Source organism: Bidens hawaiensis, unplaced genomic scaffold (genome assembly GCF_021521415.1).
Source record: "Bidens hawaiensis isolate Kalapana, Puna unplaced genomic scaffold, B.hawaiensis_p1.1 tig00024837_1, whole genome shotgun sequence".
Classification (NCBI taxonomy): domain Eukaryota; kingdom Viridiplantae; phylum Streptophyta; class Magnoliopsida; order Asterales; family Asteraceae; genus Bidens; species Bidens hawaiensis.
Window position 1 is genome coordinate 7,174 of NW_027493939.1, and position 72,089 is coordinate 79,262.

The 72,089-nt window shown below is 35.5% G+C and overlaps 2 protein-coding genes and 1 pseudogene across 3 annotated transcripts; all 3 read left to right on the plus strand.

Annotated features, from left to right (window-relative positions):
* The first annotated feature begins 3,871 nt into the window (after nt 1-3,871).
* On the plus strand, nt 3,872-5,714 carry LOC143570152 (protein FAR-RED ELONGATED HYPOCOTYL 3-like). The gene is made up of 5 exons (XM_077055885.1): nt 3,872-3,890; nt 4,350-4,770; nt 4,934-5,128; nt 5,207-5,465; nt 5,646-5,714. The coding sequence occupies exons 1-5, from the start codon at nt 3,872-3,874 to the stop codon at nt 5,712-5,714; spliced, it is 963 nt and encodes a 320-aa protein (XP_076912000.1).
* A 13,401-nt stretch (nt 5,715-19,115) lies between these two features.
* On the plus strand, nt 19,116-27,065 carry LOC143570153 (disease resistance protein RUN1-like; annotated as a pseudogene). The gene is made up of 5 exons (XR_013141877.1): nt 19,116-19,754; nt 20,441-22,152; nt 25,259-25,847; nt 25,984-26,583; nt 26,673-27,065. The product of XR_013141877.1 is annotated as a disease resistance protein RUN1-like (transcript).
* Nucleotides 27,066-33,604: 6,539 nt separating this feature from the next.
* On the plus strand, nt 33,605-36,527 carry LOC143570150 (uncharacterized). Its single transcript, XM_077055883.1, has 3 exons — nt 33,605-34,030; nt 36,026-36,155; nt 36,290-36,527. Exons 1-2 carry the CDS (start codon nt 33,736-33,738, stop codon nt 36,121-36,123), a joined length of 393 nt encoding a protein of 130 aa, XP_076911998.1. The 5' UTR covers nt 33,605-33,735; the 3' UTR covers nt 36,124-36,155; nt 36,290-36,527.
* Nucleotides 36,528-72,089: the final 35,562 nt, after the last annotated feature.

Consider the following 72,089-nt stretch of genomic DNA (forward strand, 5'->3'; position numbering starts at 1 on the left):
GCTCGTTTAAGGAACGGATTGCCCAACTTGAGTATGAGGCGGCGCAGAGAGATGAAGTGGTGAACAAGCTAACGGCTCTACTTGAATCCATGATGCTATGCTAGCAAGCCGTGATAAGGACCGATTAGCATTTGAAGCTAGGTTTAGACATCTCGAAGGAATGTTGTCGGCAAGTCAAGTAAGTGACGTATGTTACATATAAACATATTAATTAATGCATTCAACATACATAATTGGCACTATTTGTTGTCACAATTCGTAGGTAAATCTTGTTCCCATTCCGGTTGGTTCTAACCAAAGTATTAGTGTTGTGGGGCAAAATAAAATGCCAGCGCAAGTAAGTATTTGACAGTTTTTCTTTGTTTATTACAACTTTCCATGTGATTATTCATTTTTCATAACCTAATAAATTGATTTGCAGACCAGTTTTGTGGGAAACATTCTTACCTCAGGTGAGGTTGTGCAACAAGAATCCGCTCCTCAGGTAAGCATTTGACAGTTTGATTCATTTTTTTAATAATTAACTTTCCATGTGAGTGTGCTGATTTTACGTAATTTAACTGTAGGCTAAGTCTGTGGATAAAATAGTTGTCCAAATGGTAGTCACTCCCCAGAGCGTGACATCAGTAAGTATTTGACATTTCGGTACTTTTTATAATTCGTTTCCAATGTGAGTGTGCACATTTTCTATTACCGAATTGCAGGCCAAGTCCATGGACAAATATCTTAACCAAACGGTAGTCGATCCCTAGATCGCGACATCAGTAAGTATTTTGCAATTTAAGTTTTTATATTTTATAACCTAATAAGTCTAACAATTCTAGTTTCTTTTATATTACCAATGAAGCCTGTAGAGAACAATGTTGACCAAACAGCAACACAACTACACCACACTCCGGATAGTAACGGCTCCAAAAAACCAACAGTACTTGACATATTCAAATTTATTGTTCCAAGTTTTCCATTTAATTGTTGATTGATTTCCATCCATAAGCTGATTTATTGAATGATTTTTAGGTAAAACGAAGAAGCCGTAAAAGAAAAGGTGATGTATCTACGGATGAAGCTTCCCCACCTCCTGAAATAAAGGTATGTACTGCGCGAAACATTGTTAATTTCCCACCATCCATGGGCATGTACTTATATATTGACTTCAACTAAGCCATCTTAATTTCCCATGCTTATTTATAGGTGTATGAGTGTGGGTTGTGTCTGAATGACAAGCGTAACAAGGTGGCCCATGGTAGAATTCATTGGTCACCGGTTCCACAACAGTTGCATGGAAAAGCAATCCCGGAGGGTTGCTATAAAGTTAGTATTGATGAAGCCATAAAGGAACATGCAATTATTTCGTGTGAGTCTGGTGAAATTATGACTGTTGGTGACGCAATTGGTACTTTGTTGCTTGGCCAGAATACCTAATCTCATGTGACCAGGAGGTTTGTTCCCTTTTATTTCTATTCAAGTACAAATATTAGGAGTGTACACGGTTCTGTTTGAAAACGTGAAACCGTTCTAACCGGTCATCGGTTTGGTTTCATGGTTGGTTTTTTCATAACAATCGGTCGGTCGGTTTCAACAGATTCAAACCGTAGCGAACGGTTTACTACAAAAACAACCGTGTATTAATTTATTTATATTTACCCAAACCATGAAACCAAACCGTTACTAACGGTTTGGTTCGGTTCGGTTTAAGATTCATACGGTTCGGTTTTGGTTTACGAAGACAAAAACCGTTACCAACGGTTTGGTTCATGGTTTGACTCAAAAACCGTGAAAACCGAACTGTGAAAACCCCTAACAAATATCACAAGAGAGCATATCTTTTGTGACACGAAGGTTTGTTCCTATTTTGTTCTATTCAATTACAAAATATGACATTAATTATAAATATTTGTTTTTCATATTATGTTGTTCCAGCTACCACCACTCCCATCCTCAAAAAAACTAAACAGAGCTGGCAAGAAGTCAAAGGTAAAGTACACAACGATAGACAGGGTGAACAAACAGAAGACAAGGAGTAGTGCCAAGAAAACCAATGCCTTAGCTAGTATATAGGTAGTCGTTATTTTGTCTATATATAAGTATAGCTTATTTTGCATATATCTTACAAAAAGATATATGAATTTGCTTAAGTGAATATTATTGTTAATATAATTTGTTTCTTATTTTGTTTTGTCATGCTTGTTTACAGCTGTTTTATATTACTGCACAAAAAATAAAAATAATTATATATTGCCTAATTACACAGTATTGGCTACATAGAAACACATTAAATAGTTGTGGCCAAAAGTAAAACAATAGCCACACTTCAAATTACAAAAATTTCGAGCCTATAAATGACCATTAGCCACAACACAACCATTGTTGTGTGACGGAATGATAGCAAAGTTGATGGAGATAAAAAATTATGTGTGGCTAAAAGTGTGACATATCCACACCGGAAACACAAAAATTCGTGTGGCTATAAATAACCATTACCCACACCATGCTTGCTTCGTTTTTTTTTGTGTGTGACGGAATCATATAAAACGTCATTTAAAAAAATCACTAAGCGTGACGAAATGGCATAAAATAACAACAATCTACATATTTTCATATGTTCATCACTAGCCATTGGCCACACTTTCATCACTTGGTTTTTGTTTGTGTGGCGGAACGAGATCAAACGTCATTGTAAAAATCACTATGTGTGACCAAAAGCATGATAATAGCCACACTTTATATTACAAAAGCATTATGTGTGAAAAACGGTAAGACAGTGGCCACACCACAAACTACAAAAGATTGTTTGAGTGGCAAGTTCACATTTTAGCCACATTGACAATAACCTCTGGTGTGTATATGATATGATTAGCCACACAATACATCACTATGTGTGACGAAAAGTTTGACAATAGCCACACTTTAAATTACGAAAATCATTATGAGTGACAAACGGTAAGACAATAGTCACACTATAATCTACAAAGGAGTGTTTGAGTGGCAAGTAAATGTTTTTAGCCGCATTTAATGTAACATCCAGTGTCTATGATATAATTAGCCTCAATATTATTAAATTCAAGTGGTCATTGCTTTGCTATAGCCACACAGTATAGGTCACAATGCTCGCTTACCACAACCCTATTGGCTATATTATTATAAAATTAATGTGGCTGAAACATTAATTCATGTGGCTCTATACGTGCAATGGTCACACCTAGTAAATAGTCATGTAGTCATTTTCTACCGTTTAGCCACACTTGTTGGAGAGGCTTCTTGATGACCAACAACTAATGTTGGTACCCTTTAGCCACACTTATAACCACATAAGGCCACTAAAAACTATGTGTGACCATATGATACCTACGATGTCACGACCTTTGGTCACACATGACCTGAACCAGACGTGTGTGGCTAAAGGCCTACGACCACACTTTTTTCGTGTGACCGAAGGTCATTATTGACTTGTATCAAACTTGTACTTGTATCAAACTTGTGTGAACTCACCAACTATTTAATTAGTTGACTTTATTATATATATATATATATATATATATATATAGAGAGAGAGAGAGAGAGAGAGAAAAGATGGAATACGAAAATCCTTATCGTACAAAACTGTACGCGACAACATCAAGCGTCGATCTACACTTATGATTCAGTTGAAAGCGGTTGAGGAGATCCTGTGTATTTTTAAGCGAGAAGGGTACGATTGTCTTTTTGATTCCTCATTTAAATTTGGTAATTTGCGTATAAACGGTTATGATCCTGATATTTAGCTTAATAAAAATCAATTTCTTATTTTACGAAACAATTTTTGTACCAAAAACTATCAGTTGAGTTCACGAATCAGTTTTTCAAGCTATTTTTATGATTTTAGGGTTTTGAAATGGAAGACGATCGTGAATGTAAGTTTTTGCTGTGTTTGAATTAAGCCACTGTAGATAATTGATTCGTTTAGTTTGATTTTATGATGTTTCATAATATGAACGTATAATGAGCGTGTTACTATAACTGATTATAAGCTGATTATAACGTTTTATAATATGAGCGTCTTATGAGCATGTTACGATTAGGATTATCGTAATAGTAATTCTGTATGTTAGTTCTCATGAGAATCATGTGATAATTGATTAGTCTAGTTTGTGAGCGTGTTACGAGCGTTTTCATATTAGGACTGCCTTTGTTTTTTTGATGTTTCATAATACGAACGTATCATGAGCGTGTTACTATATCTGATTAATGTTTTATAATATGAGTGTCTTATGAGCGTGTTACTATTAGGATTGTTAAATTTGGTTGATTATAATTTTGAGCGTGTGTTGAGCGTCTATGGATTATATTTTTTTTTTTGATGTTTTGTGTAGATGAATCAAATGTTTTGGTTGAAGTTCAAGGGGTTGATATCATTCCTGAAGTTGCTTCTTCATACAGACCTGTTAAAGGAATGATGTTTTCGTCAATTGATCAAGCATTTGATTTTAATTGTGAATATGCTAAAAAAGCTGGATTTAGGGCTCGTAAAGGTGGATCTTACGTGCATGGTGGTGTACTGAAGACCAAGTACTTTACATGTTGTAAAGAAGGTCACAAGCCAGCTAAAATGTATGATTCAAAAGGTGATTGTAATGAATCAAGCAAGCCATATTACAAAAGGAGGAAGAGGCCGACAATTAGATGTGGTTGTAGAGCACATATACAGTTGAAATCTGTTGATGGTGGTTTTTTTGAGGTAGATGATTTTGTTGAAAGCCATAATCATAGAATGGTTGCAGATTCTTATATGCAGTTTGTTCGTTCTGCGAGAGGAAGCTATTTATGAGCTTTCTAATATGAACTTGGGACATGTTAAAGCGTTTAACCTTATGAGAACATAGTATAGTGGGTTTGAAAAGGTAGGTGCAACTAAAGATGATTGTAAAAATTTTAAACAAGGTTTGAATTGTTATAGTGGAAAGTATGATGTTGAGATGATTGTTCAGAGATTGTGTGCGAAGAAAACATTTTCATCCGATTATTCTTTTGAATATGATGTCAATGATGTTCGTGAGTTAATTCGTATGTTTTGGGCTGATGAGACTTCAAAGAGTAATTATCTTGCATTTGGGGATGTTATATTTTTTGATGCTACATTTAAGACTAACAAGTAAGTTTGTGTGTATGTATAGGATTGTGTGTATGTATATGTTTTTGTGTGTATTTTTATATGATTTTCTATGTACAGGTACAAGATGGTTCTTTTCCCGTTCACGGAAATTGATAACCATTGTCATAGTGTTACTGTCTGTGCTGGTTTACTAGCTTCTGAAATAATTGAATCGTACACATGGTTATTGCAAATGTTACTTAAGTCGTTTGGTCATGCATCTAAGGTTGTTGTTACTGATCAAGACCCTGTTATGAAGCAAACTATTGCATCTGTGTTTCCAAATACAAGGCATAGGTTATGTATGTGGCATATCATGAAGAAAGTTGCTGACAAGGTAACTTTCTTAATCGTGTTTTAGGCTGGTTGAATAATGAGCGTTTGATAAGCGTTTAATGGCAATCGTCTTTTTGTTTTTGATATTTTAATATATGAGCGTTTTATGAGCGTGACATGATCACATATTGTATCAACGAGCATCTACACAAACGTTTTAACATGTTTTTTTGTGTATCAGGTGGGGGCTGATTTATGTAACAACGAAGATTTTAAGATAACGCTATGTTACATTGTGTGGACCGATTGAATTAGTCCTTTAGAATTTGAGGAAAAATGGCAGGCTATAATGGTTGAGTTTGAGCTTGACAAGAATAAATGGATTACTGATACGTACGAAATCAGATTTGACTGAATACCTGCTTTTTATAAAGATGAACTTTTGTCTGGATTGATGCGTACAACATCAAGATCAGAGAACGAAAACCATTTTTTTGGAAAAGCTACAAATTCTCAATTAACATTGGTTGAGTTTTTCAACCATTTTGATTGTTGTATGGAGATATAGAGATACAATGGTAGACGGTGTGATCATGATAGTAGGTACACGTATCCGCAGTTAGAAACCAGAAGTTATCTTGAAAGGGAAAGCGGTTAGGATATATACAAGAGCTATATTTAATGATCTTCAAGATGAAATGAATGAAATTGTTGGTGGTGTTTCACAATTCAGTTCATGTGAAGAAGAATGAGGGTTTTTGAGGTGTAAAATAATGGATTTTAATGCGTATGTTCCAGGTTTTTTGGAGGTAATTATGAGCGTTTATTAAGCGTTTAGTTTAAAGTTGTTTAAGCTTAAGTTAAATAACAAGCGTTTAATAAGCGTTTTACTTTTTTAGGTTGTGTTTAAAAATGACGGTGAGTTTGGTGAAGAGTCTATTGCAACATGCTCCTGCAAAAGATTCGAACAATATGGTTTGTTGTGTCGACATATTTTCTATGTCATGAATATGTATCAAGTCAAGAAATTCCCTAAAAGATATATAAATGATCGATGGAGGAAAGAGGCTGCGTGAATATCAGAACAGTTCCAATGTCAGAGTTTGGGAATGATCAGAACATGAAGATAAAAGAAATTTCAAGAGAAATAAAGTATGCCGGTGAATACCTTATCAATAGTTATGTTGCAGATATTGATGAATTAATTAAAGTTAGAGATGAGATGAATTTGATGATTGAAAAGGCACACTTAACTCGGTATGAAAGGGTACGTCCATCTAAAAGGGATAGATTTGTTGTTGTTTTAGGTTTTGAACAGCCATCAGAAGTTACAGTTCGTTTACCTACTGGAATAAGAAACAAGGGTCGTGGCTCGCACAAAAGAATTAAATCAAATAAAGAGATAGCCATTAGTCGCTCTGGGAAGGGTTATAGGGAGTGTCAAATTTGTCACAAACCTGGCCACAACAGCAGAACTTGTAAAGCAATGCGGCAGCAACCACAACAATAAATTCGTAGGAAGTTTTAGTTTTTTTGTGTTTTTAGATTGTGTGTTTTGTAAGTACCTTTTTTTAGACAAGTGTTTCACAAACGTATAACAAGCGTATGCCAAGAGTATGACAAACGTGATTAATTGTTTTAGATAGAAAGAGTTAGTTTTTTTTTGTGTTTTATGATGTGTGTTTCACAAACGTATAACAAGCGTATAACAAGAGTATGACAAACGTATAACAAAAGATAAAAATTTTATTATTTATTTATTTAATACATGGGGTTACACCCCATCAGACCCCATCAACCCAAACCACATCAACCCCCATCGCTCCCTGTTTCTTGATCTTCTCACGCCCATCTTCCTTGAACTCCATGTTGGCTGACAAATTTGAAACCGTGTTAACCAAAGTACAATACACGGAGTTGTAGCATGTAGTCTGTTGCTTGAGGAACTCAGCAGTCTGTGCCTTGAACTCACTGTCTGGTAGCTGCATGAGTTCATTGTATGCATCAAGAGTTTTTGATTTCTCTTGAAGCACGTAGGCCTATGAGTGTTGAAGGGCGTTGAGAAACTTCTCGTCCTTTTGTTTCTCAAGATCAAGTTTTGCATTCACCATGCTTTTCACGGCTTTATCACTTGAAAATATTTTTTGTGTGATATGATTAATAACAATGGATGTGAAATATATAGACATAATTTGGATGTCTATTGAGTGTGGGTAGTTGAGATAGAGTTTATTTTGTTCAATGTCATTTAATTTGATGTAGGCTATGATCATCACAAAAATTGCATTTATTATTTTTAAGCGTGATACAAGCGTATATATATATTTTTTAATCTATGTTTTGGTTGTTGACATAGTGTAATTTTAATTAAAGTGATTTTATGTAGGCTATCATTACAAAAATCTTTTTTTCTTTTAGACATAAATTTTGGCAGATGAGTTTGTAATAAATGTAATTTTAAGTTTTTGACAAAACTTCATGAGAAACTAGTTTCTTTTTAACGAGATTTGATGGTTTAGCGTTTGAAAAGCGTATAATGAGCGTCTCATTACATCGCTCATTACACGTGAGCAAATAGTAATGAACTTACACTGTTCGTATGTTGCGTCCGTAAGCATGCACTTATGAGCGTTTTTCAAGCATTTTGTCTTTCTATTATTATTTCTTCACTATTTTTGGTCCGTGACCCTGTAGTTGTTTTGTTTTGTCCTTTTTTTGTACTATTTGGTCTGTGATATTTTTCCTATATATATGTTATATTTTGTCACAGTTATATCCACCCATCTCAAAATCAGTTATAATGGATGCCTCATCATCTTCATCATCTTTCAAGGAAGCGTTGAAGATGAAAATTGTTGAGCAGGTAGCCACCGACAAAGTTTTCGTGACAAGCTAACACATGAGTTTGTGATGCTTAATAATAACATGGATTACAGGGATGTTATTACGAACGTTCTTGTCAAAATGCCTGCTAGTGCTATCCGAGATCTTGCGGTTTTGTTTATGGTTGACATAGGGAAGAATGAGTTAGAACAGTTCAAAAATTTATCAAAGGCAATTCTTGAGCTAAACTGTTCAATTAAATTTAAGTTGGATTTTCTCAAGTCACTATTAGAGTAGGGAGGCAACTGGGTGATGATTGAGAGTTTCATGAGCGTTTTGTAATGTTTTTTTTAATCATGTACTCCGTAGTATTTTTGTGTGGTAATAATAAAATTCTAATGTTGTTGTTAGTTGATTGTTTCTAACATAAGGCCATTGACTAAAATAGACAACAAATTCAAATTAGTTGTTGCCTTCTTTTGAGTTCTTCAACCATCTCCTCCGCGGGCATTTCTTTGTCGTTATTTTCCATAAATTCTTGCGCCTTCTCGGTTAGATTATCTCTATTCTTGTTTATATCCGACAGAAGTATTTTGGCCAAATACTTTGTCCTCAACTTTCTTAGCCTATTCACTTGTCTAGGACATTCCTTGTAAAATACGCACGTCCATGGTTTCTTCCCATCATACTTCTCCATGTGTCTCATAGCAAAAACCCCACAATCTACCCCGTTTTCGGTTGTTCTCCATGACATCCTTAATCTTGTGATTGGAGCCTTACTGGTTTGTTCAGCAATGGGGTGATTGATTTTCTTAAGATACATGTAGAAGACGGTTCTCTAAAAATACATAAACAGCAGTTAAGTATTTCACAAATATTATAATAGATTTTTTGTTAAGAGTTTGTTGAGCGTTTACCAGGATTTGGGGATTCTTTTTGTATCTTTCTTCAAAAAGTCTTTTGATTTCTTTTTGTTTGTCTTCTGGCTTTGTAAACTTTTTATTAGCCGGTACTTCTTGATGTCCACTGTTGTCAAGCAACTCTATCACTCTGGTTTGAAGGTTGAAAACAACCACATAGAAGTGATCTCTATCTAGTATTGGCACGAAGAAAATAACAACTTGCTTCATTGTTTTGACATCAGACCTCATCAGCTCTTTCTCAATGTTGTTCATAAACACATCGAGTCTTTGTTCGTTTGTGTGACCAAATGCCTCATTATAATGGTCAGTTGTCTGCATAAGAATTCAAATAAGCGTTTGATAAGCGTAGATACATAATACATGTTAAAGAGTTTAACAAGCGTTTTTATGATAACATGTATAGTTAAAGCGTACTAGCAGTGTGCTTGTACCAAAGAACCTGAATGGTGAATCTGCAGATTTTTTCTTTTCTTCAAAGTTCATGAGTTCGCAGAATGCATCCATTGCGTTTGTTCTTATATATAAATCAGGACAAAAACTCTAAAAAATCACCTTAAATGAATCGGTGTAAGTAGTCTTGAAAACCTCTTCCCATATGTCGTCAAGGCAAAAAAATATACCCCGCAATTGTTTTCTCATCATCTGTGACTGATGTGTTTAGTTCAACCTCTCTTAAAACATATGGTGATCTCAATGCAGGAGGTAACTTTCTCTTTCTTTCTTCTCTCACCAACTCTTTGTCTTTATTTTCTTGTATTAATGATACAGGAGATGTAATTTTGGGTATCATTTTTGAAGTTGATGTCGGTGTTATGAAATTTTCACTTGGTGACATATCAGCGTCAGCTTTTGAAATTTTCACTTGGTTTTTCTCTTCAACTCTAGTAACTAAAAACAACAAGTTAAAGTCACTGAAGCAGATTACTAAATTTTTTTTTATAAAGCAAATGCATTTTTTTTCTGTCTTACCTATGATATCTTCGAGAGTTGCATCAGTGTTTATGGGATCAACACCATCTTTGTTTTCTCCTCCTTGTATCATCTCTGATGCAAGGGCACTAGACTCTTGAGCATTTGTATGAACATGCACCACATGAGCTTCAAGTGAGATAACTGTGAAGCAATAAGTGTGAGCGTGTAGAAAGCGTTTATGTATGAAACTGGTAAAAAAATAGATAAGCGTTTAAGAATTGTTTAATACCTTCAGCTTCTTTTGGAATTTCTGCTTCTTTTGGATGCACCACATGAGCTTCAAGTGAGATAAGTGTTAGCGTGTAAAAGCGTTTAAGAAAAAAATATAGATAAGCGTTTAAGAAGCGTTTAGTGCCTTCAGCTTCTTTTGCAACAGTGTGTTCCATCTTGTCGTCTTTCGAGCCAACTTGTGAATCTTAACAGAGCTTTTAAGAAGCGTTTACTTTAAACATATTAACAGAGCGTTTGACAAGCGTTTAAGTTTATTATTTAAGAATAAAAATACATTTTTTTGCCCATGCAAGTACTGTAGAGACAACTAAATCAAGTTTATTATTCCCTCCTAGCTCTGTTACATTAATTTCTTCATCTTTGTTTAGTTGAGATTCATTACCAATGACAACTGTTATTTAAACTTTTATAAATAATATTTCTTTTAAGTTGTATAAAAGAAGTTTTTAATTTATTACCTTTTTCGGGCTCCTCAACCTCTGTATTTACCACTGCATCACCACCGCCTGCACCACTAACTCCTGCATCATCAACAGTTTCCCCAAATTTTTTCTTTTCTTCTGATAGATTATAAACTTCAGGAATCATACCACTTCCTTCTTCACCAACCACGGTATCTGAACCAACTACTGCATCTGAATGAACTGTCTCAATTGCGGCAGCTGTATAAGAAGTGGGAACTTTCAAAGACATATATATATTTTTTGATAAAGAGTTAGATTGCTTTTCTCACCTAAATTTAGGAGTGTGTTGTTTTTCATGGTTTCACTTTCTTGTGTTTTGTTAACCACATTAGGATTGAATATGTCTTCCCAATCGTACCACCTAGCAAAGATATGTGGATTTGATAGATGTTTTTCCTTCCCTTCACGAACCAATTTATTGATTTCTTTGCAAAGTATTTCAAATTTCTTCATCTTCTTATCCATTTTCTTATTCCAAGACTGTAAAATGAAAATATAGTTTTAAATTAAATTAAGATATTCTGATTTTATGTATGTCTCACCTTTTCTTCCTTTGTTTCTTTTGGTGGTAGGTAAGCAGATATTCCAGACAGCTGAAGTGGGTGATATAAAAGTCGACCAGCTCTTGCGAGTGTGTTCCCAACGGCATTTGCAAACTCAAATGTGAATACGTATCATCATCATCATCAACTTCTCCTTCGACATTGTGATCGGCATTATCTGATTCTGTTTCACTCCCCCCATCTGCCCCTGATATATGTTAATGTATCATTAAAAGAAATACAAATCCCATAAGCGTTTATGTATGAAACTGGTAAAAAAATATAGCTAAGCGTTTAATACCTTCAGCTTCTTTAGGAATTTCAGCTTCTTTTGGATGCACCACGTCCACATGAGCTTCAAGTGAGACAACTGTGAAGCAATAAGTGTGAGAGTGTGGAAAGCGTTTATGTATGAAACTGGTAAAAAAAATATAGCTAAGCGTTTTAAGAAGCGTTTAATACCTTCAGATTCTTTTGCAACTGTTTCTGCATGTTTATCAGCAGAAGGAATATCAATTGTATTATCAGCAGCAGCTTCAGGAATTATCTTGTCACCGGTGGCTGCAATCTTACCAGCAGCTGCAATTTCACCAGCAGCTGCAACATCATCTTTACCAGCATCAGCAGTATCAGTTGCAGTTTCAACATTAGCTTCAACATCATTCTCATATGCAGGAGCGTATTCCTCGTATTCATAAACATCATCTAAAGGAGGTCCATTATTATACAAGTATTTCTCCATCCTTGCAAGAGTTGTTGTTGTTATGTAGTTGACTGCAGGTGTTGTGACCAGAGACCCAAATGGACCATATTTCTTCTGGTACTTATATGTGTAAAGCATCGTAAGGAAGGTGATTGGACCGTTATATTGTGCATTGACATCTTTCCATTCTTTCTTTGTCATAATTAGGTTTACAATTACATAGCTGCACCAGTCCATATCTAGAATATCTGAGATTTTATCGATTGCGGTAATGAATCGTTGGTTGACTGTTGTTGATTTTGTTATAAATCTTATACATGTGTTGAACAACACAAGGAAATTAATTTTAAACATGTCACCAACTCCTTGATCAGCGATCAATTTCTGTCTCACATGCTTTATACTTATTTTTGGAGTCGGGAATTGGTTCTTGAACAGATCTGTAGTTACATCATCCCCCAACCTTGGTCTACTCATGTCTAAAACGGGTATCTTACCAATTGCTATACCCAACACCTCATGGACTTTTGCTGCTGTTACCTTAATAACACCACTGCCGGTGTTCAATTCATTAAACCGGTGATCATAGTTCATCAGCAACCAATGCTCTAAGATTGATGGAGTTTGATTAATTTGCAGGTTGAATATTGAACCAAATCCCATTTATTTCAAACAATCTTTCTTTTTAGAGCTCATTTCAGCCACTGCTTCGACAATGTTAAATGGTGCACATCTGAGTCGCAACTTTCTGTCTATAAATTCAACAAAAGGATTCCTTTGTACCCTCTCAGCTGGCTTCTTTTCTTTAACAACCTTCCTTTTTTTAACAACCTTCTTTTCTTTAACAACTTTATTCGCTGGTTTTTGGAAGTCTGAATCCGCACTACTCTCTTCCACCTCTTTCCTCTTATTTGATAAAAATGTGTTAATTGGAACTTCAAAGTCCGAATCAGAGTTCACTTCAACATGTTTTGTCTTAAGTTTTTTGACTCCGGCATCAACTTGTTTTGTTTCATCCTTTCGCTTAACTGATCACACATAAAACACTCATCAGACGCCTAACACTATATGCAGAACTAGTTATTCAATTATAAAAAGAAGCTTACCAAACGCTCATCAAACGCACAAGGTCAGTTAAAGAACCAGTTATTCAGTTATGACAAACGCTCAACAAACGCCTAACACTATATGCAGAACCAGTTCTTCAGTTATAAAAAAGAAGCTTACCAAACGCTCATCAAACGCACAAGGCAGTTAAGTACATGTTATTCAGTTATCAGAAACGCTCATCAGACGCCTAACACTATATGTAGAACTAGTTCTTCAGTTATAAAAAAGAAGCTGACCAACAGCTCATCAAACGCATAAGGCAGTTAAGTACATGTTATCCAGTTATCACAAACGCTCATGAGACGCCTAACACTATATGCAGAACCAGTTCTTCAGGTATAAAAAAGAAGCTTACCAAACGCTCATCAAACGCACAAGGCTAGTTAAAGAACATGTTATTCAGTTATGACAAACGCTCAACAAACGCCTAACACTATATGCAGAACCAGTTCTTCAGTTATAAAAAAAAGCTTACCAAACGCTCATCAAACGCACAAGGCCAATTATTTAACACTTGGTATACAAATATGGTGAAATAAACCCAAACTCTTTTCATACGCTTTCGAACAGATGTTAATTAACAACGTAATAACCAATAATTAAATACAAATAATACAATTTAACATAAAATTAAATGATTACCTCCATTGATTGTTGTCAAACGCTCATGAAAACAACTCTTAAAATGCTCTCTAAAACCTAAATCGATTACAGAAATAATAAACAAACACCTGATTTATTAATAATCTGAGTTTTATCTTGTTTATGCTTTGATCTTCGTTCTTTCGTTGAAGCAGATGCGTTAGGGTTCTTTGTTTTATCCATCTTCGTTAAGATTGAATGTAGTGTGCTTCACTTGCTTCGTCGCCGGAACAGTTGATAGTTTTAGTTGATTGAATTAGTACGCTTCCGTCGCCGAGATTAATTTATGGTAACCGCTCTCTTAATTGAGAGTGATTTTAGGGATAATAATTGACGATGTTACCCTTTTTGAAGAAAGAGGCGTGTGTTTTAAAAAAATTGATCGGACGCTTGATTGTGTCGTGTACTGTTTGTACGATAAGGGATTAACGTACGTTAACCGCTCTATATATAGGTTTAAGTTCATGAGAGAAGTCATTTTATTGCGAGAAATGCAAGAAATCATTTCATCCAATCACAAAATTTCTTTTCATTTTTTCTTTTAATTAAATGAAATGGCATAATGGTAAAGATTAAATTAGTTTATTTTGGTAAGTATAATTTATTTTGGAAAGTTTCAATTTATTCTATAATAGTGCATTTATTTGTTATTTGATTTAAAAAATATGACAAGACATTAAACAAATTTGCATACAGTAAACTTTATATGATCACTTTTAATTTCTTTTCAAATTGATATGCTTAAATTAAAGTATGTCACAACGATTTTTTCTTTTTTTATGTGATTGATTTTTCCCTATATTAAAAGTATGTTTATGCATTTTACAATTTTACATCTAAAAAATGCAAAATAATAATAATAAATATTTTTTTTATTAACAAAGCAAAAAAAAAAAAACAACAGCAATAACAACAACAACAACAATAATAATAATAATAACATCAGTACATATTTAACTACAAAAGGTCACCACATTAAAATTTTTGAAGCTTCAGTTTTGTTTTTTTTATTAGTTAATTTATGTGCTAATTAAGTTTGTCTAATAACTTACGCAAAGACAGACATATTAACAACCTACATATATATTCATATTAACCTACACAGACTATATTAATAACCTACATTTAAGAAATGCTGTAATAAGCACATATCGTAATACTACCTACACTTAATATAATATATACATATATACTACATAACCGTACCTACACATAACATTATAACATATTAAAAAAATGCATAATTTGCAGATAAGCCCTACACAGCCTACGCATAACATAGCATATACTCAAATTAACATCTAGACCTACACATTGTTAGTTCATTTTATTTTCATCTATACAAAACTCATATACGCCTACACATACTTCATATTCGCATACATAGATTGTCAGTTATTTTACTTTCACCAACACGTAACTAATATTTACCTACACATAATATTGTATTTGTTTTACAATGTGTCGGCTTTTGTGTTAATTGTGTAGGATTATGTTTGTTTTGACATTGGCAGGCTTTGTATTAATTATGTAGGCTTTATATAGTCTTGAGGATGTGTCACATATAAGTATATAGCATACCATAATTAAATCCTATGCTAGATCAATAATGTAGTTATCATCCACAACTTGACATCATAACCTTCACAAAATAATTCACCTACACATCAATGATTGCGTACCACACAATGGTATCAAATATACATATCCTTAAAATGAAATCAAAAACCTCTATTAACACAATAAACATACCGCGTAAACATAAAAACACAAAAAAACCACATAATTTTAGTCTGATTCTTTTTATCTTCATGATAAATACAATTTAGGAAAAACAAATTGACATATGTAACCATGATATCCTTTTACGATGGATGAGATCATAATATTGATAAAAAAAACACAAAGAAAAAGTCAAATTACTTTGCTTATTAAATTGTGGCCGTAACCTTCAAAACCACCTGTTTCTTACCACTATCGTAATTTTGGAAAATTTTATTTTGATAACTAATGGTGGCCACACATCAAAGATTTGATTATCAATCAAAAGTTGCAGATTCTATGTATATAAAGTAAAATACGTGAATACCCTTTGTATTAAAATGCAATAAAACAATGAAGCCAATAATTACAACATTGTCATGTTGGATCTAAGTCATAGATCAAACTAAATCAAGGGTTATAATTAACTTCTCGTAATAAAATCACTTCTATCCTAAACAATCTTCTATATATATATCTATATATATATATGCTACAAGTACCTTTATTATGGTATGAAATGACGAAGATACTAGAAGTTAGGTTATTTAAATAATAAACAAAGAAGATGTTTGTTTTATTTCCTTCCTTTGTATTTTGTATATTTGATCAACTTGTGTACTTGGGATTTGATTGAATTAATGATATTATTGTCGCTTAATAGTGTCCCATGTGTTTTGAACAATATGTCCGTCACACTCAGGCGTATTCCGCTTTAGCAGGGGTGTTACAAACAGTCCTTGACTGAGTATCATATCCATTATGATATATGTTTTTGAAACTCAACAGATTTCTTGTTGATTTTGGGGAAAATAAAACATTTTCTATTGTGAGCTTTGTACCATTTGGTAATGCTAAATTAGTTTTTCCCACTCTTTCTATCAAGTTTGTAGGACCTGATATTGTATTCATGATTCCTTTTGTTGGTTTCAATTTATAAAAATATTTTCTAGATCTAAATATAGTATGCGTGGCTCCACTATCTGCTATACATATATCTTCTTCATTTGTTTGATCTTTTGCAATTTTTATACTTTTCATCCCATGCAGTACTTTGTAAGTGAATTTGTAAGGAAATTAAGATGTGTATATTTAAAAAGTAAATACTTAAGGTCGGAAAATGTGCATTTTTATAATATGATTGATTGCAACTTGTGGATAGGTCACGTCCATCATTTTTAATGGACATGTCAAATATCATATTTCTTTGGGTTATTGGATTTTAATAATCAATATTGAAATTGGTCGATAATAATTCATATTCATTTATCGCTACTTTGGTCTCAAATTTAAAAAAAAGTTGCCCCCCCATCCGACCACGTTAAAAATGACTTAACGGCGCTATATTTTTTTCTGAATTTCAAACTAATGTTTTTGGGATTTTGATTGGAAGGAAGATAGGAGTCGACTGATGCAAAACTTAGTTCGAAACGATGCTCCTAAACGACAAAACAATGCTTCAATTCTGGTGTTTGAACTTACAATCAACAAGTGGCGATAAAATTAACAAGACATTTTTAATAGGGACCATTGGAGGCCAACTATTTAAAAATTGGGGCCGCCAATGACGATAAAACAAATATGATTATTATCGGTCAATACCATTTAATAAGGATTATTAAAATTCAATAAACCTATTCCTTTTGTGAATAGATCAAGATAATAATTTTAATAAAAGAATAAAAAAATATAAAAAAATACCGTAAAAATATCATGTAATACACGGGTTCTAAAGCTATTTTTGCTATATATAAACGTAATATTGCTTCAAATCTCACATATCAATTAACACCCATAATAATTCAACGTAAATAGATCTATAATCCGTGTTTTATACAAATTCTTCAACTTTCATTACTAGTATTTTGAATGGACATGTTTTTAAAAGTCTAATTTGATTATAGATAAACATGTTTAATGTGCAATTTAATTTCTCTTATGATATATGGATCCAAAAATAAAGTATGTTGTTATGAACAAAAAACATTTGCTATTTATAACTTCTCTAACAAAACAACAATATTTCGTTACAAAGTCGATATCAAAGTAGTTGTTGACACAGTCTTGAGGAAATTCATAAGAAAAATTCTCAAAATGGCTCTTTTTAAAGAGAGAAAGTGTAAAATAGCCATAAATTTTAACATATTTTTAAAAATAGCCCATCAAATTTGGACTGAGGGAACGAGATCTGAAAAAAATCCTTAGGCCAATAAAATTCTGACAAGTGTCAAAATCCGACGGGTTTTTTAAAAATATTGGGAGACCAGTCCATATTTTCCATTAAAAGTTTTTCTAATAATACAGTCTTTTCCGACGATCTTTTAATGTTTCCTAACGGGTCCCCTAAACTTCCAAAAAACATGGGAAATTGTGCATTCAAATTTAGTCTTTCAAGACGCATTTAGGGTGAATTTATACCAAGAAGACGAGTTAGTAGTTTATTTCCTATGTGTTGAAATCTAGTCCACACCTTCAAAATTTATTACTAAGCCGTCTACACTGACAATATATTATGCAATTACGTCTATTCCGACATGATCCAAATAATATACATGAGTTATCTTCATCATCTTCCCTTTCATACAACCCTAAACCATAATAGGATCCAACGAACCCGGGACCCATATCCATAACCTCCACTCGATCACCCCTCTTAAACTTCATGATTTGATTCGAGAGTTAGAGTTTGATGAAAATATGTGAATGAATTATTGAGGATTGAGGAAGATGATAGATATAATGTAAATATGGACGGACGAGTAAGAATATACTACATACTCGTCTCTTTCGTACAAATTTTAAAGATTCGTGTCTTGAAAGACAAATTTGTAATGCACATTTTTCCATAAGTTCAAAATTTGTAGGGTCGAGATAAGAATATTTAATAAACCGTCTGGCAAGACAACTTTTTAATATTAAGATTTCGTAAAGAATATGGACGGGTACCTCAATCTTTTCGAAAATATTGAGATTTATCAAGTAAGTGTCTTGAAAGACAAAATGAAATGGTACATCTATCCATGTCTTTAAAAATTTGTAAGGGTCTGATAAGAAACTTAAATAATCCGCCTGACAAGAAAGCTTTGGAAAATAAATTTTAGTTCAAAAATATGGACGGGTCCCTCAATATTTATAAATCTATGGTCTTCTTGGTACACATTCATCTTAAGTGCGTCTTGAATGACTGAATTTGAATGCACAATTTCCCATGTTTTTTGGAAGTTGAGGGGACTCGTTAGAAAACATGAAAAGACCGTCGGAAAAAAACTGTATTATTAAAAGAACTTTTAGTGGAAAATATGGACTGGTCCCTAATATTTTTAAAAAACCCGTCGGATTTTGACACCTGTCAGAATTTTATTAGCCTAATGATTTTTTCAGATCTCGTCTCCTCGGTTCAAATTTGATGGACTATTTTAGGAATATGTGAAATTTAAGGCTATTTTTCACTTCCACTCTTTTAAAAGGGCTATTTTGAGAATTTTCCAAAATTCATATACGTCCAATATCAGAGGTCCCATATGTCAATTAATTAAGCGACCAATTAGTTAATTACCAGAACCCTATCAAAAGTAGGCGTTGACTTAGAAACCTTATAAACTAGATCAGTTTTCATATCCTCATCTTCTTCATCTCATTCATAGCTTTCATTAATTCAAAATGGTTGTTCTCAATGAACTTTCACCAGGATCTTCATCATCAACTAATTACACATATGACGTGTTTTTAAGTTTTCGAGGCTTTGACACTCGCAATAATTTCACAGATCACCTCTACAACACCCTTGTGGAAGCCGGCATTGTCACGTTTTTGGATGATCAAGAGATTGAAACTAGTGAAGCACTAGAACTCGAAAGCGCGATTAAGTCATCTCGGGCTTCTATTATCGTCTTGTCCGAGAATTATGCTTCTTCCACTTGGTGCCTAGACGAATTAGTATTAATCCTTGATCAAAACACGAACCGTAAACAAATCGTCATCCCCATATTCTACCATGTTGAGCCCACTGATGTTCGGAAGCAGCAAAGCAGCTTCAAGGAAGCAATGACAAAGCATGAACACAGGATGGAGAAAGAAACAAGTACCGAGAAAAAAAAGTCAGTGGGTTCGAAAGATAGAATTATGGAGAAGAGCATTGACAAAAGTTGCTGATTTAAAAGGGAAAGATGCCAAAGACAGGTAAATCTCGCATCATCACAGACATATAATTATAGAAGTAATTAGCTCAAGAGAGTGTTTGGCTAAGCTTATTTAACTCCAAAAATGCTCTTGGCAAAAGTGTATATTTACTTATGCCTTTTTCAAAAGTAGTTTTTAATAAAAGTGTTTTAATTTGTGGTTGGAAAAACGAAAAAGTAGATAAAATGACCAAAAAAGGACATTCTTATATATTTACTAGTTGTATGTTGGGTGTATTCGTAATTTTGGTGTTCCAAAAACAAAACACAAAACAAAAAGTTTGGATTTCTTGCTTCAAGAAACCATCTTTCTAACATACAACAAAAAGCAAAACACAAAAGTGCTTTTATGATAACCAAACATGATTATTTGCTTACTGGCTTTTTTAAAAATCAAATAGCAAAAAGACAAATTTGAAAAGCTTAGCCAAGCACACCCTAATCAACCATATTCAGTAGAGATCCTATCCATAGTAGTGCTATAATTAGAATGGTCTCGAGAGGGTGAGATATATGCAGATAATACCTTTATTCTAGAGGATAGAGAGTTTGCTTCAACGCTCTAACTTCAAATCATATGAAAATGATTATATATATATATATAATATGATATAACTGGTTTAGAACTTCGAATTTCCATATCTATATAGACCAGATTCCAGATTTCTAACTACAATTAATTTCTAGGAAAGAGACGGATTTCATTAAAGAAGTCGTTACCGACATCCAACGCAGATTAGGTGTACCCTTAAGCAGTACCTTGCCACTTATGATCGGGAGGAGCTCTAACATTGCAGTCATTAATTCATGGTTGACAGATAGATCTTGTCTTACGTCCGACATTCTAACAATTGTAGGCATGGGTGGGATTGGGAAGACGTCTTTAGCAAGACATGTTTTCCGGTTACACTCTAGTAAATTCCCCAAAAGCAGCTTTATCGAAGGTATCAATACAAGATGTAACGAACACTCTAATGGGTTGCTTGATTTACAAAAGCAGCTTCACTGAGGCATTTCAAAAAAAATTGACTTACAAGTTAATGATGTCATTGAGTATACATCCAAGATTGAGAATATGCTAGCCCTTAAAAAGGTGTTTATAGTGCTTGATGATATTGGTAGTCTTGACCAGCTGGATGCTTTACTTGGTAACAAAGGTTTCTATAAAGGAAGCAAAATCATAATTACAACCAAGGACGCATCGTTAATAGAAAAGTGTGCATTATTCAACCAACAAGTTCAACCCAAGCATAAAAAGGTCTCACTCAGTGGCTTATCAAGGACTGTCTCACTAGAGCTTTTATGCATTCATGCATTCTCGAGCCGAAATCCCAAGGAAGGTTATACAGAGGTTTCAGAAAAGCTTGTGAAGTATTGTGAAGGACATCCGTTGGCTCTTAAAGTTTTAGGCAGGTCTTTGATAAAACAAGATGTAGCACACTGGGAAGAGTGTATAAAAGGGCTAAAGAAGAACCTGATTCATGCGTAAAAGCGGTACTGAAGATGAGCATAGACTCTTTGCCATCTGATGATAATAAGGATTTGTTTAAGCATATTGCTTGTTTTTTTGTGGGCAAAGATAGAGATGTGACTTCAACAATATTGAATGCGTGCAATATAAACACAAAATTGGGGATCACGAATCTCATCGACAGGCGCCTTCTTAGTGTTAGATTGGATAACGTGTTGATGATGCATCAACTGGTTCAAGAGACGGGCAGAGATTTAGTACGTCAAGAATCACCTTACAAGCCATGGCAGCGTACTCGTTTATGGTGTCACGAGGAGTCGCTGGAAGTATTGAAACGAAAAAAAGTAAGAAGCCATGTACACTTTTATGTAGTTTTGGATGAATTAAGTTTTTTTTTTTTGTCTAATTCTTTTTCTTCACAGGGTACAGATAATGTTCTCGGCCTTGCCCTTGACGTGAGAATGCTTGACACAAAGAAGTTGCGTGGATCATTTGAGTTGGACACAAAGTCATTAAGTAAAATGGATAGTCTAATGCTGCTACAACTCAACTATGTGCACTTTAATGGGTGTTTTGATAAATTTCCAGAAGATTTGAGATGGTTGTGTATGCATGGATTTCCCTTAAAATCTATGCCTTTAGATTTACCAATGGAGAAATTGGCTGCTCTTGACATGTCCTATAGCAATATTGAATCTTTTGACATGTCAAGAGACGAACAGTTGCTTGAATCATTAAAGATTCTTGATTTGAGCTTTTGTGAACGGCTTCTTAGTCTTGGTGGATTCATTGAACTCCCATCACTTGAAAGGTTAATAGTTAGAAACTGCATCAATTTGTTAGAGGTTTGTGAATCAATTCAACAATGTGTTGAACTTGCCCACATTGATCTAAGTTACTGCTGCAAGCTTAAAAGACTTCCCATTGTTAGGATTAAACGCACACACGAAACTGAACACACACACGAAAGCAGTAAACGAACACGAGGATTTAATGTGGTTCGGTCTAAACTGACCTACGTCCACGGGTGGCAACTAGGTATATCTTTATTGAGTGACCAAATATTACAAGTACATAATGTTGTTTATATAGAGACTGAACTAGGGTTAGTAAATTATTATGCAAGAAATCTAAACCGGGCCGGGCTTGGGCCCGACCGCCCACACCCGTCTCCTCTTTTGACTTCATATAATAAACCGGGCCAACAAGGCCTACGAACCCAACAATCTCCCACTCGGAGGCCTTGAGTACTCTCGTCTGCACTCATGGTTGTACTTCTGTAATCTGAACATTAAACTTCTTCTAGTTGCCACCGCCTTCTCATCAATTAACCTGAAGGCCCGTTGAAGCTCCCCGGAGCTCCAACACGTCAGTTATGGCTGAAACTGCCCCTGACCCGTTCTCTGTCCCTACCGGCTCCCACTGTAACGAACTATCGGATCCTGAGATAACCTGAGAACAAACACTCTCCATATTCAGCAAGTAATTCATTGGAGAGACTTTTACAGCTGGAATACTGGTTTTCTTAATCCACTGTCGACCTGGAACTGTAACTGAAACACGACCTGTGCTCCCACTGTCACGATGTCCCCCAACTGATTTAACCTTCCTAGCTCGTTCATCCTGAATCTTCACTTTGGCTCTGGGTTTGTTACTTGCAAAACGAACCTTCTTCTGCCCACGAGATTCTGTGAACCGGACTTTGTCTTTCACCAAAACTGGATCCACTCCTTTCGGTGACATATCGACCATATACAACGAACCCATTTTCTTGCCATGAGCAACCATAAGATTCCCTTTGACTACTTTCCATTGCCCATTCCCGAACTTAACATCGTGCCCTTGGTCATCCAACTGCCCAACTGAAATCAAACGTTTCTTCAAACTTGGAATAACCCTCACGTCTTTCAAAGTCCAAGAAGTACCAGCTGAAGTTATCAAATCAACGTCTCCCATACCCGTAACCTCTAAAATATCATCATTCGCTAGTCGAACCTTTCCAAAATCCCCAAATTTAAGATTCTTCATCGTTTCACTACAGTGAGTGGCATGAAACGATGCACCAGAATCCATCACCCAAGCATCAACGCTACTCTCAACACTACAAACCAAAGCCTCATCACTACTGACCCCGTCATCTGTGTCGTCTTCTGTAACGTTCACCTCTTTCTTACCATTCGGACAATGATTCCTGAAGTGTCCTTTCTCTTTACAACCCCAACATTCAATATCCTTACGAGTCTTAGACTGACTCCTCTTCCTGCTCCCACTGCCTCGCTGTTTTCCCCTACCTCTACCTTCTGTGACTAGCATATTGCCTGATGATTCACCTGAACTTCTGCGTCTTGAATCTTCTCCCAGAATCAGATCTCGAATCCCATCGAAAGTAATATTTGTAGACGAACTACAAACTGCAGTCACTGTTTGCGACCAACTGTCGGGCAAAGAGGATAATAACAAGAGGCCTTGAACTTCATCATCAAACTTAATGTCAACTGACACTAAGCGGGACAAGATCGAATTAAGATTATTGATATGAGTTGTAACTGACCCACCCTCTTTCATTCTTGTTGTCACTAGCTCTCGGATAAGATAGACTTTATTCACTGTCGAAGGCTTCTCATACATGTTGGATAGCGCCTCCATCATACCACGTGCTGTGGTTTCTTTCATGATGTTAAACGCCACATCTTCCGACAACGACAAAGTAATACAAGCCCTAGCTTTCTTGTCTAACTTCTTCCAATCTGCTTCTGACAGCTTTTCTGGTTTTTCATCCTCAAGCACTACATCCAAGTCTTTCTGACAAAGTAGTGCCTCAATCTGCATCTTCCACCAACCGAACTTCTGTCCGTCAAACTTCTGTATCGAAAACTTTCCGTCTTCTGCCATAACAATGACTAAAACGAAAAACTGGATAAAAAACAGAGACAGACACAGCAACACGAGCCTGAACTTAACGATTGTTCTACTGAACTCTGTTAAAAAATCAACCTATTTATACGCAACGGAAATACGAACTGTAAATCAGAAACCGAAACTTTAAACTGAAACGATAAACCTGACAAACGCGGTTGGCACTGGTTCTAAGTTTCTTTAAATTTCTTCTGACTTGAAACTGTTCTTCAACGAAAATAGGATCTTGATTCGCTGGTTCTTTGCTTAGTCGGATATTGACCCAACTATTTATTTCTTGATGGTGGCTTGTAGTTGGCTTTCCTTATTTTCTTTCACGTGGGACAACAATAATTTGCAAGCACAAGAAACACAAATCAAATAATAATATTTGTGGTGATTGTTGTGTTCTCACGCCCACACCAAACTAAAGGAAAGTAAAATCTCAAATATTCTGGCTTTAAAAAAAAAACAGATCGGGCTCCTGCCTTGTTTTCACGGCCCAGTGAGTATTCTCAATCCAACAAGCCCTTAATGTCTTTCTTGTTCACGAACACACTGCTCCTGCTCTAAACCTGACCAGACGGTCCTCAGATCTCAGGCGAGCGTAGTGTATGACTGCTTCCAAACAGAACCAACAAAAAACGCAGATCGCACGGGCTGGGTTTAGTAGCGGCGAAACGACGGCGGAAACCCTAACGGCGATCGGAAAACCGTAGGCGGCGGCGGAACCCTAGCGCAGTAGGGTGGCGGCGGCTGGATGGTTTGGCGGCGACTCGGCTGGTTCAACGTGTTCTTCGCGTGATCTGAACCTAAGCTCTAGATACCACTTGTTAGGATTAAACGCACACACGAAACTGAACACACACACGAAAGCAGTAAACGAACACGAGGATTTAACGTGGTTCGTTCTAAACTGACCTACGTCCACGGGTGGCAACTAGGTATATCTTTATTGAGTGACCAAATATTACAAGTTCATAATGTTGTTTATATAGAGACTGAACTAGGGTTAGTAAATTATTATGCAAGAAATCTAAACCGGGCCGGGCTTGGGCCAGACCGCCCACACCCGTCTCCTCTTTTGACTTCATATAATAAACCGCGCCAACAAGGCCTACGAACCCAACACCCATATCCATAGGAAAGTTAAAGAAGGTTAAAACACTATTGTTAGATGGTTGTGCTTCCCGTGAATCTACAATCAATAGATGTGATACGAATTCGTCTGCCATAACGAAGGCTATACCAAGTGATTTGAAGTTCTTTGCAATATCCTTACCAAGCTCATTGACAAAGTTGTCACTTGCAAATAATAATCTATGTAACGAATCCTTTCCCATGAACTTCAGTTCCCTAGCCATGCTAGAGGAATTATGTCTAGATAAGAACCCAATTGTTTCGGTGCCCAATTGTGTGAGAACCCTTCCTAGGCTTAAAGTGCTTCTTATGAATTATTGTAGTAAAGTGATAACATTCGAGAATCCTCCACGTACGCTAATAGAGCTGTCAATGTGTGTAGATCCTGACAAAAGTTTGCTAAGAAAAATTAAACTTGATCCAGAAATGTCATCACTAAGATTTTTTGGATACTGCCGCAACTTTTCGATTACCCCATTAGAAATTGATGGCATGGTGAAAAATCAAGATATGGCGGGGGTTGAGGATAAGGTATTACATAGTTTGGGCTGGATAAATTTAGAGTTTATTAAAGAACGGCGCTTCGAAGTTTATGAGTTTTTTGACCTTTATTTGAATGTCAAACCCAGGTTTCCTTTAATTATTACTCTCTGTTTGTGTGAATATTATATATATGTTTATGTATTTTGGATTTAATGTGATTAGTTAATTTTGTAAATGGCAGTTGTGCTATGAATTTGGAATATTCAGCACTTTTTATCTGTCAGACAAAATGCCTGACTGGATAGAATGCAGAAGCAATGGCCCATCGATATCATTTACCATCCCATCATCGCCTAAGAAGCTACGGGGATTGAATTTTTGTTTCATGGAGATGAGTGCATACTGGGAACATGAACGTACCGAGTTGCCAATGATCAAAGTTAGTAATGTTACAAAGAATTACACCTGGATCTGTAAACATTTTATTCATTATGTCAAGTCAGGTGGAGAGTGTATAACTTTCTTAAGCCATTGGATGTTTGGGCCGGATGAGATGAAAGACGGTGACCACATTACTATTACCGTAGAAAGGTACAACAAAGCTCAACATACAAGGGAGTGTGGTGTGGTCTTGTGTATGGTGAAGATGGAAAGAATGAGGAAGAAAAAGAAGATGTGTTGCGTTATTACAAGTCATGGAATCACATAATTGGTGGTGATCTCTCCCATTTTCAATTAACAACAGGAGAATACATCCTAGATAACAACCAATTTATACGACATTCGGAAAAAACGCTTGGAGACTTTCATCCTTTCATTGATTCCGAAGCCGTATGTAAAGGTGTGTGTCGTTTTTGCTAAGAATATTTGTTCAAGTCATACTTGAATAATAGCTAACTAATGCATAACATTTTTATATACATTTTTCAGAAGAGGAGATGATCTTTAAAGCCTTTTCTCAAAATAAGTCTGAAATAGATCATCGAGTACATTTCAACACCCGAACCCTTCTCTCATCACATGATTAAAAGCCACACAGTTCGTAATATGCGAGTATATATATGCTTGAAATTGCATCGTTACAAGGCTATGGCAGAGACTATAAAGGCTACATGTCATTATTCGTCGATCTTTTAATCAGCAACAAATTTTCAATCACAAGCGGATGCGTCTTGTGCTGACTATGTCAATAATGACATCAAAAGCATCCACTATTTGTATGTGCCCCCCTTCCCTGTTAATAAACATAAGTTCAGTGTGCATTTCTACTAGACATGACAATTTTGACTCATTTACTTAAAAATCAATGAATTTGGGTTGTGGTGTGTCTCAAACAGGTCAAATCATTTATCTACATAAATAGGTTTACTTTAAACCAAAAAAGTTTCATTTCTATAAATACTCTATTTTATTACATAAGTTAGTACATGAATTGTTTCCTAAAAGAAACCATTGGGAATGTGAATATGCTGTAACAAGTCATAAATGTAAGTTGATCGCAGGATATTGAAAGCATCTTGCGGACAACATCACATACATTGGTGGTTTTCAACATGTCTTTTATAATTATAGTACCAATATATCAACTTAATTTCGTGAAAGAAAATGGGCATGATAAATAAGATAATGTCCAGCCCCGTGTACATGATAATATTAGATGTGACAAGATTGGGAGGCCTGAAGACAGAAGGGTAGAGTGATAGTTTATTTTTTAGTATGGGTGAAAAAAAACAAACAAAATAGGTAATTGAAGTGGCTCAAATGTTCCAACCAATAAAATCTACCTGCTGAAATGCAACATGAAAATGCATCAAAGTTAAACATCCCAATCTGAATTGGCGTCCAACATTACCTCTTTGCACACTATTGCTACTACAACTACAACAAAAAAAGGTAAAAAAATAGGTAAAAAAAAAGATACTATTTTGCCCAATGTTTTCAAACCCGGACGCCTTACCGGGTCAAAGGTCAGACCGATCCGGGAGGGTAAATCGGAGTATGACCCGGATGACGTTATATATATATATATGGAAAGGATCAAGAGAGAACTCATCCTTAAAGAGAGAACTAGAGAACTAATAATAAAGTATTTATAATTTAATTAAAAAAAAAATTTTAATTTTTTTTTCTTTCATCCTTCTTATATGTTGTTATTCTTCACCACAAAAAAAAATATATACAAATTATAAAAAAAAACTAGTTGTCATGCATATATGCAATAGGTCGACTTTTTCTTAATGCACATGTGCACTAGTGTGTATTTTTATATGTGCAATAGTGTTGATTAGCATATATGCAATTGTTTGTATTGTATATGTACAATAGTGTTATATTATATACAAAAATAAAAAAAAATCGATATAGTGTATATGTGCATTACTGTTGTATTACATATATGCGATAGTATGTATTGCATACAATTATTAGTGTTGTATTTGCATATATTCAATAGTGTGTATTGTATAATGCAATTGTGTTGTATTATATGCAATAAAACACTATTGTATATATGCAATAGGCATTATATGCACTACAATACTACACCGACAAGTTTTTTTTTAGTATCAATATCATCTTATTAGGAGGAAAGAAAAACAAATCACAAAATATTTTTTTGAAAATAGTTAAATATAATTATTTACTAGTTCTCTAGTTCTCTTTAGATCCCACCGCCACATATATATATATATATATATATATATATATATATATATATATATATATATTAACATTAAGTTCATCATCCTCTTTAACAAACCCTAGATTCAATTCTCCTAATATGTTCCATGTTTGCCCGATTTATGTTAGGGGTTTTGTTAGATGCTTAAAAACAATGAGGATACATATTTTATTTACTTGATTTGGTATCGGAATTAGCGTAAACGGAGTCTGACCGAAATGAAACTTTGATGAACGATTTGATGATATTATAGAGTTTGTTTGTGAAATGCTATGTTTGCAGCAGGTTTAAATGAAGATTAGGGTCATATTATGTGTTCAGTTGAATTGTTTGATGTTTAATACGAGTTATTAGAGTGTTGATTTAAATCTGATCGGTTAAGATTAATTACGGGTTAATGGGGTTGTTAATGACGAAATAACTCACGTAATAATGTTTATAATTAGTGGAGAAGTCTTTTAGGTTAGATTAATGAATCGAAAAGGAAGTTACAACATCGTTTGCGATTCTCTGGCACATAAAGGTAGTTACAACATCGTTTGCAATTCACCGGCGCAGATTTCCGGCTGCCGGAGATCTCGCCGAAAAACCGAAGGGAGAAGGGGAAAGGGGGGCTGGGTTTATTATTTTATTATAATTTAAATTAAAAGTTACAGTTTAAACCCTAGACTATATATATATATATATATATATAAGTTGATTTTAAACTTTATTTACACTTTGAACCTTGAACTTTATAAATATACTTCACTAGATTAAAACTTGTCATATCTAATATCTTTAGATTGTTTACGTTTTATACCTGAATGGCTTGAAACTTGATTATTTTATAAACGTTTAAGGCTCCGAGATTCGTTAATTTAACAATACAATAGAAAATGAACGGATACGAACTTTAAATTATTAAAATTGATACATCTTGATAAATCACAAAAATAAATACATTGAAACAACTAAATGGGTCGGTTTAACGAATACAAATACGAATATGAAAAATTGACAAATGTCAAATTGTTGGAAATTAAAAATATTTGCATATCATAATAAAATATCATATACTGGAAAACCTACCAATGCTCCATTATGGTTTACACTATACACATATCAATGTGCCTCAAGCACATATGCAGTCAAAGAAAACTTTTGTGATCCTGAGATGTTAGATTTATGGCATGGCATATTAGGTCATCCGGGATCTACAATGATGAAAAGAATAACTAAAAACACTCTTGGGCATCCATTGAAATACCAAAAGATTCCACAATCAGATAGAATTCCTTTGAGAACATCTTGTTCTCCTGGAAAATTAATTACGAGGCTTTCGCCTAAAAACGTTGAAAATGAATCACCAATGTTTCTTGAAAGAATTCAAGGAGATATATGTGGACCAATTCATCCAACATGTGGACCATTTAGATACTTCATAGTTTTAATAGACGCATCAAGTATAGGGTCTCATGTCTCTTTGTTATCAACTCGTAATATAGCTTTTGCCAAATTTCTTGCACAAATTATTAAATTACGATCACATTTCCCAGATTACGCTATTAAAATGGGGAGACTTGATAATGTTGGTGAATTCACATCACATGCTTCAAACGATTATTTCATATATGTCGTAATTATTGTTGAACACCCCGTTGCTCATGTTCACACATAAAATGGCTTAGCTGAATCGTTGATTAAACGTCTACAGTTAATAACTACACCATTAATAATGAGAACAAAACTTCATGTGTCTGTTTGGGGTCATGCAATTTTACATGTTGGCTCATAAATTCGTGTGAGACTAGGTACAAAACATAAATACTCTCCCCTACACTTGCCTCTGGCTAACAACCCAATATATCCCACATTCGAATTTTTTGATGTGCAATGTATGTTCCTATTGCAGCACCACAACGCACAAAAATGGGTCCTCAAAGAAGGTTAGGAATATATGTTGGATGCAGATCCGCTTCCATCATAAGATATCTTGAACCTTTAACGGGTGTTGTATTTACAACACGTTTTGTTGATTGTTGCTTTAAAGAGGAATTTTTCCATACATTATGGGGAGAAAAAAAAAGGAAAGAAAATGGCGTCTCATGGTGTGTACCTTCATTGTTGCATCTTGATCCAAGGACTGAACAATGTAAGACAGATGTTCAAAAAGTAATACATCTACAAGAAATTGCAAATCAATTGCCTGACGCATTTACTGATACAAACAGATTTACTAAATCTCACATACTAGCTGCTAATTCCTCAACTCGAACAAGATCCCAAATAATCAAGTAAACAACAGAATGGCTCGTCAATCTCAGAAACCTTTGAAAAGTGGAAGACCAGTCGGTTCAAAGGATAAAAATTATCGAAAAAGAAAAATTCTTGAAAAGGAAGTTAATCATAAAGTGAATGATCTTGATGAGACATTGAATACCAAAGCCTCTCATGAGGATAATGTTGATGATAATAACAAAGAAATTTCAATCAACTATGGTCACACACATATCTTGTGGAATCAAGATGAAATGGAAAATATTGATAAAATATTTTCTTATTTTGTAGTAATTGACATCATGAATGGAGATGATGATCCTAAACCAAAATCTGTTGATGTTTGTCAAAATAGCCATGACTGGATAAATGGAAAGGAGTTTTGCAAGCTAAATTAGATTCATTTAACAAGCGAAATGTTTTTGGACCTATTGTTATTACACCAAAGGTTGTAAAACCTGTAGGGTATAAATCGATTTTGAGTCAATCGTGGTTGCATTAGTTCCAATTATGTAAGTCCTCCAAAGGATCATATGCAACTTGGAAAATTTGAAGGCGAAATGAGAAAGTTTTATCATAAATTGTTTAGTATGAGTTAAATTTCGAGGATGAAACCTCTTTTCTTTTTTGGGGGGGGGGGGGAGGGGTGTAGACTTGTAACAACCGTCTTTTCTTTTCGTTAAATAAATATATAATAAAAAAACTATTATTTATAATATGTTGGAATTAATATTTAGTAATGGATTTAACAATTTAAATTGGGCTCAAGGAAATATGGGCGTCAAGGATCAATAGACCTGCGAATGCGGATAGCCCACTTGGCCTACGAGTGGGAATGGGCTGAGGTGGGCACTTGCATCCGCATTTGGCAGTAAAATCTTGGGCTTGGTCAATTATCCAGTCTGATAGTCATGATAATCTGTTTGGGCTCATGGTTTATCATAGAAGCCCAGGATTTTACGGCAACATATTTGGGCTTGATCCAAGAAGGCCAAGTATAACCATTATACGAGACAAATTGACCCCATTTGTTTTGTTAGTTAACTCGACTAGTTCATGTTAACCCGGTTAGTTAGTTTAGCTAACCTAGTTAAGTTAGTTGGCTTAATAAGGGTCGGTGGACTAGTCTCGTTAGTTACGTTAGGTTTTGTAGATAATTTAGTTAGCAATTAAATGTTATACAATTAGTCGTGCTCTACTGAAGAAAGGGATAGCTATCAACTCAGAACGCAATCGAATCCCAATGAGTTTCTAACCCCTCTCCCTTTTAAGTTTTGAGGCTATGTGCATACTTGTAAGAAAAGAATTAAATATACTTTATTATTATAAGGTATATTGTAAGACATGGTTCATATATTTTTAATTGTGTATTTGCATCTATGATTGATAGAATGATAAGAATATCAAGAATTATAGTGACGGACCCTTATAATATCTATGTGAGAATTGGAACGACCGACTCTAATCATATATATGTGTTAGATTTAGGGTAGCAGACCCTTATAATATTTGTGTGAGAATGGTAGACCCTATAATATATGTGTAACAATTAGAGTGACCAACTCTTATAATATCCGTGTGAGAACTAAGGTAACAGACCCTTATAAAATATGTGTGAAAAATAGAGTGACAAGCCCTTATAATGTCTTTGTAAGAATCGGGGATCAAGCCCTGGAAACACTTTTGAATAATTACAGTGGCAGAACCTTATTAAATCTGTGAAAAATGAGGGTGCAAGCCCTTACAATACTTGTGAAGAATGTCGTATGCAAGAAAGAACGTAAGAACGCAAGTACAAGTTATGTGTAGAATAGTATCTTCATATACGAATGCTTACGTATGTGAATGTGTAGCCCGTGACTTGTTAAACTACAACTTACTAAGCGTAGCTGACTTTTTGTATGCAGGCAAATAAGTTATGCCAACGTGCTTGAAGAGCACACATAATATTGAAGAATTTGGTTGATATCTGAAGAGAAAGAAGAAGAAGAATTATAGTTATGTTTAATTATTAAAGACAGGAATTATGTTATGTTTTGAAATGATTTGACTGGTATATGTTTAATGAATATTTAAATTGCATGTTTCATGAAAGTTTTTGATAACTCTGATATTTAAGCCGTGTTTATGAATAAATCCAATATTACGTAAGGTGCTCAGGTTCAAGACCTTACAAAAGTTGATTTTGGAGGTTGGTCGAAAATCAACAAAGTGGCCACCTCCCTCGTTATGGGTCAGCTCGATCTCAACGAAACGTGTCATGTGCTTCTTGATCCGTAAATAACTACATGCACGTCTCATGTTCAAATTCATATAAGTGTCACAATTTGCATTCTAGTTTTGTGTCCAGACTCCGGATTCATATAACATCTCCAAGTTCGTGCTAGATTCATTCAACCTCTTAACACTTAAACACAACCCGGTTAAATATAATTGAAAATAAAAAACATAATTGTTTATACACGTGTATGTGTGTTTGTATATATATATATATGAGAAAGTTAACGTATTATTCTACTTGTATGTATAACTACTCTACTTGACTTTACCAATTAGCACGATAATTTCATTTGTATTTGGTCCAAACCCATATATATATATATATATATATATATATATATATATATATATATATATATATATATAAAAGTGTTCAAATAAGAATAAGGAGTTTCATAGGAATGGTAAGAACCAACAAAATTTTGACATTTGACATTACAAATGATGGTGAAATAACAATTCTAGGAAACTATGTCGGTTATTGTTAATTTTAAATCTCAATCATTCATTAACATGATCCAATAACTATGATTTATTCATAATCTTCCTAGAAAACTATTTATTTTTATGATAAACCTCAATGTATATATATATAACTCCGTTGTATATATATATATATATAACTCCGTTATCCACACTGTTCTGTTTCACACACGACACGATCTGCAAACCGAAGCTTACCAACCAAACCAAACCAATGGCTCTCGTCTCTTCACACAAACCCAAACCCAAACCCTAATTCGAACAACACCCAAATCATTCAAACAATCCATCATGTATTCAACCCACTCACCAAAATCTCAATCAATCGAACTCGATCTCGAATCCGAAACAGATTTAGGCTTACGAAAGCTGGAAGACGCATTTCATAGTATAATCGTACGCCAATCGACGCCTGATTGGCTGCCGTTTGTTCCGGGTTCCTCTTACTGGGTCCCACCTCTCCACCGCCGGCCTGATTGTCACGGGATTGTTGGGTTGCTTCGGAAGTTTCATAATAATAATAATAATAAGTCGGTGTCGGTTGGTTCGGCGAGTGGGTGGCCGTCGTTTGCTTATTTTATTGGAGGTATTATAGTGATTGTGATTATCATTTACTTGATCTGTGCTGGCATTTTAGTGTAATTGGATTAACAGGTTAACCAATGTAATCGTAATAAACATTAAACAAGTTAGGGATGTGCGGAGTGCACACTTACTTTAGTTTGTTATGATGTTAGGCGAGAAGCCCCTAGCGAAGGGCTGAAAATGAATTCTATAATTATGTCACACATAATTAGTTAGTTTGTATCTTTACACGGTGTTTAGTCCACGAGTTGGAGCTAACTTTTATATTTTTCAAAATCTTTTTCACTCGGATAACATCACCTCTAAATCAATTGGCATTCCGTTCCTAGCTTTCCACAACCACCAACAAGCAGATAAATAACCGCATAAATTAAAATCTCTAGATTTTGTGCATCGTAGAGATCACCTGGTTAAACGAGTTACACTCAGTCGTCTTCTGCCTAGTCCACTCTTGGATGCTTAACCATACTCGTCTCGCCACGATACAATCAAGGAACATGTGACCCAAATCCTAAATTGAACGCCCACATGATTTATCAAAGAGTCGGGCTCCAACATTGATATGATAAAAGTTGCTAACCCAAATTTAACCCTCTTTTCCATTCCCAACTCGGATTGCCTCCTTGATGGAGCAAAATTTACGTCACTCCGAAGCAAACAAAGCCGGGAACAGCCGAACAGGTTTTTAAGACTATTCTTTATACCCCAATGGCCCGATGATCTAGTTGAAAATAGTGTGCATAACCTCTTCCAATATGCGGCAGAAAATAACCCTCAACATCGACCGAAATGACTACAAAATCATCTACCACTTTCAAAATATTTTCCACGGCCCTGGTGTGGCAGCCTTGATTGGAATGGATTTCCACATCCTAACGCCACTGTGGATTGCGAAGACGGCCCAAGCCCACTACCTATCCTGTTTCCGTTTGAAATCGCCACCACCATTTTGATATTGCCCACTCCACAACCCCCCAAATCCTTGGGAGCAAGGACCTTATCCCACGCGACCCAAGCTATCATTGAATTAGCCTGGTTAGCTTTCCATAAAACGGCTGCCTCAACCGTTCTAGTCGATTGAAAGAGCTCTAAATTAGGAGTGGTAGTATATTATTGGGAGGCTCGATAAAACAGCCTTGCACAGTGTCAATCTTCCCCCGAAAGAAAGTGAATCAGCCTTCCAAGAAGACAATCTGGTTATCTTGGTGGAAGATTGGCACTGTGCAAGGCTGTTTTAGGGAGCCTCCCAAGGAGAGGCAGTATCCCCCGGCCCTATTTGGCACCTACGTAATGGTGTTGCTCATGTTAAAAGGTGATGTGGCATGAGTTTGGTGATATGCTAGTTTCTTAATGTATGAAGTATGAAGTCTCCTTGAGGTATTCACCCAGTGGCATTAGTACTAGGAACTTGGCATACGTGGGCACGCATATTATGCAACATTTTAATGCATTGGCTTGGAAAATCTCCAAAAGTCGGTTCATGGGTACACAGAATTATAACTTATGTAAATGTTAAAGATTGCAATAAGCTAAACATAGTCAAGGTTCTTGATACTACTTGGATGTACTCTAAATTTCATTGAATTGCAATTTTTTTTAGATTTTCTAAGTCAGCCTGTATTGCATGAATGAAATAAGAATGTTAAACCAACCGAGTATCTCATTAATCATTATTTTGTCAACCAAAAAAGCAGTTCATTAAAAAGATATAATCATGACCAGTTAACATTTTCGTAGACATTTGAGACTATAATGCGAGGTTCGGTGCATGTTTATGACATAATTTTTGTGGTAGATAAAATGCTAATAAGATATGTGGATGAAGGCATCATATACATATACACATAACAAAGCTACAATAAGCAAGCTGGTTTAGTGGGGCACCTTTGTCCAGTGTAATGTGATATATAAATATATCTATATTGTATGTACCTGATTACTTATAAAGACAATTGTAGTTAGTGAGACTTGCTTACTATATATAACGTACTCTCAGGCACATCCGCTTTGCATCCAGTGCCTATTGAGATGGAAGCAGAGGAGGTTCATAGCAATGAAGAGAATACGCACGATGTCAACAATGAGGAAGGATGAACATTCATGTACAATACATCCTGATCTTTCAAGTAAGTTTAACTCCGGCCGGGTCAACCAGTAACAGTCACAGATATTTTTCAATAATTTGGATGAAATGATAAGTTATCGGTTAGCTGTGTATATTTTGTTAGTTTGGTTGTTGACTTGTTATTCGACACTGCAGGGACGCTTCCTGTTGTAGATGTTATGAAAGGACTAAAAAGCCCTTGTGGATCAAAGAAGGGGGAGCAGAGTTGTTTGTACAGTTGAGCCTTGGGTGGTGGGTATGTTGGTAAATTATTTGTATGCTCTTAAAACATTCTCATAAGCTGCAAGGCTTCTTTAGTTTCTTATGTTGTGACATTTCAAATAGATTTAAGATCATGGTGCTAAACACGCCTTGCAGGATTTGGCTTTTAAATCTACATATATATAATCGCTTGATATGAGATGTTTGGATGGTTGAACCCTTCTATGCATGCGCGATGATATGTAATGTTCTTATGTATCCGAAATCATAGGCATCTCTTGTGTGTTTGAGATGATTTTACATCACTAAATTACTCAAGCATCTGAAAGATTGTATCTAGGGTTGTAAACGAACCGAATGAACACGAACAAGGGTATGTTCGTGTTCGTTCATTCATTTTTTTAAACGAACACTAACACAAAAACTTACACTTAATTTAACAAATATTTGGTGTTCGTGATTGTTTGTTTAGAAAATGATCATATTTGTATTCGTTTATGTAAACAATTCACAAACATAAGTGAACGTAAATTGAACAAAGATAAACAAACATAATTGAAAATTCTTAAATGAACACAAACAAACATAAGCATAAACAAACGTTTACGAACATAAATGAAGGAACGAAACATGTGTTCATGTTCGTTTGTTTAATTAAATGAACACAAACTTCTTGTTCATGTTCATTCGTTTATTAAAATAAACGAACTTTTGGCTGAATGGTTCACCAAGAGTTCACTGAACGTTCGTTTTGTTTACAGACCTAATTGTATCAATGTGTTTATGAACCGAGTAAGTTGGTTGGTTTTTTAGATATATGTGGTTTAGTTATGATTATATCTGATTTGGTCGACAGTTTGAAACTTAGGGTTGATAGCTTGTGACAACTTTTTCCCTCGACAACGTTATCCCAAGCTTGTACATTCGTGTCTCATTTTCGTTTGTTACTTTTTCGGCTTTTAATTAATATTGAAATGCTTGCAATATATCCAAGTCTGCTAGATTACCAATTTTACCAACTCTAAAACGTAATTACTAGTTTTACAATGTTTTACAATTTTTATTATGTTATAAATATATATTATGGTGGTTATCAATACCTAATATAGATTAGGCTTATTGTCCAAGTTATCTTCTCTTATATATACATCTTATTATACCTCATTATAATACACACCTTATTAATAAAATCTCTCCTTTTCTCCCTACATGTATTCTCTTATTCTTTAGCTATTACAACACGTTATCAGCACGAGCCTCTCAAGTCGGAATGCCAATCCCTTACCTCCGTTCTCAACACTCAAGTCATCCTTAATTGGTCCTAATGGGGTAATCTACAAATCAAGTCAGCATATTGAATCCATGATTTTATTACAGACAAGTTTATTGTGTTGGGTTGATTTATGGAACTTTCTTTTAAACGGTGAAACTAAATTTTTAGAAAGATCAATCTTGATTTGAATATTTATGTTGTTAAGCAACCAACTTAGTTTTGAACACTTTCGATTAGCCCATAATTTTGTTTGTTTTCAGTATCATAATTAAGCCAAACATAATTGATTATAATATATTATTCCTTTCGTTCAATGCATGAGAATAATTTCTTTCATTACAAACTAATTACTATGCATTTTATTTCAATATTAAACCTGTTAAATTGAAAGGTTGTTAGGAGCTTTCCGTATGCATTAATTCAGATTTAATATTAAGTTGATATCTGATTTTTTTATGTAAGTTTATAATTATCTAAAAGAGTATATTTGATTGAGTTTGAAGATATAAACATTTGTAACGTGATTTCCGTTATTCCGGTTCCACGTATATGCATGGTGTTAACATAATAATATTAATATTTTATATGATATATGATGATCTATAAAAGGTATTAGTTTATTATACGCATAAATTATTTGAATCCAAAATAAATTGATATCATCCTACATCCAAGATTTATTTATGTCTCGTTATAATTCTGTAATTATTTGGGTAGAAGTTCTGTGTTGATCAAACATATTTGCTTCTTTTGGTTTTCGTCTTATTAATAAGATATTAAATTATTGATAATATATTTTCCACCTATATTGAAGAATAATATTAGAAAATAGTTATTTTACGAGATTTATAACCTTCTTGAAAAAGAAAAAAATATTTTATTTTATATCGATTTATGATTAATAAATGGTTTTACTTATTATTATGATTATTTTGTTTCTAAAATTTGATCATTTATGATTAATATATGAGATCTTATCGTCATACTTATAATTTTTATATTAGACTAAAAATTGGATTGGTTTGTTATATCAGTTAAAACTAGGGATGAACATTTTGTCCCAAATACTCGTACTTGTACCGTATCCGTACACGTACCTGTATTCGTACCGATTTAGCTTATTCGGTACGAGTATTGGTACTCATTTTTGTTGAATTTTGGTACAGGTACAATCGGATATAGGTACGGCTATGGTACGGGTACATTTGGTATTTTGTACCTGTTTGGAGTATATAAAGGTTTAATTGGAATTCTTCATATTTAATATATAAAATAAATTCTTCAACCATGTTATTATTGAACAAATAGCAAACGTTTCTTCAATATTAAATAATTTAACATCCAAGACTCGAACCACCAAACAAATCACTTAATGTCGGTGACCAAATTAGGGTTCTTCAATACCATCTTATCATTAAATCGACGGCCAATTTGGTACGTGTACTAATTTGGTACCCGTCACGTACCTGTGAAAGTACCGATACCCGAATTAATTGGGGTTATTTTTTGCTCGTACCGGTACCGGTTTCAAGATCGTCGAATATTTGGAAATAGAAAACCAAAGTGGTACAAAAACGGGTACCGTACCGATATACCCGTACCAATACCCATACACGTACCCGTACCATACCGAAAACTTTGGTACGAGTATTGGTACGTGTTTTTGTTGATTTTTGGTACGAGTACAATCGGGTATAAGTACGGGTATTGTCCCACGCTCATCCCTAGTTAAAACTTTTATTGATATATTTTTGTATTTAAATGTTTGGTTAGCCAAAAGAAAAAAAAATACCTATGCACGTTTAATATGTTTGATTTACATGGTTAATAATTTAGTATCAAACCAATGAAGTTAGAAAATTATGGCTCCAAATTTTCTATAGATAAGTCTTTTTAATAAATATAATAAAGGCGATACAAGAGTTGGATAGCTAGATTAAATCTTGTAACCTGACATAAATAATATATTGACAATCGTATATGTAAAATTGTTATATTTGTTGCTTTATACGTTTTCTTTTTGTTATACATAATACAATCATGTATTAGAATTTGTAAAATGTTTGATAATTGTCGTGTTCTTCGTTTAATTTATTCAAATAGTTATATGCTCGTCAAAGAGTAATTTAGTGAGTGCAAATTGTAAACTAATTTGTATGCACGTGATATAAGTTGTGCTTTGTATAACATCGTAGTTTTTTTATCATAACTTGTTATACTTTAAATTTGACTCAATTATATAAAAATGTTTTCTACATATTGTAATATTTTTATATAAATGGTATTGAATAGACCAAGTAAACCAAAGTTGCAGTTTATTATCATTATTGTGAAAAGTGTAAATGTGATTAAATATGACACATGAAGTGTGAGTCTTCCCTCATTAATGAAGGTTATAAAATATTAGTATGACAAAACACACATGATTCATTCATGTAATTACTTCTCTGTATATTATGTGAAGGGAAGATTAATTATGAGGAAAAACCGAATAAGACAATTTTATATTTGTCAAACCTCATATATGCTCCTAAAGTGATATATTATTAAAACGAATGAAAGTTTGAAGTGATATTGTATTGTTGTCCGAGAAAATTATGAATAAACCATGAAAATGTTTTGGTTTTATATCATTCCTTGAAGTGATGTGACTATGTATTGATCGTTGTGATCATGGACATAATTGAAAAATGTAACGATGTTTATATTAACAATGAGATCAACCATGGAATTACAATGATGATCATGTTAATGATGAGATCAACCACTACAAGTTGCAAATAGATTGATCATATATGAGAACAAAATACGAACATACAAAAGTGAAATCACATCGCTTGGAATGATAATACAATGTTCTCTCATATTTAACTATTTGCATTAAAGAAACATAATATGATCATAAACATGAAGTTTATGGATCATGATTATCTAGGCATGATTGGTTAGACCACACCGAGTCAATGATGTAAAAGTTATTGAAGAACCAAAAGATTCTTTATAATGATTATACATGTAAATATTGCTCTCAATGGGAATTATTTATTTACCAACCAAAGGAGGGTGTGAATCCCTAAATGTTATGGAATGAGAAAAGGATATACATATCCTAACATGATACCATTTAGTATTTCAAAATCGATGCATCGTCTAAATGATTATCAAATTCACAACTTGAAGTTTGTGAGAAATCTGGCTTAGCTAATAAGATAGCATGCATATTATTTCAACTTGGTATATTTACATTTGGTTATAATAATGAATTTTATTACCAAGTTAATAATGATCATTGGAATAAGTGTTGAACTTTATAACAAATTATGTTCTTACATAAATTGTTTTGTAGACTAATACTCAACGTCTATAATTGGTTGCAAAGGAAATTATCACGAGAGCAAAGGTTCATGTTTATATGTGAGTACATATGATTTTACATGTCTTTAAACTAATTCACATCAAGCCAACAAGTTATGATACTTCCTCCCCATTGCGATTGGTTTTTTGGTCAGTAACCAAATATTTCTCATCTAATATTTCGTATGTGTTATATTGAAATTAATCCACCACAAGACACAAATATGAGACCACAAAGGAAGTTGAGAATTTATGTCAGTATTAAATATGATATAAGATTAAATACTTAGAGCCAATAGTGAGATATTTGTTTCTGGCTCATTGGTCTTCACTTTAGTGAATCGATGTTCCCAACATCAGGGGGAGATATAAGGCAGTTGGAAAATGAATTTAGTTGGAATGAATTATCATTGATCCTCAAACTAAGTTATATAAACTGAAAATTCAAAGGATAATTCATGTATACATCTTAACGAATCAATTACCAGACAATTCACTTACCAAAATAGAGTGTCTATCTAAGATACATATACCAACTGCTAATGCTCCAATTAAAGCTGTCTAAGAAGGACAGACGCATATTGATAATGAGTCTAATACACGCGTGTAACATGGTAGACCAATCGATTCCAAATGTAAAATTTCCTCGAAAAATTGGAGCAATTAATAAAGATGGTCAAGTCGAGGTACAATAAAAAGGTCTCTTGAAAGACATTAGACATGATGGTTCTAGAAGGACCTCAGTTTCCTGAAAATAAAGAGCTCTTAGTATACTACTATTTTGTATCATGTCTAAAAAAATATGGAATCGAAATAAAGGTGACGTCGTTATACTTTTATATATATAATATAGCGCTTGCAAATGATGAGGATCAAGATATAAGATCTGCCTATGAAAAATGATTGGCCAAAGAGGAGAGACACAAATAGGGCAGAGTTGAATTCTCTAAATAACGGAAAGTTTTCGGTATTAAATATTATATAAGATTAAATACTTAGAGCCATTAATGAGATATTTGTTTATGGCTCATTGGTCTTCACTTTAGTGAATCGATGTTCCCAACATCAGGGGGAGATATAAGGCAGTTGGAAAATGAATTTAGTTGGAATGAATTATCATTGATCCTCAAACTAAGTTATATAAAATGAAAATTCAAAGGATAATTCATGTATACATCTTAACGAATCAATTACCAGACAATTCAGTTACCAAAATAGAGTGTCTATCTAAGATACATATACCAACTGCTAATGCTCCAATTAAAGCTGTCTAAGAAGGACAGACGCATATTGATAATGAGTCTAATACACGCGTGTAACATGGTAGACCAATCGATTCCAAAGGTAAAATTTCCTCGAAAAATTGGAGCAAGTAATAAAGATGGTCAAGTCGAGGTACAATAAAAAGGTCTCTTGAAAGACATTAGACATGATGGTTCTCTAAGAACCTCAGTTTCCTGAAAATAAAGAGCTCTTAGTAAACTACTATTTTGTATCATGTCTAAAAAAATATGGAATCGAAATAAAGTCGACGTCGTTATACTTTTATATATATAATATAGCGCTTGAAAATGATGAGGATCAAGATATAAGATCTGCCTATGAAAAATGATTGGCCAAAGAGGAGAGACGCAAATAGGGCAGAGTTGAATTCTCTAAATAACGGAAAGTTTTCGGTATTAAATATTATATAAGATTAAATACTTAGAGCCATTAATGAGATATTTGTTTATGGCTCATTGGTCTTCACTTTAGTGAATCGATGTTCCCAACATCAGGGGGAGATATAAGGGAGTTGGAAAATGAATTTAGTTGGAATGAATTATCATTGATCCTCAAACTAAGTTATATAAAATGAAAATTCAAAGGATAATTCATGTATACATCTTAACGAATCAATTACCAGACAATTCACTTACCAAAATAGAGTGTCTATCTAAGATACATATACCAACTGCTAATGCTCCAATTAAAGCTGTCTAAGAAGGACAGACGCATATTGATAATGAGTCTAATACACGCGTGTAACATGGTAGACCAATCGATTCCAAAGGTAAAATTTCCTCGAAAAATTGGAGAAAGTAATAAAGATGGTCAAGTCGAGGTACAATAAAAAGGTCTCTTGAAAGACATTAGACATGATGGTTCTTTGAAGAACCTCAGTTTCCTGAAAATAAAGAGCTCTTAGTAAACTACTATTTTGTATCATGTCTAAAAAAAATATGGAATCGAAATAAAGTCGACGTCGTTATACTTTTTTATATATATATAATATAGCGCTTGAAAATGATGAGGATCAAGATATAAGATCTGCCTATGAAAAATGATTGGCCAAAGAGGAGAGACGCAAATAGGGTAGAGTTGAATTCTCTAAATAACGGAAAGTTTTCGGTATTAAATATTATATAAGATTAAATACTTAGAGCCACTAATGAGATATTTGTTTATGGCTCATTGGTCTTCACTTTAGTGAATCGATGTTCCCAACATCAGGGGGAGATATAAGGCAGTTGGAAAATGAATTTAGTTGGAATGAATTATCATTGATCCTCAAACTAAGTTATATAAACTGAAAATTCAAAGGATAATTCATGTATACATCTTAACGAATCAATTACCAGACAATTCACTTACCAAAATAGAGTGTCTATCTAAGATACATATACCAACTGCTAATGCTCCAATTAAAGATGTCTAAGAAGGACAGACGCATATTGATAATGAGTCTAATACACGCGTGTAACATGGTAGACCAATCGATTCCAAAGGTAAAATTTCCTCGAAAAATTGGAGCAAGTAATAAAGATGGTCAAGTCGAGGTACAATAAAAAGGTCTCTTGAAAGACATTAGACATGATGGTTCTCTAAGAACCTCAGTTTCCTGAAAATAAAGAGCTCTTAGTAAACTACTATTTTGTATCATGTCTAAAAAAATATGGAATCGAAATAAAGTCGACGTCGTTATACTTTTATATATATAATATAGCGCTTGAAAATGATGAGGATCAAGATATAAGATCTGCCTATGAAAAATGATTGGCTAAAGAGGAGAGACACAAATAAGGCAGAGTTGAATTCTCTAAATAACGGAATGTTTTTTGGGCCAACTGTCCGTATAACTAAAGTTGTAAAATATGTTAGATATAAACGGGTCTTTTATGTGAGTTATGAAAATTCAATAAAGTGATATAAGGCAAAATTGGTAGCACAAGGATTTTGCAAAGACCCATGATTAATTATGAGGAGACGCACTCTCCAATGGTGGAAGCATTGACTTTCCGATATCTAGTCTGGTAATAGAAAGAGAGAATTGATATGCATCTAATAAATATTGTGATTCAGTTGATAATAAAAGTTTACAAGAAAGTATTCGAAGGATTTGAATTAACAAATCATGTAAATTAAATTCTCGAGAACACTATGACTCATGTTGTATACTGATTCATATTTGAATATGTTACGATTATTGAATATGTTGAACATAAATGTAACTCCTAAAGAGTTTCCTAAGGTAGTTGAATACCTGAAATGTTAACTAATACATCTTACTGATGGAATTCTTGTGCATCAATAAGCATACACATAGAAGAGAATCTATATGATGAGTACAATATCTCAATGAACAAAGAAGTGGTACAATATGGATTTTTGATATGTGATACAAAATGAGGTGTTAATGAGCAAGTTTATGCAACAAAAATCCTGGAAAAGTGAATGTGTATACATAATTTGTCAAGTTGAAAAGAAGTCTATGATGGATTGGCAAATGCATGGATTTATGCTTATTACGTATGGACTAAACTATTTGAATTGAGCTTGGCACAAATCAAGAGATATTTTGATAAATAAGGAGATAAGTTAGATATAATTAGCCATACTTTTATCAAAATTTCACTCTTAAAGGGTCATTATAATCACATTTTACAATGATGATGTACATATCACCGAGAGAAACTTATGAGCTTTTAAAGAGAAAATTCTTTTTGAAAGACCTTGACACGGTGTGATTATTGTTCGACTTATAGTTCGCGCGTATGTATAATTATATGTTTATAAATCCATCAAGTTGCATCTAGATAATGTTGAGACATTTTACCATGGACAAATTGAATCCTTTTAGCATGTTAAAGGATGTCTAACAATGACTATATATCATTGTCTATCTAAATATGAATATTATTGGTTTGGAAATACCATAATAAATGCATTTGTGCATTATGTTGTACAGTTAGCTATATATGATTATTATTTTCTTTATTTATATTTATTGGCATGTGTTCTACTAGGAGACATCACAACGGGTTAAAACATATATTTCAGGTATGAAAATATGTGTTTATATTTTACTAACCCATCAAAACAAGTTTGGTTAGTCTTGTTGATGCAGAGAAACACAACAGGGTCATAGTGTTTGCCAGATGAATCAATAGAAGTTTTCACGTGAAGATAATACAACATCATTCAACTAAGGATTCAAATGTTAACGAACGAAGACGCAAATGATTGACTACAAAAGTTTTGTGCAACTTTCATAGAAGATCGATATTTACCATTTTGACGAATATATAAATCAGGGGGAGACAATACGCGCTGCACTCTTTTTCCCTTAGCTGTGGTTTTGTCCCACTGGGTTTTCCTAGCAAGGTTTTTAATGAGGCAGCATCTCCAAGCGTATTAAGTTGATAACCAAGGGGGAGTGTTATAAATATATATTATGGTGGTTATCAATACCTAATATAGATTAGGCTTATTGTCCAAGTTATCTTCTCTTATATATACATCTTATTATACCTCATTGTAATACACACCTTATTAATAAAATCTCTCATTTTCTCCCTACATGTCTTCTCTTATTCTTTAGCTATTGGGCTTGTTTCACAACATATTACTATTTTTGATGATTTTAATTATTTTACTTGAACATATCTTTTGGTCTTCAACTAGGCTTCTTGACTACAATAATAAGCAAACAAAATGTTGACGGTTGTGCCTAAAGAATTGTGTTAAACGCGGGTCCCTTAAAACATATTTCGGATCCCTTAAAACACGGTTGTGTCTGTCTCCAGATACAATAGCCGAAGCAATATGTACTGTTGGAGGCCACGCGCCCGAGACTACACTAGGTATATCGGTGTTCTTGAAAAGGAATAGGAAATAATAAGATGGTGAAGGAATCGAGTAGAGGGTACTTCTCTCTATAGTTTCCCGACGTACGTATCTTCAAGTGAACACAATTATTGTATAATTTTTCTACATGTATTTTTCAAGTCTATCTCAAATGAGGCACACAACCTACTAATATATACATAGTTGAAGGTAAATCAAGAGTCTCACTTAATTAGTGACTTAATGTTGTAATGAAATTAATTAAGTGTCATCAAACTACTTTACTCAAAAGTTTCACCAAACCAAGAGTTTTATATTAATAATAATACAATAAATTAATTTTCATTCACTATTTCTAATTTTCCAACTATGGCATGATGATATATTGTTATGTGCTCTGAAAAACAAGCTTTACACAATAATAACACATGAATTTGGTTCTCGCTCCTCACATAACTAATGGTGTTGGTTGTAAATTTGTTATCACATAAAGAAAAATGCGAATAATTTCGTTAATCGTTACAAAGCATGCTTGGTTGTCAAAGGTTATTATCATACAAAAGAAATATAATGTACCGACACCGTTAGATTGATTTTATATATTGTTTCTCACATGGCTGGCATATCCGACAAGTATATGTAAATGTTCATTTTCGCAACGGTAATCTTGAGGTTGTCTACATGACTCGCCCAGTCGCCCTCATCATTATATCTCCCTAAAAAATGGTGATATATGGTTGGAACAAGCTCCACGGGCATGGTTTTGAATATCATCATCCGCTCTTTAAAGTTTTGGTTTCAAACAATGCATCTCTAAAGCATCTCATTTGTTTGTTGTCACGACATGTGATTTGCTATGTTCTTGTTTATGTAGATGACATTATTATTACTAGCAACTAGTTTGACTTTGTTGCAAATTTGATTGGTTGTCTTCATTAACGCTTTTCCCTAAAGAACCTCGGTAACTTGAATTATTTCTTAGGTGTTTGATGACGAGGGTAGCCCAAAGAATTAATAAAATGGTTTCCACACATTAACGCTAAAAGGGTTAAAAGGTTAAAAGCTTCGTTTCCCGCCCAAACTTATGAAAACAAGTACCCATGTGCTATAGTACAATGTCAACTCACTATTCACATCATTGTCCCTTCTGAGCAAGGGACATGTTCAGATAAAGTATTAATATTTTAATCATGGACCAATGGTCCAAAGCTTCCCGTCCATAAAGGTCAACCTTCTAAGCAGACTGGAGGTCAATTAGTTTGTACACTGGACAAAAGGCTTGGTCTTTCCTCCTATAAAAGGAGGACTTGCCATAAACAAGAAACAACATGATCAGGGCAGATAACATACTCCCGCTGATCTTCTCTTCTTCCTTGAGAAATAGGCTCCTTGCTTATTTCTTTTTTACTTCACAAACACCATAGCTTCACCAAGAACATCATTCAAGAACCGATTCCAAACATCACGGTTATGGATCTCCGGTGAACTATAACAACTAACAACAAACTAGTAAACCTCCTTCTACGTTTTGCAAACGTAGAGGGACACCACGACCTGCGTTAGGTTAACCTGCACCCTTGAAGCTTGTTAGCCTAACCAGTCCATTCACTATCATTGGTCTTATGTTTGTTGTAGCAACAAGTTGGCGCCCACCGTGGGGCTACGTCGCTTACTTTATCTTAAAGACCAGTAGTGTAGCTCCATCACCATGTCGGAAGGTGGATCTCCCGAAGAAGTCGACTGTAACATTCGTCAAATTTTAAACCTCGAAAATCCGATCCGTTTTGTGTGTGTGTGTTCTAATTATACTATGTTTTTCGAAACCTTAAAATTTAAATGTTCAATTTGAGTTATGAATGCGTTAAGAGAAAATATTTAACATTTAGTTGTTGAATTAATTAGTATTTTATAATATTTATTTTGTAAAAAAAATGTATATGTGTTAAATGAAAATGGAGAAAAATAAAAGGTCTAGGCGGGGCTGTTTGAAGTTTTTAAAAAGTTGGAGGACCATTCCTGTCAAAGAATGAAAGTTAGTTATGAGTGTCTGCAACAAACACGTACTGTCGGTGTCTACTTCCGAGTTCCGGCCACCACCATTTTTTTCCGGCGACGTCTTTAACCGCCATTTAGTGAATGATTTCACCGTTGGAATTCGCGATTTTTTTCAAGAATCATGCCATTATTAGAACGCGTTTTTCTTTGTCAAACCTTCCAATCTTAATCCCAAATCACCGCCCGGAACTCGCGGAATTTCCAAAGGTGAATACGCGTGGTTTATTCTATATAAACTGACCCTTGTAATCATTTATAAGGCACCTCACTACACTCGTTATCCCTTCCACACTTGAAACTTAAGCTCTGTTCTTGGTCTTTGACGGCGTCGTCGTTGCGTTCTCCAGTCAAACGGCCGGAGTTGAATTGAACACCAAATAGAGGTGTCTTCACCTCCCGCGTTTCATTTGCCTAAGATCTTGTCTTTTTCATCTTCATTTTCATGTGAGTTTACATACCCCTTTTTCATCTTTTATATTTTGGGGGTAGCATGTATACCTTATTTAATTTTATTCATTCTTTTATTTCCACATCTATTTAAGACACAATTCAATATATGTTTATGTGTGATTATTGCATGCTCTATGATTATGCTATATGTGCTTAAATGTTTATTTTTTTTTTTGTTTGGTGGTTGGTATCTCATCCTCATCTATCCTCATCTAGTATGATCATATTTACCCAAGTACATTGATTTCGTATCAATAAGAACTGGTCCACATCTATTTAGTTGTTTACATTTTCATAAGAATTGTAATACTCATCATTTACATATGAATTGTGATTTATCTATATATATATAAAACTAAAACTTATGTATTCTCACCAACATTCGTGTTGACAAACTTTATTTTTATGCATGTTACAGGTACAACTAGTTGATATTATTCAAGATTAAAGACAATAGTTTGACCTTAGGATATCTATTCAAATAACAAAATTTTGATGTATTTGTTACGAATATTGAATTTGTGTACTTGTTTAATGCTAATGAAATTAAATAGTTATTGTCATTTTAATTAGCGTCTTTTGAGCTACTGTCCAATCTATACGTTACGCCCCGGCATGTTCCGCCGCCTTTGGTCGGGGTGTGACAGATTGGTATCAGAGCCGAAGGCTATAAGATAGGTGGTTAGGTATAACGGCCTAGTAGCATGCTTAGGGTCCCTATACATGATATGCCTTTATGTGTTTGCACCCTGAATTATATTATTGATTGCAGTAGCTTAAATACTATTTAATAATTTAATATTATTTTGGTACACAAATTCACACACTCAATCCGAGGTCAAAAAATTTTTCAAAACTTTAGGACGTTTTAAAAAAAATTAAAAAAAGGGAAATTCCTTAAGAAATCCCGACTTTTTACTCCCCTCTCCTTGAGGATGATTCGTGGGACGAATATGTAGCAACTGTAAGAGGGACGCACTTGTTTACCGAACTCTTGACACCAAGGCTTGCGAGCCTAAGGAAGTGCAATGCGCATAAATCTCAATCAACCGCGAGACCTGGTTGCCTTCCTGGAGTGTTCGTTAAGGATGTGGAACTTATTAGGCCAAAGCATATCACACCAAACGTACCCGAATCTGCTACCCTCATTGTATCAAACGTGGTCATGTGACGATCACACTCTTAAATCAGTGATAAGATTTTTCCCTAATTTTTTTTATTAAGAATGAATATTTTCTCATATTATTAATTTCATCAATACCCTAAGTTAAGGTTATTAAAACTTTATTTTGTATTCTCATGAATTTTCACAAAACTCAAAATTTCACATAGTTATACATACAATTTTTTTTCTTTTTTTCCAAACCATAATAAATTTTTCACGTGTCGTCATTGTAGCATGTCTTCTTCCCGCCTTATCAACCGTAACCGTCGCACCGGCAACTCAGGCCGTAGCATGTCATCCCGCATCGCTAAGGGAATCGTGGAAGCCCTCCCAATAATCATCTCTCAACTCCAAAATGTGAATGCCCATACATCATCCACAACACCGAACCCAATTGCTTACCCCCTCAAACAATTCAAGAGTGTCAACCCGCCCGAATACCACGGTATCGACGGTGCTACCGTTCTCCTCCAATGGTTCGAAGAAATGGAGAGCATATTCCTCCAATGTGAATGCCCCGAGGACAAGAAAACCAATTACGCCTTGAGAAAGCTTAAGAAGAATACCCTCAATTGGTGGAATGGTGAGAAGCGCACGCTTGGCGCTGAGGTTGCCATGACCTTGCCATGGGATGACCTCAAGAAACTTATGCTCAAGAAGTTCTGCCCGAAACATGAGATTCGGAAGTTGGAAGAGGAATTTTGGAATTTGAAACAAGAAAATGGTAATGAGATCACCTACAATGATCGTTTCCATGAACTGAGCCTTCTCATTCCCCACATGGTCACTCCACTCGAGCGGGCAATCGACAAATACATCTCGGGTTTGCCTATGGAAATCCAAGACTCCGTTCTAAGTCGTGACCCTTAAACCCTCCATGATGCCATCACCTTAGCCGGTACCCTCACCGAAAACCACGTTAAGGCCGGAACCTTGACGCGGAAAAATTTCAAGAAGCCCAATGATAAGACTGCATCTGAGCCCACCGAAGAACCCAAGCCCAAATCTCCCAAACCCGAGCCTTCTAAGCCCGAATCCTTCAAGCACAACAACTCTCCTCATTACCGCAACAATAAAAGAAAGTCCAATTCCCAAAACTATGTATTGGCCCAATCACAAGCCCAACCCACCAAGAAACCCTACACAGGACCCCACCCATTGTGTGATACGTGCAACTTTCACCATTCGCCTAACCTCAAGTGTCGACAAATGCACCCATTGCAATCGATTTGGTCACCTCTTTACCACATGTCGTGAATGCAACCAACTTTTGATGCAACCATTTACCTCACCTCTTACCCAACCCTTACCTTATGCTCAACCGTTTACTCAAGGACCCCCAACTATTAGAGCTTGTTACAATTGTGGAGACCCTAACCATTATCGCAATGCATGCCCAAGACTCGCACACAAGAACCAAATTCAATCCTACCCGACCCAAACCGCTCAATATCAAGCTTACCTAGCACAAGTAAATCAACTTCAACCAATCCAAGCTCAACCCATCCAAGCAATTCAAGCCCAACCCATTCAACCAATTCAAGTCAACCAAACTCCAATCAACCAATCAACCTCAAGTGACCAAGCTACTCAAGGACAAGTGTGTTACATCAACGGTTCCCGAGTCTAAGCCTAACCCTTCATGAAGACATGCTATGCAAAAGACGTATTTCTTATTTAGTCCTTTTCATTTAAATCTAATGTATTGACTTCATAAAATCTCTTGTTTGTTATGAATAAGAATGGTGGTTATTTATAAGGCTATTTAATCCCTCATTTATTCATATCTTGTCGACTATTGCACTATTTATTGTTGCACCATTTATTATCATGATTTAAGTGGTCTATGGCTGGTTGTTTACCGGGACTATGTGCATGGATATGCGCATGGTTATCTAATAGCACCTTATTTGTATAATGAACTACCTATGACCGATTCCTACAAACATGTTGGAAATTGGGACTATGAACATGTGTTGTACATAGTTATCTAATAGGAGTCATATGTACAAATTTTATTTCGATATTTTAATACATAGCTACCCAAACCCTCCAAACTCACCTCATTCTCACGGTACACTTTTCTCATCCAATTTTATAATATTGACTTCAAGCATCATATGTTATTATATTTCTCTAATCATGTGATTCGTTTGATATGTGAACTTGTCTTTGTGAATACTTATTTGTAAATTTTTCTTGTCATCCTAAGTATTTCTAATTATTAAATTTCAAAGTTCCCTCCATCTAATTATGTAATTTAGTTATTATTAATTTTGATGATGAACTTAGTAATTTTTTTTTATTTTACAAAATTTTTACTAGCTATTTATGCTAATCAAATTTTACTCATTAATATTTTTTTTTTATTTTTTGCTCTTGCTCAGATTGTTCCATTTATTTATCAACTTAAAAAAAAGTTTTTCATTTACCGTGTTTATCGAACCCGCACAACGGGATGAACCATGTGCATCATGCGACGATCTAAATAATTATGAGTGCACGCATAATTATCGAAATCCTCGCATGGAACTCAGTGAATACGGTTGTGTGTCATACCTAAGAACCTAGGGTGATTTTGGGTAACGGTACAAATATCGATGTGATAAGGGCATGGTGGATACGCCGCTGCTACATCCTATATATAAGTGTCCTTATCATGCCTTCAGTTTGTAGTGTTATTTGGGTCACCTGAAGATCTGTGTTATTTTTTTTTATATAAAAAAAATCTCTTGACAATACCTTATTTCTTTATGTTATGTTTTTCTATAATTTCGGAACGAAATTTAAAAAATGTTGTAAATACTGTAACATTCGTCAAATTTAAAACCCGAAAATCCGATCCGTTTTGTGTGTGTGTGTTCTAATTATACTATGTTTTTCGAAACCTTAAAATTTAAATGTTCAATTTGAGTTATGAATGCGTTAAGAGAAAATATTTAACATTTAGTTGTTGAATTAATTAGTATTTTATAATTTTTTTTTGTAAAAAAAAATGTATATGTGTTAAATGAAAATGGAGTAAAATAAAAGGTCTAGGGGGGCTGTTTAAAGTTTTTAAAAAGTTGGAGGACCATTCCTGTCAAAGAATGAAAGTTAGTTATGAGTGTCTGCAACAAACAAGTACTGTCGGTGTCTACTTCCGAGTTCCGGCCACCACCATTTTTTTTCCGGCGACGTCTTTAACCACCATTTAGTGAATGATTTCACCGTTGGATTTCGCAATTTTTTTTCAAGAATAATGCCATTATTAGAACACGTTTTTCTTTTGTCAAACCTTCCAATCTTAATCCCAAATCACCGCTCGGAACTCGCGGAATTTCCAAAGGCGAATACGCGTGGTTTATTCTATATAAACCGACCCTTGTAATCATTTATAAGGCACCTCACTACACTCGTTATCCCTTCCACACTTGAAACTTAAGCTCTGTTCTTGGTCTTTGATGGCGTCGTCGTTGCGTTCTCCAGTCAAAAGGACGGAGTTGAATTGAACACCAAATAGAGGTGTCTTCACCTCCCGCGTTTCATTTTGCCTAAGATCTTGTCTTTTTCATCTTCATTTTCATGTGAGTTTACATACCCCTTTTTCATCTTTTATATTTTGGGGGTAGCATGTATACCTTATTTAATTTTATTCATTCTTTTATTTCCACATCTATTTAAGACACAATTCAATATATGTTTATGTGTGATTATTGCATGCTCTATGATTATGCTATATGTGCTTAAATGTTTATTTTTTTTTGTTTGGTGGTTGGTATCTCATCCTCATCTATCCTCATCTAGTATGATCATATTTACCCAAGTACATTGATTTCGTATCAATAAGAACGGGTCCACATCTATTTAGTTATTTACATTTTCATAAGAATTGTAATACTCATCATTTACATATGAATTGTGATTTATCTATATATATGTAAAACCTAAAACATATGTATTCTCACCAACATTCGTGTTGACAAACTTTATTTTTATACATGTTACAAGTACAACTAGTTGATATTATTCAAGATTAAAGACAATAGTTTGACCTTAGGATATCTATTCAAATAACAAAATTTTGATGTATTTGTTACGATTATTGAATTTGTGTACTTGTTTAATGCTAATGAAATTAAATACTTATTGTCGTTTTAATTAGCGTCTTTTGAGCTACTGTCCAATCAATACGTTACGCCCCGGCATGTTCCGCCGCCTTTGGTCGGGGTGTGACATCGACCAAGTGTCAAGAACACCGACACCAAGTGCCGGCCAAGAAACACCGGCCGCCACCATATCTTTTTCCACCCCGGGAGGAACTCCGACGGAACCTTTGTTCCTCGAGTTTTCACCCTTCCGAACTCCAACCCCTTCACGATCTGGGGTTCCTTCTCCTCATGCAGGAGTCACGAACACCCGGAACGTGTTGACTTGACGACGGAAGGTGTATCACGGCATTTCTTGCAACTAAGACATCTTCTTAACCAACACGTGAGCCAAGAAAGAGAAAAGGGGATAAGACTAAGACTGGAGTACGACAACGGTGAACCCTCACTGTCACTTGGACGTCCGCCTTCCCCTTTAACCAGCTCACGACCTGTTGCTTCTCACTTAGAAGCTGGTCCAAGCGTAACCTGCCAACCCTTTAACCCATCTCTTTATACCTATGGGAGACCAAGCCCGACGGCTTTCCTTTGTATACTTCACAACCCCTTGGGCACGAGACCACTCTCGACCAAATATGGCAGTCACCAGCTTCAAGTGTTCCTCCTACAGCCACTACGTGGGAGCAGGCCATGACGGTCTTGCCTTTGGCTCAGAGTGTTGCAATGAGCAACCCCATGGGAACAAGCCAAGCAGCAGCAACCCCTGAAAGTCTTAAAGGCTTTAACCTCATGCCTCAGATGATGGCTCAAATAATGGTACATTTCCCTTGGACCCAGCTCATCAACCAAGCACTGGGTACTCACCAAGGAACAACGAGTCATAATCTTGCTACAAGGGTAGAGGAAGACCTTGCGAAACCTTACAAGCCCGACAACCTGTCTTGTTTCTCTCAACAAATCGCCGATTATGACTCTCAAACAAAAATCAAGATGCCACCCCATATAAAAACATATGATGGGACTGAAGCTCCCGAAGATCACCTCCAGGTCTTCACCGGGGCGGCCAGAATCGATAAATGGTCCCACGCTGAATGTTTCCTGATGTTCATGCAAACATTAGTCGGATTAGCCAGGATATGGTTCAATGACCTTCCTTCTCAAAGCGTTCGAAGCTTCAATGATCTGAGCAAAGGGTTCTTGGCTAACTTCTCACAGCAGAGAAGGTACGTTAAGGACGCTATGGTCATTTTTCAGATAAAGCAAATAGATGCTGAAAGCCTTCGAGATTTTATCGAAAGGTATAAAAAAGAAAGGTTGACATATGTGGGGGCTGATGAAAAAATGAGGGTGGCAGGCTTCATGAACGCCATCACCTCCAAGTACCTTGAAGAATCTCTTGAGCGAGTTGAAGCTCATATCCAAGGAGAAGAGGCCGTTGATTTCAAAAAACAAAGAAAAAGAGCTCCTAGTTGGCGAGGCAACAGCCCCAGCCGAAAGAAAGGGAACTACAACCCTTATGATAAATACCCAAGGAGTTCAGATCAACAAAGGCCTGAAGGTCGGAACCCTCCAAGGAGGGAAAAGACTGTGAACTTCACAGCCTTAACCAAAACCCCTCAGGAGATCCTTGCCATAGAAGAGGTGAAACACAACTTCCGACCTCCTCGACCTTTGCCCAAGAGCAAGAAAAACGAAGCTCCACCCAATTCTGTGAGTTTAACGAAGAAAAAGGTCACCACACCAACGATTGCTTTCAACTCAAGAGAAGAATTGAGGAAGCCTTTAAGTCCGGGGAATTGGCTCATTTGGTTAAAGGGGTCAAGGACAAGATGGCCGAAAGAAAAGGCAAAGAGGTGAATATGGTGAATATAGACGATGGTGTTTCCCACAAACGACAACGCTTAGAGGCTTGGGAGCTTCAGTGTGTCTGCTTCCCACCACCTCAAGGTGACTTACTCTCAAACCCTTTGACGGTAGAAGCAAACGTGGGTACAATCAAAACAAACAAAGCCTACATCAACACAGGGGCGGCCACAGAGATCATGTATGAGAGGTTCTTCAAATGGCTAAGCAAAGAAAAGCGTTCCAGGCTTCAACCCTCGGGGACATCTATAAAAGGGAACGTCGATATACCCTTGAAGCCTTTAGGCCAACTAACCCTTAATGTCTGTTTTAGTGAAGGCAGGATGAAGAAAACCAAACCACTCACTTTTGTGGTTATCAACACACCTTCAAACTCTGATGTAATCATAGGAAGGCTAGGACAATGTGTGTTCAACATGGCTGTCTCGGTTGGTCAAGGTGCTGTAAAGTTTCTCACCGACGGGGGAGTTGCAACCCTTCAACCTACCCAAGAGGTTTACACGGTTGAAGGGGAAAACGAAGAACAAAGCTTAATCATAAACCCAAAGTATCCTGAACAAAAGGTACGGGTAAACACAAGCCTCTCTAAAGAAACTCTCTCACACCTTGAGATGCTGCTGATATGTTACAACGATGTCTTTGCTTGGTTTCCGGAAGACATGACCGGCATCCCTCGAAGCATTGCAGAGCATGAGCTAAAAATACCACCTGATGTCAAGCCTGTTGTCCAAAAGAAACGGAGCTAAGCTCCTGAACGAAGCTTGGCAGCATGCCAAGAGGTTGAAAAGCTTGTCTTAGCTGGGATACTACGTGAGATCAAATATCAATATTGGGTGGCTAACCCAGTCATGGTTCGAAAGCCTGACAAGTCTTGGAGGATGTGCATCAACTTCAAGGACTTGAACAAATCATGTCCAAAGGATTGCTATCCTTTACCCGAGATGGACCTCAAGGTTGACTCCTTAACCGGCCATCCCTTCAAGTGTTTTCTTGATTCTTACAAGGGTTATCATCAAATCCTCATGAAAGTGGAAGATGAAGAAAAAGCCACATTCCACACGGACAAAGGTATTTTTTGTTATCAAAAGATGCCTTTTGGCCTACGAAACGCCGGAGCAACCTACCAACGTTTGATTGACAAAGAATTTGCTAGCCAAATCAGAAGAAACTTAGAAGCGTATGTCGATGATCTTGTAATCAAAAGAAAAACCGAGCATCAAATGCTTGAAGACATAGAAGAAACCTTCCAGAACTTGAGGAAGATCAATATGAAGCTCAACCCTGGAAAATGCTCATTTGGGTTCGAAGAAGGCAAGTTTTTGGGACACATTGTGGGGAAACAAGGCATAAAAGCCAATCCCAACAAAGTCAGGGCTGTTCTTGAAACTAAATCTCCACAAAGCAAAAAATAAGTGGAAAGTCTGAACGGAAGGCTTGCAGCCTTGAAGCGTTTTACCTCCAAGCTTGCTGAGAAATCCCTCCCCTTTTTCAAAACGTTAAAGGGTTGCACCAACAAGAAAGACTTCAGGTAGACGGAATAAGCGGAAGAAGCCTTCAACCAAATGAAGCAACACTTGGCTTCACTTCCAGCTATGGCAGCCCCTGAAATGGGAGAACTGATCTCTGTCTATCTCTCGATGGCTGAAGAAGCACTAAGCGCGGTTCTAACCATCGAACGAAACAAAGTTCAGGTACCCGTTTATTTGTTTAGTAAAACATTAAAAATGGCAGAGATCAAATATCCTCATTTGGAAAAACTTGCTCTGACCTTAATTCAAACGGCCAGAAGGCTTCGAAGGTACTTTCAAGCACACCCTATACAAGTGGTCACTGACCAACCCATCAAGAATGTGCTTGAAAAACCAGAAAATTCAGGCCGATTGGCCAAATGGGCTGTGGAACTAGGTGAACATAACATCACCTATGTCCCAAGAAAAGATATCAAAGCCCAAGTCTTGGCGGACGTCATTATAGAAATCCCGAAGCAAGTCATCCCTGAAATACACACAACTGCCACTGAACCTTCTAACCCTGGAGCCTGGAAGCTTTTTACCGATGGAGCTTCCAGCATTGAAGGGTCAGGAGCAGGGCACATTTTAATCAACTCAAAAGGGTTAGAATTCACATATGCTCTCCGACTTGAATTCCAGACCACCAACAACGAAGCTGAATACGAAGCATTGATCGTTGGTCTAAAGATTGCCAAAGAAATGAAGATCCAAAAGCTACAAGTCTTCACAGACTCGTTGCTTGTCTCAAGTCAAGTCAATGATAGCTATGTAGCCAAAGAGCCCAACATGAATAAATACCGTGAAAAGGCAAAAGGGTTGATGACCACGTTTCAAGAGTGCACCATCAAACATGTCCCAAGATCACAAAACAAAAGAGCCGATGCCCTGAGAAAGCTAGCATCCCTCACATTTGCACACCTCACCAAGAAAGTTTTGGTGGAAGTGTTGAAAACTCCTTCAATCCAAGAATTGGAGGTTCAAGATGTAATCACTAAAGAGGGTCCCAATTGGATGAATCCCATAGAAAAGTTCCTCAAAAATGGTGAGTTACCTTTGGACCAGACAGAGGCTGAAAGGGTTCGAATCAAATCCCGACAGTATGTGTTGCAAGGAGAAACCCTTTATAAAAAAGCTTACCTTGCACCACTACTAAGATGTGTGGGCCCTAAACAAAGTCAATATCTGATCAAAGAGGTTCACGAGGGGATATGTGGAGCTCATTTTGGGCCAAGAACGGTGGTTGCAAAATTGATGAACCTTGGATACTTCTGGCCCACCATGCACCGAGATGCAACCGAACAGCTCAAGAAATGTGAAGCTTGTCAAATTCATGCACCGGTTCCCAAAAGCCCTAAACACAATCTAGTTCCCATCTCTTCGGCTTGGCCATTCCACAAGTGGGGAATGGATATTGTTGGTCCATTCCCACAAGCCAAGGGTGGGGTAAAATTTTTGTTAGTAGTCGTTGACTACTTCACCAAGTGTCCTGAAGGCAAACCGCTTGCAAAAATAACGAGCAAACAAGTCATCGACTTTGTATGGGAAAGCAACATTTGCCATTATGGGCTGCCAGGAGTGTTGGTCACGTATAATGGGAAGCAATTTGCCGAGAAGCCTTTTAACACATGGTGCAAGGAATTCAGAATCACCCAAGTGTTCAGCTCGGTTGCTTACCCACAATCCAACGGCCAAGTTGAATGAACAAACAGAACCATTGTAGAAGGAATCAAAACAAGGCTGGGAAGGCATAACAACAATTGGCTTGAAGAACTCCCAAATGTTCTATGGGCAATAAGAACAACCGAAAAGACAAGCCACAAATGAACGCCTTGCAGCCTAGTGTTCAGATCGGAAGCTGTAATCCCAGCAGAATTTAGATTTGTGACTCAAAGAACACTCAACATGGATCTCGAATCAAACAACAATGAGACCATGTTGAATTTGCAACTCCTTGAAGAAGTTCGTGATCAAGCCGCAATACAAGAGGCTAAGTACAAGCAGAAAATGGAAGCTTATTACAATGCAAGAGTCAAGCATGAACGTTTCAAGCCTGGAGACCTTGTACTCCGAAACAATGAGGCCAGCAAGAAAGAAAACCAAGGAAAGCTTGGCCCAAAGTGGGAAGGGCCATATACAATCCTCGAAGCTCACAAGGGTGGATCCTACAAGCTGGCCGACATAGAAGGCAAAAAGCTTCCAAGACACTGGAACGACAAAACCCTTAAAAGGTTCCATGCCTAGTCAAAGTCTTAAAATGTATTTCAAGAGATGTATAATTCTCCTTTTTGTGAACAACAACCTCTTGAATGAATGATAAAGTTTTTGTCATAACTTGTCTTTACTATCCTATAATCAGGTTGAGAACCTAGCAAGAAACTCCATGGCAAGGGCCATGAAAGGGGATGATCTCCCAGGCCACATCGCTCAATAGGTTCAAGGGTTAAATGGACCTATATAAGGGGTGAGTTCCTATATCAATCCAACTCCATGAGACTTAGAAAATTTTTCAACTAAAACTTGTCTCATAGACAGGTCTGAACAGCCTACACCAATTCGTTCCTTAAGCTTTGAAAAAGTTTACGAAACAAAAACATACACTAAGTAGTGATACAAAGGATAGCCAACATATGCTTTTTACCTAATGAAGCCTTAAAGCTAAAGTCACTGCAGCACTAAAACTTCTTAAGGAAAGTTAGCTAAAAACATGTCAAACTAACAAGACAAGCAACCTAAACACAAATACATAGAACATTACGATTCATAAACAAAGCCTTAAAAGGCTATAACCAACATGCCATTCAGGATAAGCAGAGGAAATCACAAGGATTCCCATAATAATGTCTAACGGCCAACAAAGGCCAATAACAACCATAAGAGCAGACACCTTAAGGGTTTCATGCTAAATCCTAAATTGTTCAAAGATTACATAACATTGTTCAAAGAGTGCTAAGAAAGCTACGAATAAAATGTTTTAAACACCAACGGAAGGCTTTGAAGTACTAGCCTTACCACCCTTAGTTTTCTTGGACTTCTTCACTTCAGGGCCAACATCAGCAACAGCCGAGCCTTCGAGGCTTGCCACATGAGATCCGTCACTACCTCCCGACAAAGTTTCTTCGCTATCACCAGAACGTGAGCGCTTTTTAGACAGGGACTCAAGCACCTCTTTGGAAACTTTCTCATCAAAGCTGGCTGGTTTCAAGCCCTGCAAAACGGAAAGAGGCTTACCATAGCATGACGAGACTTCACCCACATAAGGGTAAGTACGCCTTTCCATTGCAAGAACCGTCTCTGAGAAGAGCTTGGAAGCTTCAGGGTTGAACATGGCGACTGCTCCATAGGCTAACCAGCTTCGTGTGCTTAAAACCAGCAACAAAGCTCAAATGCTTCCCATAGCTCAGCAGCTTCGTATAAACATCGCCCAACACTGAGTTAAATTCGAAGGAATGGAGCAGATAAGTCACAACTTGATGAAACCCGTGCTCAACTAGCCACCGGTTGTCGTTAGAAGTTTGGGTGACGGAAGCCTTCAAGCCTTCCTTCTCCATCTCAAAAGCTTTTCTCTGTACCTCAAAAGCTTCCCGATCCACATCCAACTTGGCCCTATCGGCTTCTATAGCTTTCTTCAACCCTGCTACCTCAATCTCACGGTCACGGGACAACTCGTCAATGTTCTTAACATAACCAACAATCTCCTCCTTCATCTCCATCATGGAAGCCTTCATTCCCTCCTTCTTCTTGGAAAAATCCTCATACTCCTGCATCCCCTTCCTAAAACAAGTCACACCCTCTGCCAAATAGGCAGAAAGGTTGCAGGAACTCAAGATCAACCTTGACAACATGGAATCACCTTCCATACCATAAATCGTTTCACGAATACCAGGAGGAGCAAAATGGGCTAAAACATCAGCACAAACCTCCGGATCCTTAAAACTGTCACCAACCTTCACATTCCACTCCGGCACATAAACTGCATTCCCATCCAACCTTTGAACCATCGGCATCACAATCTTTTTACCAGTAGACTTCTTCTTCTTCGAAACAACCAAGCTTTGCTCCTTTTCAGCCTCCACACCTGGACCATGATCCTCGACAACTTGAATATCATCGCTGACTTCAACAGGTTCGTGAGAAGATGATAGCCCAGGGGACTTCAACAAGCGTCGCGTAGAATGATGAGTAGAAGTCTTAGGGGCACTAGCCTTGGTGAACCCTTTAAAATTCGGAACCCCTACATACGCAGCATCTTCAAACCGACCCTCTTTTCCTCGAACAACAGAATCTTCCCCAACAACAGCCGTAGCGTCAGTAAACCCAACATCGGAGGTGTCATCACTTTTCAAGAAGTCCAAAGCCGACATGACTACAAACACAAAGAAAACCCATTAACAAACATAACAACAAAATAAAGCAAATACGGGATAAACAAACGCATACCCTTATTATCCCTCACAAGCACGGGATCCCGATTGGGCTTATCCCACAATTTGCTAATTCCTAATAACACAAGAAGGTGTTCGGGAAGAGGACGAAGACGTGAAGGACATTTCCTAATCGACTTCAGAAGGTTTCATTCAATTCCGATTCAGCCGGCTCCGGTTCGTTTAGAACAGCCTCAGGTTGTCTCCAAATGGATTTAAAAGGAATAATGGAGTCGGAAACAAAGAAAAAACTGTCCTTCCAAGAACCAAGAGTCGTAACCGTCGAGGAAACCAAACAAGTATCAACCTGGGTATGTTTGAAGGTGTACCAATCACTGTTTTTTGCTAAGCAAAAGAAATGAAACTCAACAATGACGGATCATATCCTATGGCTCTACATAAAACCTCAAAGTATAAAACCCTAGCAATCCTTAAAGGGTGAATCTGACCGAACGACACACGGTAATCCTCCAATACATTCAAAACAAAGATTGAAAACGGGTGCCGGAGATTCGAAAAATCAAAATGTCGGTAGTAAAGGGCAATGAAACCCGCCGGACAACGATCGATTGACGAATCAACCGGCGTAGCAATCGGTTTAAACTTTAAACCTATACCCCTATTCAATACAAAACGATTCGACCTCTTCCTGGGTCAATCGGGAAAAACTGACCGACAAATCTTTCTTAGCAACCATAATTTTGAAAGAAAGAAGAAAATTCGAAACTAACCTGGTGAAAGGATCAAAAAATTGAATGTGTTTGAAAGAGTATCGTGGAAGCTATAAAGAAAAACTGAAGGAAATGAGTAGTTATTACCATTAATAAAAGCAGTTATTGGGAACCGCAAACTGCAGTTACCATCTAATCAACTGTCTTGTCAAGATTTCAAAAAATAACCAAAACTGAACAAAGCCTCGAAGCATGCAAGCCTCGAAGCCTTCAAGCAATAAACAAAATGTGTGCAAAAGTCAGAAGCCTTTGAGCTTACCTCTCAAATTACCTCTGACTTGGGGGGCTGATGACGGGGGTAGCCCAAAGAATTAATAAAATGGTTTCCACACATTAACACTAAAAGGGTTAAAAAGGTTAAAAGCTTCGTTTCCCGCCCAAACTTATGTAAACAAGTACACATGTGCTATAGTACAATGTCAACTCACTATTCACATCATTGTCCCTTCTGAGCAAGGGACATGTTCAGATAAAGTATTAATATTTTAATCATGGACCAATGGTCCAAAGCTTCCCGCCCATAAAGGTCAACCTTCTAAGCAGACTGGAGGTCAATTAGTTTGTACACTGACAAAAGGCTTGGTCTTTCCTCCTATAAAAGGAGGACTTGCCATAAACAAGAAACAACATGATCTGGGCAGATAACATACTCTCCCTGATCTTCTCTTCTTCCTTGAGAAATAGGCTCCTTGCTTATTTCTTTCTTACTTCACAAACACCATAGCTTCACCAAGAACATCATTTAAGAACCGATTCCAAACATCACGGTTATGGATCTCTGGTGAACTATAACAACTAACAACAAACTAGTGAAGCTCCTTCTACGTTTTGCAAACATAGAGGGACACCACGACCTGTGTTAGATTAACCTGAACCCTTGAAGCTTGTTAGCCTAACTAGTCCATTCACTATCATTGGTCTTATCTTTGTTGTATCAACAGTGTTCAAGCCACCTTTTCCACTAACACCTCCATCTATAACGACAATGGTATTTTCTTGATCTCATCCAAGGCATAAGTCTTAATAAAAGCAAACCGATATCTACTCACGTGTGCCCCGAACACTAGCTTTCACACCACTCTGGGTTCTCACATTTTTAGCACACTCTCTTTCTCTTTCACATGAACATCGTATTGTATTCACCAATCTTTTGATTTCCCTTCTCTAAACGCACGGTGTCATTTGAAACTTCCTTTATTTTTTTTTAATGATCAACGAATAAAGTCTGGATACCCAGGGTAACCCAATGGCAAAAGGCGATCTTATACGCCCACGATCACAGACAGCGTTGGGTAGTCCAAAACCACCATCTTCTGTTCCGAGGGAAACCTGTCGCCCGAAAGCCTACTGCAATAACATGCGGTTTTTGAGACTTTGCGACCTTCAATCCAAATCTTCATTTTCCCTCTAATATCAATTGAGCCAAAGCTTATAGGCTCATTGAAACTTCCCTAAACTTTTTCTTAATTAAGAAATATTAATTCGTTTATATATAACAACATATATTTGTTTAAAAATCAATACGCAATTATATAATAGGAAATGTATTTTATTAATATAATAAAACAAAAACATAAAACAACCATATTGAATCTGATCCAACTTCCAAGTTCCAATGTCTTACGATTTCCACCTTCAGCTGTAACATATCTCCATTTGATAATGTTAATCTCTCAACATGTTCTTCCACTTCGAACTCGCTTGCTGGGTTGCATGATTTGTTGCTCTACTTTTTTTTCACAAGATAATCAGATACTCGTTTTCAAAAACCACTTGATATGTGTTATTAGGGCTGTAACTTTTACCCGAAACTCAAAATTCAACTCGAGAAAACCCGAACCCGAGAAAAGGCAAACTCGAACCCGAACTGAGTGATTTGGGTTGGTTGTTGTGTCTAATTTCTAGATTTCGGGTCAACTCGAATTACCTATTTGTTTAAAAACATTATATTATTATTAGGTGTGTACAATGATTACGGAACATTCTACATGTTCCACTTGTTTTTGTTCCACCTATTATAGTTAATCGACTATTTGTTTATATGTCTTTTCTAATAACAATCGTAATAGAAGAAATGTTTGTTATACTGGGTTACGTTTATTTATAATTTGAGTGTTTATATAACGAGTAAAGAAGAATATGTTGCTTTAATTTTCGCGTTCTACTTTATTTATTTTTTTAATTTTCTTGTATTCTTAGATACTTGAAATCCGATTAACCAACCCGAAAAAACCCGACCCGAAAAACCGTGAGAGATTAGGGTTGGGTTTCGGGTCTAAAATTTAATTTTTGAAACCCGAGAAACCAAAACCCAAAAAACCAACCCCGAAGAACACCCCTATTTGTTATATTGTTCTCAAAATGACTAAATTTTTTTGATATACTATTAACAATATGGTTGATTAATAAATACTAGTATTGAAGAGAAACTTATTAATATTACTATTTAATTTAATTTTTATTTTTTTTGAAACGACCAACTAAGTAACGCCGGATACTCCGTACGCGACCCCCCATTGGCAAAAGGATGGGCTGGCCACGAGTCAGGACGGACGAAGTACCTAGCAATCCACCTATTAAGGGATTCCCCGGATAAAACTCGACCCCACGCCCGCCAAACAGCACGACAACGAGGAGCCGGTAAAACCTTGTGAGATCAGGACTCGAATCCCTGGCATCCCTCATATCTCTCATATAAATTGATGATAGTGAGGTTTGACTCTCTATCTCTCACTAGTAAGTGAGTGCTCTACAATTGAGCCGCATTCAATTTATTATTTCTGTTTAATTGACTTTGAGAAAAAAAAATAGCAAAATACAATACAGACAAGCAGGGGTGTTAATCGGGTCAACCCGATCGGGTTTCGGGTTAATCGGGTCGGGTTAGTCGGGTTTTTCTAAAAAAATATCTAACCCGAAACCCGACCCTATTAAGGTTCGGGTTAGTCGGGTTTCGGGTTAGACGGGTCGGGTTAGTCGGGTTAATCGGGTTGACCATGTTACTTTATAATTTTAAGTTGATTTTTATGCTTGTAACTCGTGGGTTGCATAATTTCTCATTCATCTCAATTTTCAATTTCTTTAATAAGTAATTATCTAATAATTTCATATAGGCTTGTAAACGAACCAGACGGATATGCACAAAGGCATGCCCGTGTTCATTCGTTTAACTTTAAACGAATACGATCATGAACACTTAATCCAACAGATATTGGTGTTCATGTTCGTTAGTAAATAATTAACATGTTCGTGTTTTTTTAAGATCCTTCATTTAAAATCTAATCGAACAGTTCACGAACATAAATAAACACAATTAAACAAACACAAACGAACATGACTGAACATGTACGTACGTTAACGAAACAAACATACATAAACGAACACAAATGAACGCATTTAAATGAACACAAATAAACAAATATAAACATATTTTGGTGATATAATTTATAAATGCAAATAATATTTATTAATTTTCTATTAATATGTAAACGAACATGAAAATTCGTAAACAAACTTAAATGAACGATCATAAACGAGTGTTCACGAACATAGATGAACGAGTGAAACATTTGTTCAAGTTCGTGCGTTTATTTTAAAAGAATTTCCAGTCTAACGGTTCATGAACAAGCAAAATAATTAACTTCTCTATAAAACGTTCAGTATTGACTTTTTAGTGCTAATTTCACATTTTCAATACTATATTTGAAGTAAAGTATCATCACTAATCGGGTTAACCCGAAACCCGATTTTTTTAAAAAAATGAACCCGAACCCGACCCTATTAACAATTCGGGTTATTCGGGTGACCCGAATAGCCCGATTAATACTTTTTGACCCTATTTAACCCGACCCTAATAAGCTTATTTGGGTTCGGATCAGATCAGGTTAATCGTGTTCGGGTATTTTGGACACCCTTACAGACAAGAATAGAAAATAAGAATAACACTGTATTGAGGCGAAGATGAGCATTAATGAGATGGCATGAAATATTATAAATAAAAATTAAAAAATAAATAATATAAAAATGTATAGAAAATTCTCATGGATATTCGTTGGTCCATGAATATTAGATTCCTTTGCAAAGGATTAAGGATTCTTGCTGGCACGATAGATTCATCTCGATTGGATCTTCGAAAAGACAAAAGATTCCATTTACACTTAAATAATCGTTTGTTGTGTAACTACGCGTTTACGAAATATATTGAATAATTAAATTATATTATTTGTTTAAATAACTTTGAAAAGTGGTGAATGAATATGATTTTATTGTTTAAATGTTAAGAGTAACTTGTTATTTTGGCCGCCGTGATTTTTTCCATATAGCACATTCAATCTAAATTACAAATTTAAGATAAATTAACTTATGATATTTGAAATAGCTTGCGGTTTGGTCACTTATGATTTTTATAACAATAAGAGTAAGTTAAAAGCGAACCAATGTCATTATCATAACTCAGGATAGCCTACATGGTCGCTTGGTTTGAGGCTAAGGCATAGTGTGTGGAATCAGACATTTTGTTGAAAGTATAAGGGTTAAACTTGTAATATCTTGAAGTTTTAGGGGTTAAAGGTGTAAAATGAAAAGTTAAGGGTTTGTGTATTTGAAGTCTTATACGCATAAGATTTGATCTCATATGCATAAACAATTAAACGGGTGGACTTATACGCCTGAAAGATTAGACGTGTGACGTATGGGTCCTTCCATGCGTATGACCTAATATCCGAGACGTATGGCTTAAAACCAGGTGTTTAGACTCTTGAAAATATCTTCTGTACGTATGTTCACTAGATTTGATGTGTATGATCAGTTAGAATCAGTTACAAGTGTATGGCACTCAAATTCGATGCGTGTGGCCAAGAACTTCATACACATAGACCATTAGGCTATGCGTAGTGGAGGGGCTTCAATTGGGGGCGAATTGCGCCGTGTGGCGCCCAGTCAGCAAGGGGTAAGAATTTGTTTTTGGGGTGTAATAGTGTATGGGCTACAACTAGTAATATAATAATAATATATATAATATATATATATGCACACACACAATCCATACATGCTGGCCCCACAAGAAGAACAATTCGCCGGACAAGTTAATGTCGCCCCCCCCCCCCACAATTCGCCTAGGGGGGCGGTGTTCGCGCCCCAAAACCCCCCACTTTTCGCCCCTTTTCTCGCCCACTACACATGGCCTTATCGACATCTATAAGCTTCTGAATTGCATCAAACACAATTAAACATCAAATTTTTTTATCTAAACACAATTATACTTCAACTAGAACAAATCCGAAGTCCACATTACACACAATTTTGACCAATTGATAGTCAAATTGACCATAAGCAGTCTCGTACACACTCTATATCGACTTTGAATCAAATAAATTTCAAAACTTCACTAATTATCCAGTTGATCATTTCAACACATTCATATAACATATAAACAAGATCCTCAATCCAAATAACAGGTAATTCTGTTGTATCAAGGGAAAATGGATCGAGAAATAGTCTAAGAACACCTTATATGTCAAACACACTGAACACTTAGAATTCATCATTATTTTAATTAACTGAATAATAATCTATGCTTGTATTGATCAAGCCAAACTAGAATCGAAATCTAAATGCTCTGATATCACTTCATATGACCTAATTCGGATCTAGTCTTTGATATCTAGCAACGAGTATGAGCGAAATTCATAATTGTCTACGTTTGATTAAGTAATTACTCAATTGATGTTTGTATTATAAGCTTAGAATCAATTGTGTGTGGTGGTGGGTAGGTGTCAGGGCCGGCTCCGAAAAAACGAAACTTTTTTTGGGCTAATGACGAACTTTTTTTGGGCCTTAAGTAAAAGAAACATTTTGTTGGATTTAAACAATTTAATTATAAATGAGCTTATTTGATTATGATTTAAGTTGTGTAAAAAACTTTGTATAAAAATAAGCTTAAAATTGTCTCAAATAAGACTAGAACCCACAACATTTTGGTTATATGTCATACCCCTTTACCATTAGACCAAGCTGTTGGTTATGTAATTATGTTGAAACATTGATTATACACATGTTTTGATAAAAATACATATATTTATTTTTTGGAAAAAAAAATTTCGGGCCTGTGGCCGTCGACTACCCTACCATGCCTCAAAGACGACCCTGGTGTGTGTGTGTGTGTGTTAAGAGAGAATTTTGGCAGAGTATTAGGTCAAAGTCGAAGAGATCAAGCAAAATTTATGCCATACGCATGACTTAACTTCGTATATATAAGACCCTATGCGCATGGATGCCAATTCTCCCACAAGTCAGGTGTATGTGTTACAAACATTACATAAATTACATTATCAGCCCCTATTCAATTATCTAGATACAAAACGACATAAAATAATGCACTAACTTTTTTTGGGGGGTGGGGGGGGCAATTTTCTCTAGCCCAATCACTCTGGTAGGTCTGAATTCTAAAATTATGTGTGTTTGTGTGCGTGCGTGTCAAGGTCGGGCATGGCATATGGCAGAGTAGTCGACGGCCATAGGCCCGACTACCCGCTAGGCCCAGAATTTTTTTTTTAATTATAGTGTTTTTATGAAAAACTATATGTATACTTAATGTTTTAACTCAATTAGATAACAACTAACTTGGTTTAGTGACAAATGGGTATGACTTCCAACCTAGAGGTTGTGGGTTCTAGTCTTATTTGAGACATGTTTAAGCCTATTTTTAGACATTAGTTTTTAAACAACCAAATCATTACCAAGGAAACCAATTTAAAAATTAATTTGTTTAAACCCAACAAAATATTCTTTTTACTTAAGGCCAAACTATTTTTCGCCTTCAACCCAATTTTTTTTTACAATTCTCGAAACCGGCTCTGGTGCATGTGTGTGAAAGAAGTTGAGCATTCTTTATGTTTAAACTCAATTACCCGATTAATATAAGTTTATTTTAATAAAATTTTTTGCACATCCAAATCATAACCAAAAAGACCATTTAAAGATTTAACTATTTAAACCCAATAAAAAAATCTTTCACATAAGACCCAATTTTTTTCCTGCATTCGGCCCAAAAGTTTTTAACGATTCTATGAGACGGCCCTGGTTGGAGAACAATCCACTATTGGAGAACCACTTTGGGCACAAGTTTTAGCGGCATTCCAATGTAAAGTTGGTGTAGCAAATCGCATGAAACACCAAATCTTTTCATTTAAGCCGGAAAGATTTGAAATCCATGACCACAAAATTCAACCAACTATACAAATATGCACTTGATAGGCGAATGAGGGCGGAAGCATTTTCTGAGGTACTATGTTAGTACATAAACTTCTATATGAACCGCTGACTTAATCACATCACATTGTAGTTTTTTTTTTTTTAAATTCAGCTAGGTAGTTATGGTTCAATATCACAGTTACATCACAAGCAAGTCAGATGTTGAGGATTATTTTTTATATATAAATGTAGTATTTAAAAGTATATTTTATGGTATACCTATTAATTTTAAATGATGTAAATTTTATTCAATAATTAACTTTTAGATTTTATAAAATAGTGCTTATTTAATATTTCTTTTTTTTAATTTTCAGTATTTAAACTGGGTGAAAGATGCATTAAGATGAAAGATGACCATTTTCACAATTGAAAGATGAATTTAGGTGGATTGTGATGAAATGGTAGAAATCTGACATGTTGATTGCCGCCTACATGGCAGAGGGATTATGAAAAACGATTAAGGGTAAGTTGATCACTCCCACCACCCTAGGGATATCCATTGTACTCGTTATTCATCATTTGTCGTATCAGTGTCATCTCACCACCTCCTCCATCATATAACCCCACCACTCAACCTATGTTATACCCACCATTCTCTACTTTTGTTTTGTATTTAATACAATTTATATCTAATATTTTTAAAATAAATTAAACTTTAAAAATCAATAATTAAATATTCATAATTAAATTTAAATATTAAAATAGCTTAAAATAAATATATAAAAATAATAAACACAAAAATATATTATTAAAACTTAAATAATATTTTAATCTTCGTCTTCGGTAAGAGCCATTAGTGTCCAGGTAAAATCTGAAAAGCTTTCTTACGAATTTGATGGAACATAAGGTATATCATTTTCAAATTATTGAGAAACTACTTTTCATTGCCCATATTACGAGTTATTTTACATTATTCGTTTCTAATTAATATTTATATATGTTCAACCAAATCCAAGTGTAGTGTGTATCTCATTTCATAATTTAATGGATGGTTTCATTAAAATGGTTAATGGTTTTTTTTTATTTATAATAGTTTAATTAACTATTTTATTATTCTTCTTTTTAACTTGGAAAAGAGCCGTGGTCTCCAACGATCACAAGAAAAGGAGAAGGGTCTACATGGGCTAGACCCGCCCACCCTTTTGCGTGTGAAATAGTGGTGTGCGGTGTAGTGTTCCCCACAGGGATTGAACACCATGTCAACATCCCGCACCATCCTTTGGTGGTCATACGGCTTAGCCTAATAAATAATTTAAGAATAAAATCACACATTTTACTCTGAGCATGTATCTTCTTTACATGAGTGTATTATACGGCTTAGCCTAATAAATAATTTAAGAATAAAATCACACAATTTACTCTGAGCATGTATCTTCTTTACATGAGTGTATTGACATTTGACATCTTGTTGGCACTTCCACAAAATGAATTTTATATTTTTATATACTTGTATTTATATTTTAAATCTTGTAATTATTAAAATAATACTATTAATGGTCAACTTTATAAAAAAATCCACATGAATTAGACAAAAAAAAAACTTTTAGTTATTGTATTTATTATTGAATACAGGTTCTTACATTTCTCTATATGTCTGCATTTCTGTCACCATTATAAATTTATGACAATTTATACTATATATTTTGCTGATATAATTGACAGCTTATCTTTTATATAGGTTTCAGACATTAAAAACAAATTTGGTTCTTTTATATTTTATTCTTTGTATTAATTTGGAACCACCCTCATTCCCTCAATTTCCAAGTGAATCTTCTTAAGGAGGAATGTTAATTGTTTATATTAATTTTGACGCTCCAAGCCTGACTCACCCATGAACATTATAATGAAGGATGCATGTTACTGTAGGAAAACCTCAATGAGTCAAGTTTCGAACTTGAAACCATAAGATCTCAAATTTTAATTATCACTTCATGTCACAGGACCAGAATGTCAATGACACAAAATCGGTTCTATGTATTGAATTAACCAATCGATTACATGAGTATATTTATGGCTAAATTTAATCGATACATGTACATATACATGCTACATCTTTGGTTTTAAAAAGCAAGAAAAGCAACCCGGTCCAAAACTGAAGCACAAAGTGTAAAAGCGCACCAATTTTTGTACGCGAGGCGTAATGTTTGTATATGATTTTTAAGAAACATCTTATAGGTTTTAGCATCCCGTACCAAATATTTAGCTATAATCAACTTCATATAGAACTTAGTTTTTAAATTACTAAATTTACAACCTAAAAAGCATACGGTACAACATTCCGAAGCAGAAAAATGACCAGTGTACAATAAGTGTGCACTTCAGGCGTGTTTTTTTTGCCTAAAAATCGCGCCTCACTTTTGCTTTTTGTACTTTGGTCGCCTTATGTAGGCAAAAGCGACAATGCCATCGACTTGTGTTGCTTTGCTTTTTTTTGCACTTAAAGTGCGCTTTTAAAAACCAAGAATA

Bases quoted from the DNA above. Each gene is read 5' to 3' on its own strand.
- LOC143570152 (XM_077055885.1), top strand. The intron at 4,771-4,933 runs GTTTGTTCGTTC...GAATTGTTATAG, and splicing joins GTTGCAGATTCTTATATGCA to TGGAAAGTATGATGTTGAGA. The intron at 5,129-5,206 runs GTAAGTTTGTGT...TTCTATGTACAG, and splicing joins GCTACATTTAAGACTAACAA to GTACAAGATGGTTCTTTTCC.
- LOC143570150 (XM_077055883.1), top strand. From the start codon at position 33,736: ATGTATTCAACCCACTCACCAAAATCTCAATCAATCGAACTCGATCTC. The intron at 34,031-36,025 runs GTATTATAGTGA...ACGTACTCTCAG, and splicing joins GTTTGCTTATTTTATTGGAG to GCACATCCGCTTTGCATCCA.